The sequence below is a fragment of the Siphateles boraxobius genome, unplaced genomic scaffold (genome assembly GCF_051911475.1).
Source record: "Siphateles boraxobius isolate OS27281-9 unplaced genomic scaffold, OSU_SipBor_1 266, whole genome shotgun sequence".
Classification (NCBI taxonomy): domain Eukaryota; kingdom Metazoa; phylum Chordata; class Actinopteri; order Cypriniformes; family Leuciscidae; genus Siphateles; species Siphateles boraxobius.
Window position 1 is genome coordinate 17,501 of NW_027508883.1, and position 52,500 is coordinate 70,000.

At 39.5% G+C, this 52,500-nt stretch overlaps 1 protein-coding gene across 8 annotated transcripts; it reads left to right on the plus strand.

Annotated features, from left to right (window-relative positions):
- The first annotated feature begins 5,303 nt into the window (after positions 1-5,303).
- Positions 5,304-31,037, plus strand: LOC143752355 (uncharacterized). Of its 8 annotated transcripts, none has more exons than XR_013207383.1 (8): positions 5,304-5,440; positions 6,162-6,416; positions 9,007-9,225; positions 10,230-10,271; positions 18,262-18,295; positions 18,963-19,309; positions 23,034-23,148; positions 30,986-31,037. XR_013207383.1 is itself a non-coding variant. In XM_077245514.1 (7 exons), the coding sequence occupies exons 3-7, from the start codon at positions 9,194-9,196 to the stop codon at positions 24,887-24,889; spliced, it is 258 nt and encodes an 85-aa protein (XP_077101629.1). In that variant the 5' UTR covers positions 5,304-5,440; positions 6,162-6,416; positions 9,007-9,193; the 3' UTR covers positions 24,890-25,011. The 8 variants fall into 8 exon arrangements, 1 of the variants encoding a protein (XP_077101629.1); XR_013207381.1 differs by lacking the exon at positions 30,986-31,037 and adding an exon at positions 26,129-26,343; XR_013207382.1 differs by lacking the exon at positions 30,986-31,037 and adding an exon at positions 24,855-25,011.
- Positions 31,038-52,500: the final 21,463 nt, after the last annotated feature.

Genomic DNA, 52,500 nt, shown 5'->3' on the forward strand with positions numbered 1-52,500 from the left:
GGTAATGAATTATAAAAAAATTAATAATTGACTTGGCATGTCATAATTTAGACTTTGTCTCATAACTGACTTTATCATAATTTAGACCTTTATCTCATAATTATTTGTATAATTTGGACTTTTTATCTAATAATAGACTAACTCATAATTATGACTTGCGTTATGACTTTTGATCATATAATTATAACTTTTTATCTCATAACTTTTACTTTTTATCTCATAATTTTGACTTTTTATCTCAATTGACTTACTGATAATTATGACTATCTCATAATTGACTAACTCATAACTATGAAATTTTATCTCATAATTTTGACTTTTTATCTCATAATTGACTAACTCATAACTATGACTTTTTATCTCATAATTTTGACGTTTTATCTCATAATTGACTAACTCGTAATTATGATTTGCGTTATGACTTTTTATCATATTTTTATCAACTTTTTATCTCATAAACTTTGACTTTTTATCTCATATTTTTGACTTTTTATCTCATAAACTTTGACTTTTTATCTCATATTTTTGACTTTTTATCTCAAATGACTTACTGATAATTATGACTTTATCTCATCATTGACTAACTCATAATTATGACTTTTTTTACCTCATAATTTTGACATTTTATCTAATAATAATGTTATCTAATTTCATAATTATGATTTTCCTAAGTGTTTTTTTATATATTTTTTTACTTATGTGGCAGAAAAGGGCTTCCATACTCCTCTCATTAGACTGAGGAAAAAAAAAATCTGGTTTGTTCAAAACTAAAAGTCCAAACCTACTTTTGATCCATTCATTATTTGTGTGTGGAGTTAGCAATGAGAACAAACCCTGAATACTGAATATTAAGCTTCAGTGTGTGTTTGTGCTCTACGTAAATGCTATATTACAAAAATCCTCAGATTTATCAATTTACGCCTGACAATGGACCAAATAAAAATGTTGCTTTTGCAGGAGGAAAACAGGTGCTGTATGTGTAGACGCAGGTTCAAACCTCCTCCAGGCCTTTTATTTCCACTGTTACTCCTAATGGAGAGTTTAAACCTTAATCTCACAGGAGCGTCACCCTTCATCCGACGCTCCAGTGCTCATGAAGATAGGGAATCCTCCGCGGAGGACCTTTTGACCCATACCCTCGTGACCCTCTCCGCTCCAGTGGTCATTAGAGGGGACGGGACGGGGTTCTGACAAGCTCACACACATGGGGTTTCTCTTGAGAAAATCAGCTATCAGTCTAATCTGTGTGGCTCAGGAGGCTTGAGAGACATTAATCTTATTTGTCATAACCGGTCTCCGGGGAACAGACCCCACCGGCCCGACCCACGGCCCAACTGGAGGGGAGAGGGGGGTGCGCCCCGGGAAACCGCATATCGCACTCCTGCAGTCCCTGAAGCTAATTAGATGTGAGAGTTAAAGAAACTACGAGGGGGACAAAGGCCACATTATGTAGATTACCGTTTCATTTTGGGCCTTTCGAGAGCGAACGGAGAAGATTAAGAAAACAGGGGCATGCAGACAGGCTGATAAACCTGCTTCAGCTCAGACAGCCGGGGATATATTCCTCGACCGGATGCTTATTTCGGTCAGTCCTAAACATGCTGATTCGACAGAGTTCCTAAAAACTTAAAAGGTTAAAGCTATCGAATTCAGTGGTTCTCAACGGGTGGATCACATCCCAAAAATGTGTCTGTGGACGGCAGGAAGAACGACTAAATGCACATAATAAAATGCAACTAACCTTATAATTATCAAACGCAAAATAGAGAAAAACACACCATATGTTTTAAAAAACTAACTCCAAGGCACTCGAATTATGTTGAAAAAAGCTAAAAATCCTTTATTTATTCATGGCTTAAGCATTAAAATTGGTGACAGGTACACCTACGCGTTGCGGCTTTGCATGCATTCGTCAGGGTGTGTGCGTGTGTGTGTGTGTGTGTGTGTGTGTGTGTGTGTGTGTGTGTGTGTGTGTGTGTGTATGTGTGTGTGTGTGTGTGTGTATGTGTGTGTGTGTGTGTGTGTGTGTGTGTGTGTGTGTGTGTGTGTGTGTGTGTGTGTGTGTGTTTGACACCATATGTTTTATTGTTGATATGAAAGTCTTGTCTTCCAGTCATACAGTATTTGAAACTAGTTAAATAGACATGCAACATGAAGACAACATAAACACATTGAACAAACTACACAAAACATGAACATAAAGCATGAACAATCTCCATAAAACATGAACAAACTACACAAGGTAAAAGAAAAACTATCCAGACTATGTTAAATTCCCATTAAATGCAAACTGATCTGCATATACCTTAAATGCAATATAAGTCACTTTGGATAAAAGTATCTGCCAAATGCATGACACTTTTCAGTTTTGTGCTCTGAGTGGCAACTGTGTCATAAAACCAGATTAATTGAACCTTTAAAACCTGATAAGGAAAATGTTTTATTTTAAGTACATTTTTGTCTACTTTCCTATGATAAACAATTGGGTTCCCACAAAAAAAAGGTCCCTGAAGCAAAACCAGCTGAAAAACAAAAGCACTGATCTAATAAATGTTGCATTTGTATGGTTAAAAATGGTTTTGTGCTGGCTGAGAGCATGAAACCATAAACACTGAAGAAACTTTTCAACTCAATAATAGAGACATTTCAATGTTTCATTTTAAGGACATTTTTGTTTACTTTTCTATGATGAACAATTGGGTTCCTACTAAAAAGAGATCTGGTCCCTGAAGCAAAACCAGTTGAAAAGCAAAAGCACTTTATAAATGTTGCAGTTTTATAGTTAAAATGCTTTTGTGCTGGCTTAGAGGAAAAAACCATACAAATTTAGTTAAGAAACGTTTAAACTCAATAGAGACATTTCAATGTTTAATTTTAAGGACATTTTTGTTTGCTTTTCTAAAACCATTTGGGTTCCTACTAAAAAGAGATTTGGTTCCTGAAGCAAAACCATTTGAAAACCAAAATCACTTTATAATAAATGTTGCAGTTTTATAGTTAAAAAGGTTTTGTGCTGGCTTAGAGGAAGAAACCATACAAATTTAGTTAAGAAACGTTTAAACTCAATAATAGAGACATTTCAATGTTTAACATTTTTGTTTGCTTTTCTAAAAGCAATTGGGTTCCTACTAAAAAGAGATTTGGTTCCTGAAGCAAAACCAGTTGAAAAGCAAAAGCACTGATCTAATAAACGCGGCAGAGGTAAGAAGCGCAAACTAAACCCAGTATGAAATCGTCCGAAATCCACATTAATCAGCGTGGCGCACACAACAGTTGAAGACGACCAACAGTGGCAGCCGACAATTTGAGCCGAACGTGGCCGGAGGCTGAGGACAGTTAAGACCTCTTCTGTTCTGTGACCTTTAATTGGGACAATGCCGCATCTAAGACTCTCTTTGTCTTTGGGCCGGCGGAGGCATCATTAATGCGGTGTGTGGGCGCAGAACTGAAGCCAGCACTGTCATTGTCATTAGCAGAGTCCGGTCAAAGATGTGTGAAGACATCCAGGCCACTGCGTTCAATGAAGAACAAATAAAGAGAGCAGGACAAAGGAAGGCCAACTGGTAAATTGAGGGTACACATGTGGAGCGGAGAACTCTAACCTGTTTTACATAGAGCCGATCAACAGGGGAATAGGGCGGATTAGCATTTTTATTGCGCAGCGGAAAGTCCCAGCATCCTCCGGCGTGTCACCTGTCCCGTGCCTCCGAGGCGCTGGTGGAAACCTCAACACGTGTGGTACGCCTGCAGATTATGCATGTGTGTATGAGACATGGATGATTGGTGAATAACATCAATAAAATGTTTCTTCCCGGAGGAAATGTATTTCGCAGCTTTGTGTTCTCAATTATGTTTCACTGAAATAAGAGAATGAAATGTTTCTCTTCCTGAGAAATAAAAATAAGTCAAGTGTTGAGTACAGACAGAGCTTTACAATTAATGTGAAAGGTTTATAATGAGATCATATTATTGAACTGAGTTCCATATTAATGTTTAGGGAAGCTCATACAGTAAGAAAGAAAAATCATAATTGAGATGTCAGATAATATCTCAGGTTTTTTCTCCTAGAAATCAATGAGATTAAATGGTGAGGAAATGGAGACTTTTACTTTTTCTCAGATTTTCTCCTGAGAAAAAACTCTTGCATCTAGTTTCAGAAAGTCTCAAACTGTGCCAAAATATTAAAGTCGGCAATTAAAATCTCAATGTAAACTCAAACATTTCTAATCAAATGGTCTGGATGGCTCTCTAAATTCATTTTATAGCTCTTTATATGTGTTACTGTATACTCATTTGTGTCTCTTTTTATTTCCTTAAGGAACATCCAACTGAGGACTTAATTTAATCTCCTGAACCATTAATAAGAAACTTTTGAGTTTTGTCTGTGAGCATGCAAATATACACTGCTCAGTCTGGTTATATTAAAGGTGCATTTTGCATTTGGGAGATGCTTCATCCAAAGCAACTTTACATCATCAGTTCTCGCTTTCCTTGGGAGTCGAACCCAAGACTCTGCCGTTGCTAGAGACATTTTCTACTGTTTGAACCACAGACAACTTATGATATAATAAGAGAATGAGATTATTTTATTAGCACTCTCCATTCAATGGCATTTCTCTAACACCAATCAATGTTGATGATGGCTCTATAACACATGCTGTAATCAATGGTTTTTAAACTCTTGCTTCCCTGCAATTTGTCCCATATCAGCTTCTGAACCAAAACCGACCAGTACCCACAATCACCATAATCTCTTTTAGGTCTGTTTCTGTAAGTCCTTCCCAAACACACTCTCAAAGGAATATTTTATTTCTCACATGTTGCTCTTTAATATGGGTTCTCAGATACAGTATGTTTCATTTAAGCATCAACTTTGTCTCAGATGTTTGACGTTTACTATATTGCACTTAAAAGTCTGTAGGAGACATAAAAATATACTCGTGTCAACCAACCAATCTCTTGGAGTATTTCAAATGCTCTACATTTACCACAACAAACATTTCCTCGTGCGGTCTTGCCACGAGTCCATCCAAGTAAATAGTTTAATGTTAGGTTATTGTCTGATGACGGAGATTACAGTATACCAACCTGAGAAACATATTCCTTGACAGTATTTCAGCAATCAATGTCGTTTGTTTGTTTGGAATCTGAACTATCGAATCGATGCCCGACTCGAATGAATCACTATTTGTAGTCGGCTCTTTCAAATGAATCAACCGGGTGCACAAAATGCTTCGCGATAAATTTTGAATCAATCGAACAGCTCCAATACATTTCTGTGATTCGTTCACTAATACCGATTCAGTTGCTAACGAAACAAACACAACAGCTAATATACTGACGTACTGATTAGTTTTGAAACAAAACTTTACAAATGCATCCTGTCGTTTGTCAGGGACGAAGATGTTTTAAATCAGTTCAAGACCTGCACGTGCTACAGGTAAAGACATTTCACACACAAATAGTATCAAAACACTTGACAACAGCCTTCATGTGAACACTTAAAAAAAAAAAACATGAACGTGGCATTACCTTGTTGTGATGTATGTCAATTCCATGATACAAATAGTAATTATTTAATACCTTATACATTTCAAAGTACATCCCTGTAGTACTGTACCATGGCATTTCCACAGTATGCTAAGTTTATTAAATTTTGAGAACCATCGCGTCATGTGATTTGAAGTCTTTTAGAAATGTTTTGTGGCCCAGTTAAGTTAATTATATATTTTGTTGTAACTCTATGTTTATTGCTGCTTGTGATTTATGGTTATTTTTGAATGACATAGCATGTATTTTGGAAATCTTTTTATACACATTTAATTTGTTATAAAAAGGACTTTCTGTGCTCATCCCTGTTTTACCTAGACGAACAAATGAGACATGACTGGCAGTGGTTGGCTTGCATTAGGCCTATATGTGGTATATAGCTGTCAAATTATTCTATATAGCATATTAGATCAGATTTGGTCTTGGGTGAATGTGTCGTTTTGAAATATGAAATTTGAGACTTCTGATTGCACACTTTGCTATCTCATATCTGATCCCAGTGTTGAAGCCCCTTCTCAAACTTTAGAGGAGACACAGAGGAGACGCATTGCTATCTGTGAGAAACTATTGAGATATTAAATAGATCTCATTTGTGATTTTCTTTCCCACAGGTTCACACATCCTCTGCCACCTGAGGAAGATGCTGTGATGCAAATGGGCCCTGTTTTCAGCCAATCAGTTGTTCTCCTGCCCCACGTCCCCGTTTTCACCCACTTCTCTCCATTACATCGGTGCCCGGGATCTTGATGAGTCGAGTGCGTTCGCATCGAGTGCCTGGGTCGGAGGAAGATGGAGGCAGGCGGAGTTGTTTAGTCTCTGAGAGATGAAGTGACTGCCGTAGCTTCGGTGCAGTGCAGTCAGAGGAGGTTTGTGTGGCTCGAGCAATCTCATTATCCCTTAAACTGGAGACGCAGAGTCTATCAGTGTCGGGAGACTGACATCAGATACGGGGAACAGGGGCGTCCGTGGCTCTCCATGCAAATGACCTTGCTTCCCTCTGTCTCTCTCGTTCTTCAAGAATCTTTTAAAAAAAGCATTAAGCTGCCTTTGGCATTGGTGTTGTGTTGGAAATATATCCTGAAAAGCATGATATATCAGTAACATATTGCATAATATACAAGAATCATTAAGGATATCCTTTTTGATTTTGGTTCTTCACAAACTTTTCTTTTGGTAGTTTTATTTGTAAGGCCCTATATTGTTCAATTCTAGAAATACAGGGATGTCAATGTGGCTCCGTGAGCAAACTGTTCAATTGTACACATTTCCAGTGGTCAAAAACCAAACGTGGGTTACGTTTCACACAACTGATACCTTTTTCTTTTAAAGAGGAATGGCTGGAGAAAATAATGTTTAGACTAGAATTTTATCTTGTTTCCCTCTATCAATGCAATTGTGTGATTGCCAAAAAGATTATTTTTCCAAACTTTGCATGCATGTAACACAAGAGGCATCAAAGATATCTCAATATCCTTTTAGATGATATAGTTCTTCTTACCAAACTTTTCTTTTGAAATCTTCATTCTTAAACCGTGTATTATTCAATTCCACAGAGATTGGGATCTCAATGCAGCTCCATGTGCAAATAATTGAATTTTACTCATTTTTAATGGTTGAAAACCAAATGGTCAGTTTGCATGGTCAGGTAGTTAAAACTTGTAGTTTCTCGCTGTCATATTCTTACGTTTTAATGCATTACCTTTTCTCTCTTTATTATTAATGAAACAGACACATTTAATGAAACAGACACATTCATTTGACGGCCCTACTAAAACGTGCACTCCTCCTATGGTGTTTGTGTGTGAGATCAGGTGTGTTTTTCATGTGCTGGTCCCTGCATGTCCAGATGATCAGAGGTTTGGATGCAGAACGCAGGTCTGTAGCGCTGCGACTGCATGCTGTGCTGCGCAGGCTTTTTTGGCAGCGTGCATCACTGTAAAGCAGACGCACTTCAGCCTGTGCCACAACTGTCAGGCTTCGACGTCAGGGTTTTCTGCCATCTGGAGCCGAGATCTACGAGATGGAGACTGGTGTGTGTGTCAGCTGATTCTCACTGGCAGGTCACCACAACACATCATATAAACATGATGTTTCACTGTCCTCTGCGCTTTATTGCGCAGAAGTTGCTAGGGAGACTTTTTTGTTTTGGTGTCTGCTTTGTCTGTGATGTTTCTCATAAAACTCTTTGAGAAACAGAACTTGAATCAAACGAGTCAATACTCGTCATTTGATGAGAAATGTATGAGTTCATATTGAGTGCCAACTCCGGCGTCTCTGGCAAACCGAGAACTTATTGAGATCTCTTCTGAAACTCTAGATCACTAGGGTCTTTTAATTTTTTTTAAAGAGAAAAAGCACTACTCCATTTAATCTCATTGCTATGTAGGAGAAACAACTGAGACATTAAAGAGGTCTGTGATTTCTTTTTTGTAAGGGATTTTTAATGATCAATTACTGTCAGCCATTTTTCCTGATTTGACAGCTTGACAAATCCGAGCACATTTTTAGACATTGTTGACATCTTTTACTGAGGACATTTAAAAAAAAAAGATAATATATATATAATAGTTTATACTAAAATAACCCTGATCCCTATTGTTTAGGAGAAACATTTGAGATGTTAGAGAGATCTGTGTTTTTTGTTTTTGAGTGATTTTGATTATTATAAAGAACAATTTTTACTGGTACTCTTCAGTATTTAATAAAATAAAAATATGTTTTCAATCATCTGTATTTCTCTCGGCTCGTCAACCATCTTGGCCTTTTTTTCTGTGCTTGTCGTGTATTTTAGCATTTGTTTCAAAGGGTGCGTGTGATGCAAAATTTTAGATTTTAGAAAGGTGTGTAATGTTGTGTTACCTTTTGTAACAGCTTTCATGTCAGCAACACACATATGATGACAATTTTTTTCGCATATCCAGATGGGTTTTTGAAAGTCTGGACAGCAAAACAAATTTGGAGGTGGTTTGAAATGCAATTCCAATTAGATTTTTACAGATGCCTCTGGTTGCTCAAATCAGATTTCAAATTGTCTTTTTCAAATTCAAAACGACACACAATAACAGCACCTCCATTTTTCCTACATCTGTTTTGAAAGTCCTGTCAGATACATGGGTCAGATACACGCCAACGGATGTGTTTCCCAAAATCAGCGTTAGCCAGCTTTGGTTGCAAGTTCCAGTGAATTCTATTGGTAACGACTGAACTTGCGACCATAGTTGGCTTTGAAAACGCATCCCAGATAGTTTGGTTATGTCTGGACACACAAGCCTTAATTTGATCACTTGCAATTAAAAGTGTGGACAGAGTGCCTGAAAAGATCTGATTTGAGAAGAAATCCTATGTGCCTGAACATAGCCTAGGTAGGCAGCTCACTAGGTTTAGTAAAAGAGCAGTCTGGCAATGATTGGCAGACAATGATTTGACGTTGTGGTGTGTGTGTGTGTGTGCGTGTAGGTCAGCCTTTCTCTACTATCCTCCAGATGGCCCAAGTGACGTCATATATATGTATGTTTAAAGATGGAGAGGACAGAAGATACACACTCTATCAGACATGTGCTCCTCAAACATCTTCATGTAAACATCTGTGGAGACTTGACAGCATCAGATTAATCACTGCAGCCTGGAACACACATGCTCAAATATGCCAGACAAACCCATCACACACGCTACAGTGTGAGTGTGTGTGTGCTGAATACTAATGCAGATTAGTTCCATCTATATCCGGCTGTCTGTGTTTGGACACCCTACATCTTTTGCATATTGACAGTATGCTTTCCTGTCGTTGACTCAACATGTACGGGACACGATTGTAACGCAGTTTCACAGGTCTGTTTAGAGAGCATGGAAAAATGCAACCTAACCACAGCTGTGCATAGTCATATAAATCGCATAGCATTAGCAAAATGGCTGAGCAACTTTAAGAGGGTAACATTTTTCCTATATTTTTTGTCCATTCAATCAAACTCTATTGCAGGTGTTTTCTGATAAGATCACAGTCAGCAGAGAAAAGCAATGCTCAATGCTAATACAAATCAAACTAACTGCATACTATATTTTTTAAGAGGATAGTGAAATAAATTGGTTATTATTGTTGACGTCAATGGCTGTGTGTGCAATCTGTGTGTCCCTTTAAAGTTTGATTTAAAGGACATTGTTGTTTAAATCTGTATTGTAAAAAACTTGAGAACCAACTCTAATAGGCTATACAGTGATCTGCACTAAAAGCATTTTAGCTCACCTAGGCTGCAATTATTTGATAAAAATACAGGAAAAACAATTGTGAAATATTATTACAATTTAAAATAGCTGTATTCTATGTGAATATATAGTAGTATTTTATTCCTGTGATCAATGCTGAATTTTCAGCATCATTACTCCAGTCTTCAGTGTCACATGATCCTTCAGAAATCAGTATAATATGATGATTTGATGCTGATTTTTATCAATGTTGAAAACAGTCGTTTTGCTTCGTTTTTTTGTGGAAACTGTGATTTGATTTTCCAGCATTATTTGATGAATAGAACATTTATTTGAAATCTTTTGGAACATTATAAATATCTCTACTGTAGTTTTTGATGAATTTTATGCGCCCTAGATGAATAAAAGTATTAATTTCTTACTTAATCTTACAGATCCCAAACTTTTAACAGTAGTGAATTTATTTCTTTTGCTTGCAGAAGCCCACGGCTCAGACGGCATCACTGGACAGAAAGTGAATTGTAAGTTTTATCATTTGCGTTGTATTTACTTTATGATTTTCATCCCCATTGCAGAAGAAGCCAAACAAACTCTCCAAATGACTGTCTTCAAACTTCCATTTGCATTTAATTTGTTCTTGAATGCGCCCTGGAGATTCCCATATTCATAATGGAACTGCAATGTCATTAAAACACGTTTATTGTGTTTCAACTGCCTTTCCCAGGGAGCACAGAGAGGGCCGTCACCTCACGAGCGAGGTTAAAGATGGCAGATTAAAACCAGACTGTCAGATTGTCAGATTTACACGCTCTCTGCAGTAAGAAAGAGGCAGGTGAGCGCAGCACCAGGCAGTTGGGTTTGCGATGATGTGTTAATTAGTCCCTGACTGATTCACACACTTGGTATTGTAGTATGTGTGTGTTTGCGCTGTCGGCTGTTTATGGGCTTCCCTCGCTACCTCAGACTGACTCAAGCGCTTGCTTTGTCCTCCTGGACCCTGGTTACTTTAGTGTTTTTTAGTAATCTTTAAAACTGGCAGGTAGGATTGCATCAGCACCCAGGAGGCACCTGGACTCTCAGCTGAGCGCATACGTTTAGCCCGAGGCACGACTGTAAAGGGAATGCTTTGCTTTTGCGTGCATGTACGCTCGCCATTATGAAACTTCTTTTCTTTGCCCTCCATCAAAAGCTGAACTGCATGCATGGACCCTGGTGTAGAGAGATCAAACTGCTCATCGCAATAAATGTTGGGTCGAACCAGTATTACTGTGTGCAGGACAGTGATATACCCATATTTCCAAAGTTTGGGGTCGGTAAGACTTTTAAATATTTTTTTAGTCTCTAATGCTCACCAAGGCTTGATTTATTTGAACAAAAATACAGTGAAATTGTGAAATATTACTGTTCTCTATGTGAATATATAATAAAGTGTAATTTATTCCTGTGATCAAAGCTGAATTTTCAGCATCATTACTCCAGTCTTCAGTGTCACATGATCCTTCATGCAGATTTGCTGCTTAAGAAACATTTCTGATTATTATCAATGTTGAAAACAGCTGCTTAATATTTTTGTGGTGCTGATCATTGTACATTGATACATTTTTCATGATTCTTTGATCAATAGAAAGTCCAGAATAGCGCTGCATTATTCACTGGTGCCGAAGCAGCTGGTGCCGAATGTGAAACCTTTTGTTCGGACTACTTGAGAATCTCAAAACACCTTCTCGATCGTGGCCGTCATCCAGAACGTTTGGGACAGTTAAACAAAAACAATTTGGAACATAAAAAATAAATAAAAATGGAGCAACGTTAATGCAACTTTGTGTTATCCCTGACAAAGAAGTTGTAATAATGTTGTATTGCTACATTTTTCTATCAAATAAACTCAAACTCAAGTTGCAAGCCAGACATCGGCTATCAATTGCATAAAATCCATAAAAATCTGACGTTAGCAGAATATCACAACTTCAGCTTTCTTTTGACAAACAGGCCAATCGCGCTCCACAAAATCCACCACTAGTGCTTCAAACAATGATTTCATAAACCGTTTTAGGCCTGTCATCAAAAGCGCCACCGCATGCATGAAGTCTAGTATAGAGCAATCAAACCGATTATCGCAATAGCGCTGCATTATTCACTGGAGCAGAAGCAGCTGAAACCTTTCGTTGGGACCGCTTGAGAATCTCAAAATATCTTCTCGATCGTGCCCGTCGTCCAGAACGTGTGCGTTTGCCAGACATCTGTTTTGATGGCGTGATATGCGTAAAAATCTGACGTTAGCGGAAATATCATAGGCCGATTATACGAAAATACGTCACTAGTGCTTTAAACTGTGATGCATTGTTGTGGTGAAGGACCAGCTGGATGGAGTAAACTTGCAAGCGAACCACAAATGCCAAATCACTACGGGCTCCCGAGCGTGTTTGCCTTCTCAAGAAGTCAGGGTTTTAGCTGTTTGGAAGTCAAACGCCGTTCGGTGTGTGTTTGTTTTCCTGGGTCTGTGTGTGTCTGTCAACACAGACGGCTCTCGAGGGGGGACGCCCGTCCTCCAGCAGACAGCCAAAGGGCTAATTACAGAATAATAAGGAGGGAGAGAGGACACATGTGCGGGGTTGCATCCGCCCCCACAACACACACACACACACGCGCGTTACGGCGTGCTCATGTTAAAGGGGGTTTCGTTCCAAAAAAAAGGGGGTCCCAGAGGTCCCTCTCGCCCGTTCGTACACCTATCGCAGGTGCTGAGGGGGCGGAGAGACCATTTCCAGCAGATGATCCTCACTCACAAAGCCTGCGGCCCCGCAGTCCATCAATACCAGACGGGAGGTTGTTATTGAGCCACCGGTCGGCTCTATCTATCACAGGCCGGTGAGGAGCAGGTGTGGGACGGGCGGCCGCCATCAGACCCTGACGACGGGGAACGCAAACGCCGAGGGAGACCCCACATGCACCTCGCATGCACACTTTTCCAATTTGCCGTAATTAGCCCCCACACGGCCCGGGCTCTGACCGGCCTCTGCTCTGGATCAGCTGCGTTAAACCTCCTGTGACATCTAAACTCTTAATTCATTGCTACATTAACAGAGGCGATTAACACACACGCGTATCCCCCTGTGATCTCTTAACGGGCACCTTGATATCCGCCGACCGTCTGCCCCCCGTCGCAATCACTGAGACGCCGTTTAATTGGAGAGGTGTCACAGATGATACATCCAAAACAGACCAAATGTGACCCTCGTTTAGACGCCAGACGTTATTTGGAGGATAATTCTGGAGAGGTTTCACAGCATCCCGCGCCGTTTAACCAATCAGCGCATTATCTAATCCACAATCGGAGGAATCAGCCGTATTAGCAGGCGGTTGAAACACAAATGCGCAGCCCTGAGGGTGCGGAGGATTTGATTTGGGAGACGATAACAGCTCGATGAACAAGCATCTCTGCAGAGGAGCAGAACGTGCTGCATATCGGCATGGATTAGGGATTCAGTGCTGCGATTGGGACGGGGACTATTAGTTGTGGCAGATGTGTGAACCTTGTTTTTGACACTACTGTTATCTGAAGAGTGCAATACATTTGAATCAAACTTTATAGCAGGTCTGGTCTGATTCTTGCAGACCGCTAGGAAAAACAATGTAGATATATATCAAACTAACCATAATTGTGTATAAATAGGCTTTTATTGTTTACGTCAAAAGCAAACTCTACTGTAATCTGGTGCAAAATAAAACTACGCAAGGCCAGAAAACATTAAATACTTTCTACAAGGATAAAAAGTTAGGTTATTAAACATTTTCTAAACCCTGCAATATATTACAAACTTTAAGTACTTTCTACAAGGGTGAATATGTTTAGCCCGCAGTGTCATGTAAAATGTATTGATTTTTATAGTTTTAGTATATTTATAGTGATTATTAAATGTTATCTAAACTTTGCTATGCTTTTGTTCCTCTCTTGTACGTTGCCTTGGATAAAAGCTGCTAAATGCACAAATATAAATGTTTAGTCCACAGTGTCATGTTTATATTTTTTGCTGCTCCTAGTAATATTAATGCGTTTTAATGATTGATTTATTAACTGTGCAATGTATTAAAATCATTAAATACTTTCTACAACGATTAATATGTTTAGACCACAGTATCTGTGTTTCCATCCACCTATTTTTAATGCGCATTTTGGGATATCACAAAAAAAAAACGCTGGATGCGCATAAATTCAAAAAATGCGCATAAACTTATGCGCTTGATTGAGGTGGATACATTTTTTATCCGATAAGAAGACATGCACATAAACTACAATGGAAATACATTTACCGAATAAATCCCTTGGTGAGCAAAAAAACTACGTGATTTTGCCTGAACAGAGGATTTGATAACTGGACTAACCAGCGACCAATCGCATCGCAGCATCTCAAATGTTGGTTTGGTAGTTCTGAAACACCTCAGTCAAAGTCTGTCATCAGAATGATTTGGTTTAATTTCCTCCAGAAGGGTCTCACACGATTTGCGTTCCCAAACACCAGCATCCAAACGCAAGAGAAAATGACAGCGTTTTATCTGCCGCTCTGAGACGCAAGTCTGGAGGAAAAAGAGCCACAGTTTCTTCCCCGATTGCAGCAACTTCCGTTTCTATCACAGATATTTTAAGCCAATTTCCCAGGAAGAGACGATTTTATTCTCTTGAACACATGGGAAGGAAACACTGCTTTATTAGCAAATGTCTGATGTGATTGCGGATGGCTTTCGATGGAAACATAGCTAGTGTCATGTCAAATGTTTGCTGTTTATCATAGTAATATTAATGCATTTTATAGTTTGTTTGTTAAATGTTATCTAAACCATGCAACGGGCGTGCATGGAATAGCATGCGCCACGTTCAAATATAACAATTACTCGTGCGATAACAATAAGGATGTGTAATCACAGGCTGCTTTGCCACATAATTGCATGAGAATTTATTAAAACCACTCGGTATGTATGTAATTCCTCCGTAACGCTGTAATGTAGGCTCGTTTGCTTTCCACAGTTCTCTGTAATACAATGCAGAGAGCGTTTAGCCCAACCTGAAGAGGCTAATTTGACTCACAAATGTCCCATGAATAAAGGCCGCCCAGATCCGAGGAATTTCATCAGTATCAAATGGAGCTTAAACAAGTTAGAGTTAGCGTAACAGGGGGTTACGCATCCAGCTCAATTTGCTCTCTAACAGCAGCACGTACAATTTGAGGGTGAAGTAAATGCGTTTGAGAGGAATCTTTACTGCGCATTACAGAAGTGCGTTTCAAACTGAGGCCAATTTCGCAAGCAACAGGACATTCGTCCTCACAAAGAGCCCGGGAGGCTCGACAATGCGCTCTGGAACATCTGTAAGGCCCCTGGCTTTGCAGTGTCTTGTGGGTAAGTGTGTGTGGGCTCTGCTAGAGCTCAAACGCCGCTATAATGATGCTTAACCACCTCCCTCGCTCGCTTTTGAGCACATCGCCCCGCTGTGTAGAGAACCAGGTGCTGGTGGAGGAGGAGAAACACACTCAGACAGCAGGAAAAAGCAATATGTGTGTGTGTGTTTGGAGAGCCGCAGCCCGAGAGAGCCAAAAAGTGGGGGAGCGCGAAAAGAGAGGAGGCCCATTTCAATAGGCTGCTGATTTCAGATAAGTGATCCCCTTGAAAAAGGAAATGTGTTGGTTTTTTTTCCCCTCCCCTCAGCAGTTTGGCCTGAAAGGAGAACCATCCACCTGCTAGCAGCATCAATTGGCCCCTCGTGTGGCTTTTTCACCACTTCTCTTTCAGCCGCTCGCGTCACTCTCCCCCTCACGGTGTGTCCCATTCATGCGGGTGAATGTGCAGGCGGTGGGGAGTATTGACACCGCTCTCCCTTCCCAGCACCCATTGTTCTGACTCGGAGAAGACCAGCTCCAATCTGCGTTTTGCTCTGCCCTCACGTCGCCAATCTTCCCCTCTCAGATCCATTTATCGCTTCATTTCTCCATGGTTGTGGATGCAGCTCGGAATGATAGGTGTGATGCAGGTATGGGGATTGTGGGTGAAGATGAGGGAGGCCCGACAGGTGCGATTCCAGTGAGAATTGATCCAAGTTTGACCCACATTCCCTTCCATGATCCACGGCCGGTGTTGTGTAACATTCAGTTCCTGTGAAAAACTGTTCAAATGGGCGGAGCATACGTGCATATTCATGAATATGGGTGCGGCTTTATTGACTGGATGATATTCTGATCCAATTTGACTTCTGACCTGCAATGTCTGAATCATAATCATACACTGTTCGTTCGTTGGCCAGAGAAGAACTGAGCGACTTATCCTGGGTTCCCCCAAGGTTTTCTTCTCCATTCTGCCACTGATTGAGTTTTTGGTCATTGCCACTGTCGCCTTTTTCGCCTGGTTTTGGGCTTGCTTAGTTGGGAATATCTGATTTTATATATTCAACAATATTATTGATCTGCGTGCATTGACATCATTATATGAGAAACTGTGCTGGATGATGACATCACGGTTTTCTCCAGAGCGGCTATATATATATTTTATATATATATATATATATATATATATATATATATATATATATATATAAATGAACTAAATTAATAACTTTTTCACAACAAAAATGAAACATCACTGAGCTACTTAACGCTTTTATCATGGTTTTATGTCATCGTTTTGGCTGTGTAGCCTATGTAATGTTAGGGATACAAAGAAAATAAGCCAGAGCACAGCTAATCGAGGACATATTTCTGTTTTTCCTTGTTGTTTCTGTCTGTCTGTCTGTCTGTCTGTCTGTCTTTCTTTCTGTCTGTCTGTCTCTCTGTCTGTCTCTGTCTGTCTGTCTGTCTCTCTGTCTGTCTGTCTGTCTTTCTGTCTGTATGTCTCTTTGTCTGTCTCTGTCTTTCTGTCTGTCTCTCTGTCTGTCTCTGTCTTTCTGTCCGTCTCTGTCTGTCTGTCTTTCTTTCTGTCTGTCTCTCTGTCTGTCTGTCTGGCTGTCTTTCTGTCTGTCTGTCTGTCTCTTTGTCTGTCTCTGTCTTTCTGTCTGTCTTTCTTTCTGTCTGTCTCTCTGTCTGTCTGTCTGGCTGTCTTTCTGTCTGTCTTTCTGTCTGTCTGTCTGTCTTTCTGTCTGTCTGTCTCTCTGTCTGTCTGTCTTTCTGTCCGTCTCTCTGTCTGTCTGTCTGTCTGTCTTTCTGTCTGTCTCTCTGTCTGTCTGTTTTTCTGTCTGTCTGTCTGTCTTTCTGTCCATCTCTCTGTCTGTCTGTCTGTCTGTCTGTCTGTCTGTCTGTCTGTCTTTCTGTCTGTCTGTCTGTCTGTCTTTCTGTCTGTCTCTCTGTCTGTCTTTCTGTCTGTCTGTCTGTCTCTCTTTCTGTCTTTCTGTCTGTCTGTCTGTCTCTCTGTCTGTCTGTCTTTCTGTCTGTCTCTTTTTCTGTCTGTCTGTCTGTCTGTCTGTCTGTCTCTCTTTCTGTCTGTCTCTCTGTCTGTCTCTGTTTTTCTGTCTGTCTGTCTGTCTTTCTTTCTGTCTGTCTGTCTGTCTCTCTGTCTGTCTGTCTCTGTCTGTCTGTCTGTCTTTCTGTCTGTCTTTCTGTCTTTCTGTCTTTCTGTCTGTCTGTCTGTCTGTCTGTCTGTCTGTCTGTCTGTCTGTCTTTCTGTCCGTCTCTCTGTCTCTCTCTGTCTGTCTGTCTGTCTGTCTTTCTGTATGTCTGTCTGTCTGTATTTTTGTCTGTCTCTCTGTCTTTCTGTCTGTCTGTCTATCTCTCTTACTGTCTGTCTTTCTGTCTGTCTGTCTGTCTTTCTGTCTGTCTTTCTGTCTGTTTGTTTATCTGTCTTTCTCTCTGTCTGCCTGTCTGTCTTTCTGTCTGTCTATCTCTCTGTCTGTCTGTCTGTCTGTCTCTGTCCATCTTTCTGTCTGTCTGTCTGTCTGTCTGTCTGTCTGTCTGTCTGTCTTTCTGTCTGTCTGCCTGTCTGTCTGTCTGTCTTTCTTTCTGTCTCTCTTTCTGTCTGTCTATCTCTCTGTCTGTCCTTCTGTCTGTCTGTCTGTCTCTCTTTCTGTCTGTCTGTCTGTCAGTCTGTCTGTCTGTCTTTCTGTCTGCCTGTCTGTCTGTCCTTCTGTCTGTCTGTCTGTCTCTCTTTCTGTCTGTCTGTCTGTCTGTCTGTCTCTGTCCATCTTTCTGTCTGTCTGTCTTCTCTCTAAATCCTCCACATCAGAGCTGCAGTGAGACGTGATTTCCAGACGATTACACACTACACAGTCACAAAGTCATGAGTTGATCTGGAGATATTTTGATTGAGAGGCTGAGATACTTCAGAATAAACTGGAAAATTATGCTGAGTCATTAGATTTCTGTCTCAACTCAAACGGCTCTATAATGCATGTTGTGTTAATGTAGACTCTCTGTAGCTTTTTAGATCTTCAGTTCAGATAGTTGGATTAGTGCATATGAAGGACCCTCACAGTGTCCTTCAAACTCTCTCTATTCCAGCCAAGATCATCTTCATCCCTTTTTCTCTTTTTTGCAGATCTCCATCAGCTGCAATCAAAAAGACAAAACAGGTAATTGCATGAAACGCTGAAAGTTACAGTAATGGTAATGTATGGTTGTCTTCCCACCAGTGTTATTTTAGTATCATTGAGATACTTTTATAGCTTTTATTAATAGTAAGCTTGTTTGTGCTTTGTCATTTATATACCCTTTTATGTTAGTTTTTATACATTTTTCCTTTTTTTTAGTTAACTGTTAAACAAGCAAAATTATAGGAGAAATACTTGAGGAAATATCCATCACAAATGAAAATTGTGTTGGACAATGAGGGGCTTTTGAGTCATAAAGGTTGAGAATCAGTGAACTAAAGTTTTTAGCATTAGGAATTGGTTCCCAAAAATTACCATACGGAAACCTAATGTTAGGGAACATGTGCATGTCTCTCACGTTGAAGGCGCAGGTCAAAATTGGACCATCATTTCTTGTCTCATGTGTCAATAAAAAGTGACAAACTAAACTAAAGTCACTTTTCCACCGTCGGGCCAAACCATTCTCGTTGCTTAACCGTACGACGTGGTTTCTTTTCCCATCGTGATAACGGAGCTCTTTGAATGTAATACAAATGCATGTGAGAATTGCGGGAACTGTTTGTAATCGCACCGTGTCGTCCCAGGATCAAGTATGAAATCCAGACTGCTGTTTTGATGGAGAACTCCCTCCCACCTGTTGCTTCTGCAGGTACGGGATGCACCGCAACACAAAGATCTGAAGGTCTGCAGATTTGCATTGCCGGCAGGTGCTCATCTAACACAGACAAAGCGGCATCAGATCCATTGCAAGAACTCCAGATTTATCCCGTTTAATCAATGCACGTCTGGAGAGCAGACGCCAGCTCGAATACGTCTCTGCGGTGTGCGCAGGCCTCGGGTCCCGAGTCAGCGGACGCTTCTGAATTAAAGCCGAGTGCGTGGATGGGTAAGAATTATGAGGCTGGATCTTGGAGAGACAGAACAGCCTCGATGGGCTTCTCACCAGCCAAGTAATAACCTGCAATCAGGCAATTATTCCCTCTCTGCAGTGTGCAGGTGAGCCGAGCTTCATCCTGCTAATGAACACCGAGAAACGGCTTACATTTCCCCGTAGGCCTCACACTGCACTCTTAATACGCCAGCTTTATGACGCTCAGATGTGTTTGTTAACTTAACTCTTAACTGTGTGCCGTTATGTCTGACCGCTGGGGAAGGCTGGAGCTTTGAGGAGAAAATAGGCAGCTTGAAAGCTGGCGTGTAAAATATGGATGTAAACCGACCTGTTATCACACTTCAGCCCACGGCCTGCAGCAAACAGAGCGGGGAGGGTTTCTCGCGCACACACACACACACACACACACACACACACACACACACACACACACACACACACACACACACACACACACACACACACACACACACACACACACATGCACGCACACAAAGAGCTCTCTCTAAAAGATAAAGGTTCTTCTATGCACTTTTGCACTTTGGGTTCAGCTTATCAAGAGCCTTTTTTTCTGTATAGGGTTTTTGAGTCAGTTATATGGTTCTTCTGGGAATAAAAAGCACTGGATGTTACATTACAGTTTCAAAAACATTAAAAAAAAAATCTTGACAGACTCCAAACGTTTTAATGGTAGTTTATCGCCGCTCTTCAATTGACTATTTTCTTGATGCATGTTATTGGTTTTACTTTGAATGATTTGTCAATGCATGCGTTCCAAAAAAAGAGTTTGTCTTTGTAATTTTCCATCAAAATATAATAACTTTTCCGCCGATGTCACCAAGTCATTTTTAAGCATTCCCAGCATTCATTTTGCAATTACATTTATGCATTCAGCAGAGGCTTTTATTCAATCAATTTCCAATAATTCAGCCATTTGAAAATAATTGGGATGAGCATTACCGCTTATTTTCATTTCAGTCTGAAATATTAAATGGAAAAACAAATATAGTCATAGCTAATAGTATCACCTTTTTAATTCAAAGATTAATAAGCATTACTATTTTTATAAATGCTAAATTAATTTTGTAAAAAATACACTCAATAGAGTGCCGAAGTTAGTACGTCACTTTGTAGGCAAAAACGCGGAAGTGAGTTAGCATTTTAGCACTTCTGGTTCCCTCGCCCTAAAGTCTATGGGTTTTTTGAATGGGTTTTTGCTAAATCGCCTGAAATAAGGTCTGTGGTTAACAAAGCCTCTAAATATTTTCACGTTTGGATCTATGACATAAAACACACCAGTTATAACCTACTTGTAGTTTTTTAAACTTTATTGTGTCTGCTTGTGGTTTTAAAACTTTATATAGGCTTCACAATGTATACATTTTGGATGAACTTGTAAAGATTATCTCGATAGACAAAACGTGTAAGGGTCACAACTCTTTGTTGAACACAGATCTGCTTTTTTGCGTTTTTCAAAAAGTCTATGGGGAAAATGCATAGCTTTTTCGATCGAGGGAACCCATGCGCCGCTAACTTCCGAGTTGTCCTACAAAGTGACGTCATAACCTCGGCACTCTATAATGAGCATCGAAACCATCAGTGTTTCTTAGAATGCTATTGACATTGCAGAAGTATAATAATTTCATATTATAAACTCAAAAATGCAAAGTTTAAGGTTTGCTCCAGGTGATTGGGTCAAAACTGTCGACCTCTAGTATGACATGACACAATGTGACCTTTGTAATCCAATCAGAGTGAAGTGTTTCATGTTCAATCATAGCACAGATTCTTCTGTTTCCATCCCTGCTGAACACTGCACTGATTTGGTTGTTTCATCATTGAGTCCCTGCCGGACATAACGTCTTCTGATGAAATGTGTGATTGCACCGTTAACACAAAGGTGTCCGTAGGAACATGTTTTCCACCTGGAGCCATTTACCACCTCCCTCGTCTTGTCAGTGTCAAGAGGTGTGACATCTGATTTAAATTAATCTTTAATAAGTGTGTAAGATGCCACTTTGAATATGAACTCTGATGTGTAAACTTGCGTTGGCCTCAGGGTTTAAAGTCAGCGTGGCTCTGGTGTCCTTTATGCCTTTCATCTGCTACCAATCATGTGGAGAAACTGTATATAAATACATGCATTTAGCGTCAGACGCGTTTTTAGTCTCTGTCTAAATGTGATGCATTTAAATTCATGTGCATATTATTTCCATTTCGCAAAAATGGTAAAACTTAAGATGCAAATGCGCAATAATTTCAATGAAAAATATGTGACAATAACATCATGATCTGACCTGTTAACACTTAGATTGTGCCTTTGTTTTTCTTTATTGTCTCTAATTTAATCTGTTGTGCTGCTTTAGATTTGTGGACAAAGCTATATGCAGTTTAGATTTTATATATTACAACTTTTTGGCACACAATTCTTACAAAAAAAGTACTTGTTTTCATATAAATTGGCCAGAATTATGATGTGCTTGTACCCATCAAGTAATATTAGGTAGTAAACTGCATGCAATTGAAAAATGTTTGAAGTGTGTGCCTTGTGCAACAAAAACCTTAAGCATTATGATGAAATGAACTCAATAAATCTTATACTGTGGCTCGTTTGATTTGCACATTTACAAGACCTAAAATTATGATGATCATGATGCAAACTTTGCTGATAAACCTGTCACACTCAATCTCTCACTCCTTCTGTCTCTGACTGATAGTTCAGACTCTTTTATCCAGTAAAAGTCTTTTAGTATGATTGTACAAACGTCCTCCTTCAGCTCGAGCTTCACGAGTCTTTCTGGGTCAAACATGAGCTGATTTTATCAAGGAAACGCAAGAATAAGTTAGTAGTATTTCATGATGAAGACTTACTGTACTGAAGCAGCTTCACTTGATTATCGATAGGCCTACATTATTTTTTAGAAAAATCATGCATCTCAAATATGATGATCATCAGGCTCAATCATCATTGTATTGCATTGCATAATATGTTTTAAAACTACAGAGCTTTGATTATAAAACTGAGCATTTAAATATAATTTTACTAAGACATTGACAGATATTGAGATTTATATGCATTTTATGTCAGTATCTCCTGTACTGTTATAAAGCTCCCATTGATTCACATTAAAGCATCAAAATGTAATTGTACTTTTTGGCCATATAAATATCAACATCTGCAGCAAATTGCATATTTTCTGCTCTCAATTGGCCTTTTTTGTCCTCCATATTCTCACTATATCATACTATATAAAGTATAAAACCTTGATGAATCAAATATGACTTTACAAATGAGCTCAAATAGATGCTTATGATTGATTGGGCTCAGATGTAATCAAAGTCTCACTCCAATCAAGTGACCAAAGTTTGCAACGCTGAAATGCTTTTTCAACAACTCCAGAATTATGTAAACAAGCTTCATTATGATGAGTGATGTCAGTAATATCGTGAGAGGCTGCGTCAGGTTTGCTTTGGTGTCGTGTGTGTGTGTGTGTGTGTGTGTGATGGGGTCCTCGGGGTGTGATGCTGCGGGAGCTTCTAATCTTCAGCACTGCTAACATGAGCAGAAACTGTGGTGAGCTCAGCCCTCCTGCTCACTCACGGCCGCTTCGGGCCTCTGGGACGTGAGGAAATATATCTCTAGCGCTCGCTAGAACGCCGCATGCCTGCCACCAATCTGCTGAAGCTATGCAACAGAGCTTATTGAACTTTGCATGCAATATACGATAACCAGGTCGCTGTGGGATTCAGAATTGGCTTCATTTCTTTGGTGCTTTTTTCTGCTGATGACACTGGCTTGTTTGTTTGAAATGTGTCCTTTTCCTCCAGGGACTGGAAAGTGCTGATGAACCCTGGCGTACGGAGAGCCTGACGGGACGGTGGGAAGGATGGATGAAAAGAGAGATGGAGAGAGATCTTCAGATCTCAGCACTAAGGCAGTATGGTAAGTAATGTGGACGAGCGCTTTGTTTTTTTGTACATCTACCCATTGTTTTCAGTTTTGAATATAGACAAATGTTGTATTCAAAAATGTTGTATTGGTCACTCAAGACTTACTCGTCTGTATTTATTGAAAGATTTCTGTAAGATTGTATAGGCTATAAAGCACATTTTATTGGAATGTCCTTCTTTAAAAGATATCAGGCTTATGGTTTCATTCATAAAAGTCGTCTCCTGGGAAAATGTTTGATTTTCTGTCAAATATCAGACTGAAAGAGCATATATAATTGCCATACGTTTTATATTGTTGTAAGATACATTTTTATACAGAAGTTTTTTTGTTATTATGGTTATTTTAATTACTACTACTATAAGTTGTCCATGAAAATAGCCTTTGCTGCCGATTTAGAGTTAAATAAATAAATAACTATATTTTTTGCAGACCCCTTTATCTAAATCCTTTTTTAATCTATAGATAAGACACTGCAAAAATGCTTTAATTTTAACAACCTTAATATTTTGGTTTTGTCTTTTATTAAAACAAATATCTAAACATCCTTGACACAAGATAAAGTTCTTACCCCATTGGCAAATATGGCCAGGCATATGCTTAAGTCCCACTAAAGTTCCTTAAAACACGCAGCATTATTCAATATGTTGACGTAATTTCCACTGAAACAGGAAGATAGGGCGGGGCTTATCAAATAGCTCCACCCCTTTTTTAAATAGCCAATAGCGTTTAGAACTCAAATGTGTCCAATACATTTTCTGGTCTGCTGGACTCGATCACATGATCCACTCTTTGTTTCGTGTCTCTGGACCGAAGCTGTGGTGGTTCACGTGACTCTAACGTGAAACCAGACTTCATTCACCCCAATGGAAAGCATATTTACACAGTCTGAATCATTCCCTATCCCCTATATAGTGCACTATGTGCCATTCAACATGAAGAAAATGGTAAATGTGACTGATTTCAGCCACAGCTTCTATTTATAATGTAGGGGGCGGAGCTTCAGATTCTAGAGAGCATTTGATTGGACAGAAAATCTGATGAGAAACTGAAGTGCAGAGTGATGTCATCAACCATTGATCGATATTGGCGGGAAGTGAGAGACTGTACGTTTTGAATGCTTGTATCTTCTAAATGCAAATTTTGGCACAGTAAGGCTAACATAGTCATACTAAAAGCCAAAAAACTTCAGTCTTGATTTCATGGGGACTTTAAAGCATATAATAATAATTTGCTAATGTAGCCGGGAAAAATAAACCTAATTCAACATAATTATATTCTCTGACAACAGGTTTTAATATTTTGTGCAGTTTAAGGCAAGAAACAAGAAAAAAAAATACTAATAAAAAAAATGAGATTTTTCATAAAGGTTTCCCAGGAATCAAACATCACCAATTACCAAGTACAGGAACCTTGAACACCTAAGACCGGTTTCTACCAGTTTGCTGGCTGACTGATCCACATTGTACACAAAAATGATAAGAGTATTTATCAATATTTTCCACTAATTCCTTTGTTTTCTGCACAGTTGTGCCCCACAAATACTGAAAATAGCGTGCAAAAACAGAACGAAATGCAGTCGGAATAACCAGAATATGCTGCAAAACTGTCAAACTCTGGCTAAGATGTTGCCGGGTTATGATCTTTCAGTGGTCAATATTTGAGCCATAGCTTTCCACAGTTAATGAGATTTTCCTTAGGCAACACCTTCACCGAGAGTAGCAGTGACCTCTGAGGTCAAGGCCGGACCCCTGACCTCTCCAAGTCAGAGGTTTCGGCCAATTGCAATAGACGTGTCAACAGACGGAAAACTGTGATGGTCTACAGATGAACTCCCTGTTCAGCTCATTATATGCTGATAGGTACATTATGTACTTTCAGCATTGTTTTTTTCTTACAAATAACTATACAAGTATGAGCAAAAACATCACGATTTCCTTTTCTCATGAGTCTGTATATGTACAGTATAGGTGGTTGTTTTGGGTGGTTGCTAGGGAGTTGCTACTAGGTGTTTGCAATGGTGACCTAGGTGGTTTGCAGGGCTTTGCAAGGTGTTTACTACTAAAGTAGTGAAACTCGAAAAATTTGAATATCTTGCAACAGTTCATTTCAGTAATTCAAATTAAAAGGTGAAACTAATATATTTAGTATATATAACTATACATATGCATGATAATACTTTTCAGAGGGCTGACATTTCTGTATTTAAAATACTTTTTATTTTTAAATTGATTTCATGTAATATTATATTTTTCGGAGATTTTGAATTTGGGGTTTTCATAAGCTGTAAGAAATAGTCATAAAAATTATAACTTTTGCACGATATTCAAATTTTTCGAGTTTCACCTGTATTCTGTGATTGCTAGGTGATTCCTAGAGATTTTTGGGTGGTTGCTAGGGAGTTGCTAGGGAGCTTTGGGTGGTTGCTTGGGAGCTTTGGATGGTTGCTAGGGAGTTGCTACTAGGTGTTTGTGATGGTGTACTGGGAGGTTTGTAGGGCATTGCAAGGTGTTGCTAAAGTGTTCTGTGTGATTAGGTAGTTTTGGGTGGTTGCTAGGGAGTTGCTAGAGAGCTTTGGGTGGTTGCTAGGAAGTTGCTTGGGAGCTTTGAGTGGTTGCTAGGGAGTTGCTACTAGGTGTTTGTGATGGTGTACTGGGTGGTTTGTAGGGCATTGCAAGCTGTTGCTAAAGTGTTCTGTGTGATTGCTATCTGGTTTTTAGGGAATTTTGAGTGGTTGCTAGGGAGTTTTGAGTGGTTGCTATGTGGTTTCCAGGGCATTGGAAGGTGTATTATATCCTTACAGGATTTTAAACCTGTGCTTTGAGCATTGTCATATTTTTTGTTTTCTTACAAGTAATTTCACAAGTATGAGCAACAACATCTCAATTTTTTTTCCTGCATATGAGTCTGTGAATATCCTGTGAATGTGTGTGTCAATTTGTCTGTGTTTGCGTTGGCGCGTGTGTGCTTGCAGCGTTTGTATGTGCCCAAATGTACGGGAGGAAGGTGGAGGTGAAAAGCAGGATTAGAGGAGGCCGAAATATTTTGAGGATAGACTGCGAGGCTGAGCGATTCACCAGCCAACAATCTCAGCTTCACACATCAGTTGACTGCAGCTCAACGGCCGGCTTAAGAGGACATCTTTGCTTGGCTACACAGACATCGACTCTTAAAAGGCTGCAGATCAGAGAACAGGCAAGCTAAAAATAATGGTCACTTTCAAAGGAAAACAAGCGATTGCCTCCCTTGTTTTTTACTTAAAGGGACAGTTCACACAGAAATTAATATTCTGTCATCATTTACTCATGTTGTTCCAAACCTGTATGAGTTTCTTTCTTCTGTTGAACAAAAAATAAGATATTTTAAAGAATGATGGGAATCAAACTGTTGACGGTCCCCATTGACTTCCATAGGAAATAAAATAGTATGGAAGTCAATGGCTACCGTCAACTGTCTGGTTACAGAGATTCTTTAAAATATCTTCACTTGTGTTTTGTGAGCAGAAGAAAGAAACTCATGTGAGGTATTCAAGGTGAGTAAATTTCATTTTTGGCTGAACTGTCCCTTTAAGACATCTACCTGTTGTTTACGCTACTGTTGAGTTGGGTATTCTAGTCTTTAGACATGGCTTATTTTCTATTCTCAACCTGTGCATGTGTGATTTGAAGGTGAACTTGCACCAAAAACTGATTTTTCTATAATAAGATTATGTAAGACTTATGTCTTCTATATCAGGGACACTCAACTAGTTTGTCTTATATATGTGGACATCAAGTGGCCGCCAAAGAGAGAATCAAAATTGCTCATCATTTAGCAAACTAAAATTAGACATCAAAACAAAAATCATAAATTAAATTTTTTTTGTGTTCATGGTTTTTGAAAATGAGGCTTGGATGCAACCTGTGCATGTTGGCTTCGAAAGTGAACATGCACCAAAAAAGGTATTTTTTTTCTTTTTCTATAAGATTATGTAAGGCTTTTGTCTTTTTTTCTTCTGTTGAACACAAAAGAAGATATTTTTTGGGAATCAAACTGCTGACGGTCCCCATTGACTTCCATAGTAGTAAAATGATGCCACTGTTGAGTTGTTGAGCACCTCAAGTCTCTAATATTCTAGTCTTTAGACGTGGCTTGTTTTCTATTCTTATTTATCTATCTTTCTGTACACCAGGTGAAGGCCCTTATCGCCTAGAAAATTAACCTAGGACTGTATGTGCAAAAGTTGAACAAGTATTAATTTCAAATTTGTACTTGTTTTGTCGTGAAATCGTCTGCATGCAGTTAAATACTGAATACGCCTATCGTTTACAGGTAAATGCTTCACATCGTTTCAATCTCAAATGTCCGTCATACTGTTAGAATTGCTTCTCACGGTGTGTTTGTTTCTTTCAGTTTTACTGTGAATGTTTGAATGTAGCCTGGACAATGAAGACGCCTCGTTCCCTGAGAAGACAAAAGGTCACATGCACACTTTTCCCCAGTGTGCTTATGAAAAAAACAAAAACCCTCTGTGACACAGATGGCGATGCCAGATCCATCGCAGGTGCCCTACGCTCCGGCCGAACAAAGACATTCCCAGCTCGGGGAACACGGCTTTGTGTTGTGTTGTGCTGAAATGTCTGCATCAAGCCAACACAATCAATAGCGCAGAACAATGTCACGCATTAACCCTGACAATTTACCTCCTTAAGATTTCGACAGCGCTCACCTGCGAGACAATTAAACGCTTAACAAACGATCCCCCGATTCTTCGGCTGTGAAAAAATCCTGATTGTGGCACCTTTAAGTCCTTTTCACAGCCGAGGGGAAGCGTCTCAGAAACATGAATGCCCTTTTAACGATTTCCTGCTTCATTCAGGCCCTATTCAGCAGCACAAGTGTGTGTGGAGTTCATTTCCCTGCTGTTTCAGCTCTACTCAAGAGCTCTCCAGCGTAAATGACCCTGAAGTAGTCATTCATCGCCTCAATAGCCTGGCCGCGGCACCTCAAGAAACTCACCGTGTGCTCGAGCGACAATAAAACCCGCAGCTCTCGTTTCTTTTCGCCCTTGAAAGGGAAGAGAACGCTATCTTCGATCAACAATTGGGCAATTAATCACAGCGGCTCGGGATATGGACTTCCCTGGCACAAGGAAAAGGCCAAATGTGAAGTAAAACCCTGAGTGTTTATGAGGGCGAAGTCCAGCGGCTATGTTTTTTTTAACAGGGAAGGATTTATTATTCCCAAAATCGAGAAAAAAAAAAGGCGGAGTGGGTGTGGAGCTTCAGCTAGAGGCTATTCTCATCATTTGGAGAAAGGGTTTCTCTCTGTGTCTTTTTTTTTTTTTTTGGAATCTAGATTTAATTTAGTTGCCGATGTCGCTATCAGTGGCGAACAAGCTGGCAGCGCCAGCGGTCTGACGGTCCCTGATAAGCCCAGTGCTCCCAGCTAAGCCTGATTAGTGTTGGCCCCTAAAAGGCTTTGTTATGAGAGGCAAATAGACTGTGGAACAGCAGCCTGGGACCTCACTGATATCAACAATCACAGAGCGAACCCTAACCCCCACCCCGCTGGCTTTCCAGAGCACTAGTCTGAGGAATACCATCTGTGCGCGCGAGACGGAAGAAGGAGCGAGAGATTTTTTTCTTCTCTATCAGAGGCTCTCGACTGGTTTGGCTTCAGGACTCAGGTTATATGTTGGACATCAAGTGGCAGTATCAAAATTGCATCGTTCAGCAAACTAAAATGTCTTTAAAATTAGACATCAAAACAAAGATCATTCATTTATTTTAATACTGTCTAGGGTTTTTTAGAAGGTGAACATGCACGAAAAACAGATTACGTAAGACTTATGTCTTCTATATCAGGGTCACTCAACTAGTTTGTCTTACACATTAATGGACATCAAGTGGCGGCCAAAGAGAGTATCAGAATTGTACACCGTTCAGCAAACTGAAATGTTTTTAAAATTAGACATAAAAACATAAATTATTTATTATTTTTTGAGAATGAGAAGGAGGGTTGCATGCAACCTGTTTATGTTGGCATTAAAGGTGAACTTGCACCAAAAACCTGGTGACTTTTGTCTTCTATATCAGAGACACTCAACTAGTTTGTCTTATTTATGACATCAAGTGGCGGCCCAAGAGTATCAAAATTGCTCATCGTTCAGCAAACTAAATGCTCTTTTGTATTTTATTTTGTATTTTTTGTAGTTGTTGTAATGTGTGCATTTTGAAATGTTCCAAAAATTTCAAAATGTTCATTTTCTTCCATAATAAACTTATAGAATATTTTAGTCTTCTACTGTATATCAGGGGATCTCAACTGGTTTGGCTTCAGGACTTTTGTATTGGACATCAATTGGAGGCCCAAGACAGTATTGTTCTAAACTAAAATGTTTATTATAACACATTTTCACTTCAATATTCCATAAAAAAACAAACATTGTCCATTTTGATTTATTGGAAACTTTGTATTAATCTTCCTATCCTAACTATGCATGATTATATCTTAAGTTGCATGTTGTTATTTGCTTTTAGCATCTAGGAACAACGTTAAGAACCAGTGTTTGATATGCATGAGGAAAAGCATGCATTTCATCCAGTGCAATGATTTATTAGGCATTTAAAAATGCTGTAGCTTCTAAAAAACACAAAGCAAAATGAACAAAACTAAGAAACAACACCTTCCAGTCCTACAGCAAACCTTCCATCGGTCGCTTGAAAAGTGCAGAATAAAAGCAAGCGTGTGTGCAGACAGGAGCGCTGCGAGTGACTGCGGGCTGTAATGTATTCCTGAGACCCTCTTTACACACTCTACAGGTTTTCTTTGTTCCCGCAGACAGAGATGAATCCCCCTCCTCTCCGGGACCCTCACACACACACACACACACACACACACACACACACACACACACCCTCCCGAACTCGGGGCTGCTGGTGGGGACGCCTTTGTTCACTTCCCTCTATTATGTGAGCCATTACCACGGTGCTGCGTATTTAAATGCGCATATTGATGACCTTAAATAAAGAAAATATTAATGAAAGTATAACAAAGACAGAGTGAAAGAAGTTGTGAATGATTTCTTTTTCCGAGAGAGAGGTGAAAAAGTTATTCTGGATATTCTTCGGCGCTGCTCACAAAGGGGAAATGAGCTGTTTGGAATATTTTAAATTTAATAAGGCCATGAGGTTTTACAGGGAAATATGTATTATTGAATCTGCATAAACAAATATGAATGGATAAGTAAAGCCTGAAAACTGTAGTTAGAAAAAATGGGCAATGCATTTGTGGATTCACATCTTGATGATATTTTATCAGCCTTGTTTTATTTTTTCAGGTTTTGGAATTATTTTCTTCCCTCTAAGGAATATTTCAGAATAAATACAGGACTGTTTATTGACACTGTTAATAATTTGTCCTCGTCGCTCATAGATTGTGTTTACAGTCTGACCTTACAATGGGCATCTATGGGAGGAAAGTGCTTATATGGATTTTACCATACAAAATGTAGTGTTTTTCGAGCTGTAAAGTGTCTATATCACCCTGAACATATATTAATATTAAATAGTAAGTCTAGTCTTTAAGTGGCTATACTTTAGTGTGTATTGTGACACGTATGCTCATGCATTACCCCATAGACTTCCATCATAAGTGCATTACATTATGTAATGCACTTCAGTATATAAATAAACTGAAGTTGACCAATTTAGTGTGATAATAGAAATAGTTTAACTAGTGTTGAAACTGCAACTTTCTTTTAATTGGGAACCATGTGCAAATGTGCTTTATTGTGTGTTCCTGTTTCTGTCTGACTATCTCTCTCTCTCTCTGTTTGTGTGTGTTGAAGTTTTTAAGGGGAAAAATAGCGACACCGTGAACACAAAGCTGTCGTTCCCAGGTGAGAATGACACAAACAATCAAAGTCTAACATGTTTTCTGTCTTTTTACTCTTTCTCCCTTTTCTGTAATAGCATATTCTTCTTTCTACTTCTTGAATCTAATGCAATGATTACCGTTTCGACATTGTTGTCAGGTGACCTCATTATGTTGCACATTTAATACAGTAATTGAAGACCAGTTCTCCAGTATCTAAAAAATAGCAACAGTTATTTTGTCTATTTTTATCCCCTTTTGTATAAAAATCTCTTAACTTTACTAAAACGGAACTAAAACTATTATTGTTTGTTGCAACGTATTTAATCAATTAAAATACTGAAATGGCTAAAAATTGAAATAAAAAATCTGACTAAACTAATAAAACTGACGAAAGCACAACTTAAACTAAAATTAAAACAGAAAAAAAAATGCTAATTCACAATATTGATAAATACTTTGATGGTATATAAATAATACTAAAATAACACTGGATTAGCACTACTCTGACTTCTCTTTCACAATGCATTTGAAAGTCCCTTTAATCCAAGCATGTTTTAATTGCATTCAAGCAATATATTTTAGGGCTATATATGCATCCTCTGGGGAACAAACCCCGGATCTTGTGTTTTTCTAGCCGTATATTCTACAGGTTGAGCTGGAGAAGACATGTTGCATGCACTCAAACTCTGTTTGATCTGACAGGCTCGCAGGCCTGAGGACTTTCAATGACCAGGGCCAATTAGGAAAGAGCCTCAGTGCTGAAGTGTCACACTTTTTGCAACATTCTCCAGTGTGTTTACAGTCTGCTTCTGACATGCATTAATTCCCAGGTGAGGATCTTCCCCCCCTTGTGCATGTCTAACCCAAAACCCAGACCTCCGCAGGGGCCTTGGGATCCAGGCTCCCCGTGGGACACAAACACAGATGCCGGCAGTGGTTTATTCCCAAGTAAGACTCACAGCAGTGCACCATCCAGCCATAACACACACACACACACACACACACACACACACACACACACACACACTCTGGGGAACGTAAGAGCATCGCGAGGAATTGTGGGTCAGAGTGGAAGTAGATCACGGTCCACTGGATGTGCTTTCACTCCGTTTGTAGATGCGAACACTTGCACTGGCTTGTTTTACTTCACTTTTGAACAACACAAGATTCACAACAGCGTATTTAAAGGTTATTATTATGCTTTCTGAAAAGGTATTAAAACTCCAGTTAGACGTTTAGACGTTCATCCATACAGAAAAACAGGCCCATCCAGAATTATTTCAGTTTTGAAAATGTGTAATTTTTTGTGTGTATTTTTTAGTGACAGTTTTAGTTTAGTTTAGTTTATGGTGCATAGTTGATTAATAATTAAGTAAATTAATGTATGGTGTATTACATTAAGGTGTATTAATGCCAGATCTCCATGACGACCGTGTGAGAGGTGTGAAAATTTTCTAGAGGGAACCAACAGGTCGTAATGACGATTGGGTCTCTCTCTCTCCCTCTCTCTCTCTCTCTCTCTCTCTCTCTCTCTCTCTCTCTCTCTCTCTCTCTGTCTCTCTCTCTCTCTGTCTCTCTCTCTCTCTCTCCCTCTCTCTCTCTCTCTCTCTCTGTCTCTCTCTCTCTCTGTCTCTCTCTCCCTCTCTCTCTCTCTCTCTCTCTCTCTGTCTCTCTCTCTCTCTCTCTCTCTCTGTCTCTCTCTGTCTCTCTCTCTCTCTCTCTCTCAATTCAATTCAATTCAATTTTCAATTCAATTTGCTTTATTGGCATGACTGTACATATTACAATTTTGCCAAAGCTTGTGACACATCGTATAATAATAAAGAATAATAAAGTATTATAACAACTCAAATTTAAATGTACAAATTAAATTAATTGCAAAAATGAACAGTGTAACAGATTATAATTTCTGTGAACATTTGATACCACAGTGTTTAAACATATATATATACACACACACACACATTACTGAGGGTCACTGTGGTGGACAGTAGGGAAACACACTGAGGTCAGATACACACACACACACACACACACACATTCACCTGCTGTCTCTCAGGCTGTGGCATACACACACGTATCTGGCAGCCAGTGCTGCTGTGTGTCCCTCTCCTAGTATGATCTTTATCTGATCTACTTCAGTCATGGCTGTAAAGTCCTGTATTAAGTGAGTGAGTTTGTTGAAGTAGAGGTCTCTGACTGAACTGTATCTGTGACAGTGAAGGAGGAAGTGTGTCTCTGTCTCTCTCTCTCTCTGTCTCTCTCTCTCTCTGTCTCTCTCTCTCTCTGTCTCTCTCTCTCTCTCTGTCTCTCTCTCTCTCTGTCTCTCTCTCTCTCTGTCTCTCTCTCTCTCTGTCTCTCTCTCTCTCTCTGTCTCTCTCTCTCTCTGTGTCTCTCTCTCTCTCTCTCTCTGTCTCTCTCTCTGTCTCTCTCTCTCTGTCTCTCTCTCTCTGTCTCTCTCTCTGTCTCTCTCTCTGTCTCTCTCTCTCTGTCTCTCTCTCTCTGTCTCTCTCTCTCTGTCTCTCTCTCTCTGTCTCTCTCTCTCTGTCTCTCTCTCTGTCTCTCTCTCTCTCTCTCTCTCTCTCTCTCTCTCTCTCTGTCTCTCTCTCTCTCTGTCTCTCTCTCTCTGTCTCTCTCTCTCTCTCTCTCTCTCTGTCTCTCTCTCTCTCTGTCTCTCTCTCTCTGTCTCTCTCTCTCTCTGTCTCTCTCTCTGTCTCTCTCTCTCTGTCTCTCTCTCTGTCTCTGTCTCTCTCTCTCTCTCTCTCTCTCTGTCTCTCTCTCTGTCTCTCTCTCTCTCTCTCTGTCTCTCTCTCTCTCTCTCTCTCTCTCTCTCTCTCTGTCTCTCTCTCTCTCTGTCTCTCTCTCTCTGTCTCTCTCTCTCTGTCTCTCTCTCTGTCTCTCTCTCTGTCTCTCTCTCTCTCTCTCTCTCTCTGTCTCTCTCTCTCTCTCTCTCTCTCTCTCTCTCTGTCTCTCTCTCTCTGTCTCTCTCTCTGTCTCTGTCTCTCTCTCTCTCTCTCTCTCTCTGTCTCTCTCTCTGTCTCTCTCTCTCTCTCTCTGTCTCTCTCTCTCTCTCTCTCTCTCTCTCTCTCTCTCTGTCTCTCTCTCTCTCTGTCTCTCTCTCTCTGTCTCTCTCTCTCTGTCTCTCTCTCTGTCTCTCTCTCTGTCTCTCTCTCTCTCTCTCTCTCTCTCTCTCTGTCTCTCTCTCTCTCTCTCTCTCTCTCTCTCTCTCTCTCTCTGTCTCTCAAAGTTTAAGGCGTCATGACTAGTGGAGCAGAGATTAAGAAAAACTGTGAATTACTTTATAATTTATGGTGAAAATCAATATTGACAATACATGCCTGTACTATTTCAGTTAAATATTCTTTTTAAAAAAACATATACACAAAATAAAAAATAATCGTATAGAAATATTAGCCATATTTAATAAAATGTTGAAATACTTATATACAACAATATATATATATATATATATGTGTGTGTGTGTGTGTGTGTGTGTGTGTGTGTGTGTGTGTGTGTGTGTGTGTGTGTGTGTGTGTGTGTGTGTGTGTGTGTGTGTGTGTGTGTGTGTGTGTGTGTGTGTTTGTGTATATATGTTGCAGTATTGCGCGTATTGAATTGATCCTAAAAAACTTATTGAAACTTGAAACTAAAAAAGTTTTAAAGAAACCCTGGCCTTTTAGAAACACTGCAAACTCAACTTCAGTTTGCCATCATCCATCTTGGCATTATCACCTGCAACACACTCGCTTTTATAATCCCTATTAAAACACTCACTGAAACCGAGGGGGTCATTACCGGTTTCCGTCGCGTCCCGCACAAAGACTCGAGCGATTGAGGAAATCTTCAAAGCCTCACAGACGCAGCGAGGATGAGAAGAACTCGCCTCGAACCCCGCGACGCGCCGGCCTGATGTACACGTTTGTTTAATTGAACGAGCCGAAAGAACAAAGAGTAGATCAATTGTTGATTTTAATAAGACATTGTTCACGGGTCCCATCATATTTAATTTGATGGCAGAGGGGGGGTCGTCTATAGATGAGCGCGCTCGTCCCGTAATGAGCCATTATGCCCGGCCCTCCTGGGCAGAAACTAATTGGCGCAGGATTAGCATTGAAGAAACTGGGCGACCCTGAGCTCTCCGCTTTTCTTTCTGTGTATCAATGACCAGCTAAGTGCCCAGAACGCATCGAGTGCCCAATTTGGACCTAACCAGCCCCAGCGAACTCCTTCGACTTCTCACAATTCATTTGCGAAGGTTTTCATAAGTTTGTAATCTGTCCGAGTGATAATCTCTCACGGCCAATGGCATGAATGTAACCTGCTAATTCAGGCATGCTGTATGAGACGCAGTAACACTGAAGAAACACACTCTTAAACAGGTTCTTCACTGCAGGCAAAATGGACTTTCAAGAAAGCATGGCTGCCGATACAGTAGAAAGGTGGATCAAATGTTGAAGTCACTGCTTCCTGACTAGAAAGGCTGTTGTTTTGCCAAATAGGTTGGAAAACTACAACACCCATAATGCACAGGGCATGTCGCCTTCCAAGGCCACTCCCACTATTCTGCTCTGGTTACGCGTACCAGAATCAAGTACCACCTTGGTTTAGTAGGAAAACTTCTAAGCAATGTTTTAGTCATAGTGGTGTTGACTTGTATCCACATTATTCCTACGCCTCATGAAGCTTTGCGCGAATTATGGGTGTAACTTCCGTTAAGCGGTAAACAATCAAGTGAAAGACTAGCTCTATGGACGCAATAAAATATATTTTTTTAAACTATGTACAATGACATTACATTATTCTACTCACCCTTCAACCATTGAACATTAAAAGGACATTTAAAAGTGTAAAAGCATCAACAGACATGAAAAACCCCAAAAGCATCAATCTTTCCACAGCAAAATCGGACGGTTAGTTAAATGGTAATCTGTAGGCTATTATGTAACATACGTTGCCTTAATAAAAATATATATTTTCTTCAGCATTGCGTGATACTATTTTAAAGTGATTTCAGTCATTTTGACAGATAATAAATTGTATTTACCTGTGAAAACAAACATGGAAAGGGACGTGAGGATTTGGAAAGAAAAAAAAGAGAGATTCTTCGTGCATTCCAGTGAATTATTAATGACATATGGTCAATTAAATCGGGAGAACAGACCACAAATGTGCAGTATATGTTGACCTTTTTCATACTGTTACACGAAATGCAAAAGGAAAAAAGAAAATAATCATGAGGAAAAGAATGTAGAGACTGAAAAGAGCTCTTGCAATATATTCTTGTTATTACATGTCCCGTTAAAATACCAAGAGTTACGTTAATCTTATTCTTAAATAAAATATGAAAGAAAACTGATAGCTCATTGAGTCAAACTGTCGGATAGACTTTATTTGTAGGGCAACTTTCAGTCTTTTTGGATGGAAGTTCCTCAAACTGGAAATGCCACCCATAATTCAAACGCCACCCAAATAAGGTGGATAGATCCAGCGTGTTGTGGGCAACGGCTAATGCTGCAAAGAATCATAAATACGCAGAGAACATCGCAACAAAAAATCTGTGTTTGTGGAAAACTGGATGAAAAACTGAAAGAAATTGCCATTCTGTCAGATCCGCCCGAAGCAAAACATAAAACTTGCCATATGTTCTATTTTTACCATAACGCTTATAGAGTAGATATAGTACGATACAATTTTCAGTGATAAACCTACTCCTGCAGTGACTGTTTTGTTAATAACCCTCCGTCGATCGGACTGTCTGTGGGTGGGGATACACAAATGCGGAAGTATAATCTGCAGATTTCTCGAAGGCCCGGAACTGTTAAAATAAATAAATGTGAATTTCTCTGCCCAGGTAACGCAGAGGACGAGTAAACATTGTTTATTTACATATACTACAGACAGTTTAACAATACAAAGGGATTTGAAAATCGGCAAAGTTACACTTTAAAGCTACACTGTGTGATTTTTACCCCCATCTAGCGGTGAAAAGGTATATGACCATCCAATAAATATTAGTTTCTGTTCCTCTCAATTCCGATTTCGTTTTAACTCCTACGGTGGCCAATGTAGTCCAAGATTAGCATGGCTTCCAGTTCGACCTCGTCCATGAGTGAAAGGTGAAGCTTGAATTAACCGTATGTCCCTCTTTGGCTGATGTACTTTCAAGATGGAGGGGCAACATGGCGACCGACATTAGAACCCCTCACCCGTATGTATTTTCAATGGCATATTATACACTCACGAGAATACTTTATTACTTGAACGAAGTAAATATACATTAATGAGCACATATATTTTTGAAAGAACTTAGTGTTTTTAGCTAAGAATAAACTAAAAAAGTTACACAGTGTAGCTTTAAGAGATTTACTCAAAGTTGCAGGCATTATGGCATTTTGATGCATTTATATCTGAGTACATGGGTCAAACAGGGACTTCTGGTAATGCTTTTTTACTGTTTTCACTATAAATTACATGCATTCTTTTTTTAAACATAGAATATTCTTTGTAATTTGTAAACTATAAAGTTAATTAATATTAGGCCTACTTCTGAAAAGTTTTTGCAGTATTTTACAGTAAATGTTATTGTCTAATATTTTGCTAAATCGAATAAATATTATTTTATTAACTTGCAGGTAACATATTAATAGGTTTTTACTACAGTATTTAACTTTTTTGTTTTATTAATTTTTTGACTGACTGAATTGTGGAAGAAATACTTTTTCCCCGCCTTTTTGCCCCATATTTTGATCGGACAGTTGAATAAGAGGACAGAAATGATGAGGCGAGGAAGGAGATGTTGCAGATGTTGTATTTGGAAATGTTAAATTTCAATAATATTATTATATATTTTCAATCGTTTTTCCTGTATTTTTGATCAAATAAATGCAACCTTGCTGAGCAGAAGAGACTCCTTTAAAAAATAAGAGTCTTTCAATGGCATCACAGCTCTATTTTGCTAATTGCATTTGTAGAAAGCACTAATAAGTGATCAGTCAAGTGTGCATCGGCCAACATGAGCACAGCGCTACAGGCTGACCCTCAGAAATGAATCAAAGCACAGATTCAATTTAAACACTACAGTGATTTCTTCCATATCTGAAAAACATAGTTAAAAAACGTTGATGGCTAAGATGTGTCATATTGTGTCGGCACGGCAGATCTCTCCAAACAGATGTTCTTGGAGGGTCTAACTTCATTTAAGTAGGAAGAAATATGTTTTTAATTATCAGACCACCTGGGGCTTGATGGACCCTGCAAGCTTTACGTGGAACAGATGTAGCCATTCTCCTTAATTAAGTTTGATTTCCATTTGACAAATTAAAAAGAATATTCCCTGCACTGTATCAAGGTGTTTCGAGAAGCATTCGCGAATGTTGTCGACTCATTTTATGCTAAGTTTGTAAACAGTTAATTTGTCATTCTCCTAAAGCACGAGACATTGATAATTGACTCTTAATGAGAACTAGAAAACCAGCATAAATACTAATTTCCCATATGGGGTAAAGATCTGCCTGGTGAGTATAAAATAACAAACATGTTGTGCGTCTGATATAAGAATTCTTAGCGAAGAGAAGCGATTAGCTTGTGTGAGATTAATCATAATAAGACCTTTCCGTTTGAGATCTCTCATACGGAGCAGAAGCCTGTTAAGGGCATGAACTTACCTGGAAAACCATTATTTAATAAATGCTGTTAGTTTAATGCACCAGTGAGAGATGGGCTGTGTCCTGAATGGAATACTAGTATACTACATAGTGCACACTTGTTAAAAAAAAATGAAGTATTGTAACAGTACTAATCAGTGGTTTTACTATTCCGATTCATTCATTCACCACACTGATAATGCAAGGTCAAGTTGAATGCATTGCATTGTGGGATACAGTGCGCAGTGTGCTTTGCTTGTATACTGCATATTTTGGCAAATGTGGAGGGGTGGTGATGGCACAGTGGATAAGACACATGCCTTTGGTGTGAGAGACCTGGGTCGAATCCACTGTGAGACACCAATGTGTGCCTGAGCAAGACACTTAACCCTTAGTTGCTCTAGAAGCGTGCGACCTCTGACATATATAGCAGTTGTAAGTCGCTTTGGATAAAAGCGTCAGCTAAGCGAATAAAATGTAAAAAAAATGTAAATGCAGTTGCATGCATACAGAAAATGCACACCGTATGCATTTATGCACTATATAGTATGCATGTTGAATACCATTTAAAATACAAAATAACATGATGAGGTCATGTGACAATGTTTGAAATCTATTTCACAGTGTACAATATATACTGCACAATTGTCGGTAAGTTAAGTAAGTGTTTCAGACAGGAGGGGGGTTTCTGGGTAGTGGGAGGCAGAAATATACTATTGGATGGGAAAAGCTGGTATTTACTTGATGAGAGCTGGATCCTGTGCTGAATACTGAAAGGTTTGCTTTGGCTCTTCACCGACAGGTAAATGACTGACCTTCGCCTCTCCTCCAGTCATGTGGGGGGTTTCGGACGGTGCACAAGTTCATTTTTCAATCCGGTCGTCTTCAACACTGTAATTCACAGCATTTAAGCTCTGAAATCGTCCTCTTTCTCTGCTATCACTGACCTATCAGTGACTCGCGAGACAGACACCATATGCGCCGTGGCCATAATATCACGATCAACATCATCATCCTTCCCAACTGCAGGAACGGTGTTCACAAAGCATGCTAAAATATGCAAATAAAGGCTCTTAAGAGCTTGCACAGTGGTTAGTTCCCGAGTCGAATGCTAACGATTATTAATTTGGAGGGGTTTTAATCTCAGCGCATGGAAAAGGGCCCTTTTCTGTGGTCAGGAATGTTGATTGGATTTTTTGGAACGCACACTCATGAAAAAAAAAAACTATTTCACATTAGCAAAATAATAACCCAATGACATGGGTCGATTCGTTTTCTTTTCACATATTAGATCAACCAAGTGAGAAATTGGAAAGAAACTGTTCAAGTGTATTTCTCGACTGCTCAACGCTGATAATGAGTCGGGCTGCTAATCCATGAGTCTGCTGGGCTGTCCGAGGTTAAGATGCACGGTGTGTTCGAGGGTCACGTGTCCCGACCCAGGCCAGAACATCCTTTTAGGGCACTTTCACACTGGAGTTTACAGTACATCAGTGAGCACAGCGCACTGAGGATGTCAGCCTGAAAGAAACACGCTAAATCAGACAGTTTTGCTGGTTTTAGAAGGGTTTTGGACTGGGAGACCACGTCAGACCTGCTTAACAAACTGCCTTAAAAAAGGCCACTACAGGGGAATAGGGTAAACATTTTAACTAATAGATCTCACCAAACTTTCCCCAATGAGTAATCACAGTACATTACGATCATGTTGTATTACAAGTTTTCTAAAATGCTGTTTAAATATGCAAATGATGCATTATCTAATTAAATATGTACTTTTTTGCATGTAATTTCAGATCAGAAATCTGAGCATTCCATGAAGTCAAGGGCCAAAAAGTGGCACGTCATGCAACCGAAGCCCAAACTGACCCGGCTCTTGCTACTCATTTAAAACAGATTCTCTCTAGTGTTTGTCAAATTCATGTTTTTTCACATCACGCAAAGCAGCTTCACAGAAAATCATGATGTTATTGTTAATAATATCTTAATATATTCATGCATTCTATTCACATTTAGCAGATAAGAGCTGGGTGATAATATAGTTTACATTTTGCGACCTTATATAAACAATCAAGCGGTTGAGATTTGCTATATATTGCTTTAAATGAGTGTACTTGCATGTGTGTGAGTAAAGTTCTATATTCTCATGAAGCATGTTATTGAATATGGCAATGTTAATGTATTTGGTCTTTGGTCTGCTATGCTGCTGCTGCTGCTGCTGTTGATTATTGAGATTATTGCTGTTGATTGAGCATGTAAAACACAATAAACAGAAATACATAAATCCCGTAGCAGATGTAGGCAGGTGGAGCTGGGGAGGTAGAGGAACTCTGATAGCACGCAGCAGGACTCACTTACAGCAAACACTGGACCAGACTATTTAAATGTTGAGCAGGCAATCTCATTGGCTGCAGGATCAGCCAAGCCAATCAGCTTGTGCCATGCGGTAATGATGTGATTACTTGCAGATTGCATGTAAAGGACCATCAGCCTGCGCCCTCGAGTTTCTTGACTAAACTAGATTTATATCGAACTTTATATAAAAAGTAGGCTGATAATATAGTAACCTTTTGCAACGAAATAAAAAATATCGAACATTCGAGATTTGCTTTATTGTATATATCACTTATAAACCCTAAAGGTTAGATAGCAGATTTGTCCAACTCAGTACTGGGCGAAAGTAAAAGTCCCTCTCATGCGCTGGACTAATAATGTGAGATAATGGGTAATCTAGAGGCAGGTTGGTGTGTTGTAAATCTGGGTAGTTGTTCTGGAAGGTCTAAGCATGTCAGACAGTCTCCTGTTAAATCAACAGCAGCGTGACATGGTGCCCCGGGCTCCTGACAGCTCATGATGAATGAGTGTTTGTCTCTGGGGTCTCGTGTTCAGGGCTGCTGGGATATTGGACAGGAGAGTCCCCGCTTAACAGCTGCGTGCCGGACTGTAAAAGTGTTTGTGTGTTTGCAGTGGCATCAATGTTTGTCACTTTTCAAAATATATACCAGAACAAATATCGTATGACTTCAGAAGTCTAACACATGAGCTACTTTTATGGTGTTTATGTTGCTTTTTTGTTCTTTTAAGGCTGTCATCGCATTAGAAAGATCAGCGTGAATGCTGGAACAAATAAAAGCATACAGGTTTGGAACAACATGTTAATAACGTCAGAATTTACTACTCCTTGAGGCCAGGGACTGTAGCCAAGGTTCAAATGCAATTTTTGCATTGGAACATTGGAATATTACAAATTTGTGAATAAAGCAAATATGTATATTTTGCATTTTTTCCCCTATTTTAAATCTGATTAATCTGGTTCATTCACCACACTGAAAATGGTAGGTCAAGTTGAATGCATTGCATTGTGGGATACAGTATGCAGTGTGCATTTTGGCAAATGTAGTAGTAGCATACATACAGCAAAATGATCATACTGCATACAGTATGCATTCGTGCACTATATAGTATATATATTGCTATGTTGGGGTAATAATGCGTGCTGAATTAAACATGCAACTTGATGAGGTCATGTGACAATGTTGGAAAACATTGAAGAGTCACTTTTTTTAAGAATTTATTTGGTAATTTTTTTTCTATCATAGCTTATGCATATGTTGTTTTATCTAATTAAAAAATGCATCCATCTTCAGTGTGCATATGTTTTATTGATTTGCATCTTTGTGTTTCCAAGCAGCATTTTATATGCAATAACCAAAAATTTGCCAGCAAAATATTTGGATGGAAACCCAGCTACTGTGAATGCAAAGAGAACCGAGTCCTATTATAAACTTTTTAGTTCACTTAAAGAGGCCTGAATTTGGTGCGTTCAGGGGGGACTTGCAGTGACACAAAAGCTCTTCGGCATCCACAAGTTTCATCTGAATGCTGAAAGAGCAAAATGCATGAAAAGCAAGGAAGCAATAAAGAAAAATCTATCACCACCAACCGTAACATGAACTTAGATTTCACGCCTGAGGCAGAATCGGCGCCTTAAATCATAAAATCATTTTATCTGCTGTGAAGTATTGAGGGAGAGAGGGAGAGAGAGAGAGCACATGCAATAGTCGGAAAGTTTCCGGTGTCTTGGCATTCCGCGGGGAAGATCTCGCATCTCTCCCAGGAATTGCACGGATTAAATCCGCGTCTCGCTCCCCAAACAAACCCAGCGCCGCTGCTGAAGATTTCTAATCGTAGCCTCTGCAGTTTCTCCTTCTCTCTGATTACTCAATTAAGCCCATTGTTTACCTAATCGCTCGGCTAATTATCAGGCGACGGGTCTGATAGGCTCCGAGAACATGTCAGATACACGGAGAAGCGGTTCACGGGGCGAACGGATGATGGGACGCGCCGTAGTGCCGAATGTTTCCGGAGATATGTATCTTCTCCACAGCTATTCCCAAACATAATGTACGGAAGCACAGCATGCTGTGACCCAAATAGCAAACTCAATAATCTTCCGAAACAGACTCAGCAAGTGCGAGGAGGAGGATGAATAAAAACTTCTCCCACTAAAAATACTACAGGGATTGTTGCACAAAAGCTGCAGGCAGGAAGAATCAACAAGAAGGCAAAACATAAGCAAGATAATTCTACTCAGTTCTAACACAAATATGCTTCTAAGCATTAAAGCATCGGAGGATAATTAATACATTTTCCTTCCCGAAACAAAGAGTTTATCTTCAAAACCGGCATAATAGAGAGAGCTGGATGTTTTCTGAGGGAAATGGGTGTTGTTTTCTTGTGCAAATGAAGTGTAGTGGTTATAGTGGGTCCAGCAGGTGGAAATGGTGCACCTGATCACTTATTAAAGTTTCTCCTCAACAAGACACTTGCTCCGAGGAATCATCCGTATCCAGTGCACAAACACTCTCTGATTCTGGAAAATCACTGGCAGTGTGAATGAACCAAAGTCAAACGAACCCGGGTCAAATCGCAGCTCACTTTAACCGCGTATTTTCCGGATTCTCTGTGTGAAAGGGGCTCTGGTGACGCACACACTGATGTCTGCTACTGAGGCCGAGTCATGGGATCAAACCTCTACGCTTGAGCAATCGGCTGCGTCTGAAATCGCATACTCTCTTATTTTGAACAAGTACTTCACGACCGCTAAAAAAGTACATTCTATAGGCTATATATAATACAGTATATAATTCTATAGTGTATAATACAGTGTTAGTAGTATGAATGTAATCTGGACTTACTACATTCGCCATGCTGTCATCATCATCATTAAAAAATCCTCTCCTGTGGCCTCATGGGATAGTAAAGTGTCCATCGTATGCAAACCTCAGAATGGGAGAAGTCGTCATCCGGGGACTTTTCACCCACTGTTATATGAGTACTGTGAATTTAGACAAACTGTAGGCCTACTACTCTCGTTTTTCGCCTACTATATAGTAGGGAAGTATGGGATTTCGGATGCAGCCATAGAGTACATTAGTTCCCGCCAGTTTTTTTTTTTCTCCCATAGGGATTTTAAAATAGTCTTTGTTAAAGCATTATTAGTCATGAACCAAACCAATCAGATACGAGGAGAATCACAACACTACAAACTTTGATTTGAAGCAAAAAGTTTTTGAAATTTAGGGCAAAAAGTCAAAGGTACAAGACTGTGAACCGTTTTACTGAGGGAAAGAACTACAATCCCAGGAAGCATTGCGAACAGCATAATCAAATTAAAAACAGAGTAATATATAACTACTAATTTACAACTGTTGCTTTATGAAATGTTGCTGTTTTATTGCAAAATATGCTTATATATATATATATATATATATATATATATATATATATATATACCAACATTTCAGTATTTTGAGAGCGTAGAGAGATCAACCCGATTACGTAATTCGCAGTGCTTCATGTGAGTGGGCGGAGCTAAAGAGCTGTTTTGGAGTGTTTGTACTGAGTGTTTTTGAGTTTTTACTTCCCGAACGTGACAGTTTGTTCTTTGTTTTAATTTTCCGGACAGCAATTAGCCAACAGACTTTTCCCGGGTTTGTGCCGTCAGACTAGTTCTGAGCATAATTAGGAAGATAATGAAGTCAAAGTTCAAGAGAAGAGTCTCAGCGGCCGCTCGAGAAACTTACTTCTCTCTCTCCAGTGAATCGACCGACTGCCGTTCTGTCAGGCTGTTTTCACAACTGTACCTGTATTACGATAACAGTTTGTCTTGTTTTTCAAGTTAAAGCATCCCAACAAGTTTTATTTCCCTGCGAAGAGAAGTTGAATAGGTTAACTAGATTAAAAAGTTTTGTAAAGACAAACTTGAGAAAGGCCGGTCAGTTTTGAAGCAGTTTGAAAAGCATGAAATATGAATGTTTTAAGGCCAGTTTAAAGGTGTAGTACAGCACAATTTGCTGTGGGGTTGCTAGGGTGTTGCTAGGCAGTTGCTAAGGTATTCTGTGCAGTTGTTAAAGTGTTATAGGTGGATACTTGGGTATTCTGAGTGATTGCATGGGTGCTGCTATGCAGTTACTAAGGTTTTCTGGTCTGTTACTAGGCAGGGTTTTTGGATGGTTGCTTGGCAATTGCTAGCAACTATCCTGGTGGTTGCTAGTGTTGCTAGAAAGTTGCTACAGTATTATAGATGTTGCTAAGCAGTTGCTAGGGTCTTCTGAGTAGTTTCTTAAGTGTTTTAGGTGGTTACTATGTTATTCTGGGTGGTTGCTAGGGTGTTGCCAGGCAGTTTATTGGTATTTTGGTATGTAGTTGCTATGGTTTCTGGTTGGTTAGTGGGTAGTTGACAGGATGTTTTGGATAGTTGCTAAGAAATTGTTCATGTATTCCTGGTGGTCACTAGGGTGATGTTAGGCAGTTGCTAGACTATGTTGGGTGGTTGCTGGGATGTTTCTATACAGTTGTTGCTAGGTTAGTTGCCCAGGTGTTTTGGACGGATGGTTGCTAGTGTTTTCCTGGTTGTTGCTAGGGTATTCTGGGTGCTTCCTGTGCAGTTTCCCAGGTGTTTTGGATGGTTGCTAGGAAGTTGCCAGGGTGTTTTTGATGGTTGCTAGTGTATTTCTGGTTGTTGCTAGGGTGTTGCTAAGGTATTCTGGGTGGTTGCTAGGCAGTTGCTAGGGTGTTCTGAATGGTTTCTAGGGTGTTCTGGGTGGTTTCTAGCTAGTTGCTAATAGATAGATAAAGCAAAGCTCTTACCCCAATGGAGTAAGTATAAATAAACTCAATTCAAGAAATGTTTTCTGTAAACAAGTCTTATTTTCTTGTGCAATTTTATTTCTCAGATAAATTAGTTTAGTTCGAATGTGTTATCTCACGTAATTATATTTCTCAAGTGGAATGTGTCTTGTTCTAGGATGTTTTTATTGAAAGACAGGGCATAAATGCTGATTAGCAAAATATTTTTTTTTTCAGCAAACGAGCACCTCAAGACATCAACAGCTACAATGTTTCTTAAAAGAAAAACCGAGAGATGAAAACAAGTTAACTTTTGGTATTCCTCAGCTCGTGGAGCCCTAATGATAATCAAACGAGGGCCCAGAGAACAGATATAAGTAAATAAATAAATAAATAAGAAGCAGATAATTAAGTAAAGACACACACACACACACAGAGAAGTGAGTTAAAGCAGCTGCTGAGCCCAGGGAGGAGCTGATAGGGAGAAGCAGGTTCTGCTCAGGTTCCCCAGGCATACGCGCACAGACGCGCTAATTGCAGTAATGACTGCCGCACAGACGCTAATTAAAGCTGCGTGTTTGATGGTGGTCTACAGCGTGGCCAAGCACTGACAAACTTTGACAGCGCACGCTGGCATACACTAACAAAGACATAATCTCAGATACAGCAGGAAAGTAAATATTTCCGCACGATCCCTGTGCTGACCATATGGCACGTCTGTAATTATAAGGCCTCTTTTCCTGCTTTTCTCCCGGTTCTTCTCGCCGAGGAGTGCAGGAGGGTGGCATGCCTATCAGGCGGAGTATAATTGAACAGCTTATGCAATTGCTTTAATTATATACGGTAGCTGTACGTCTCATCTGGGCTTGCAACATGTGGAGTGTTTCATCCATTCTGCTTCGCTTGTCATGCCGCCTTTATGCTTCTTTATGTTCCGCGTTTGCTATATAACCGTGTTTGTGTGTCTCATGCAAAAATATTTCAGTAACCAATTAACCTCCTTCCTGTGTCTGTCGGGGCTTCTAATTTGGCAGATATGGCATATGTAATTAGTTAATAACCAGTGGTGATATAAATATCAACGATTCAAAGGTCAAAGCTGTTGTGCTTTGAAAATGTTGAGGAATTCTTCTAATAACTATTCGGCTCAACTTTTTTGCACAACATTTGTGCATTCAAGGCAAGCTTGGTTTACTGCACTCTAAAAACACTGGGTTAAAAACAACCCAATTTGGATTGATTTCAACCCGAGGGCTGGGTAAATATAGTACAGAAAACATGTTGGGTTCATTTTACCCAGCAAATTGGGTTGTTTATTTAACCCAGCATACTGGGTTGATTCATTTTTACTATAGTACTAGCTTTTTTATTTTTTTACTTCATACATGAATTAATGTTTACGGATTATTTTAAATCCTCTAAATATTTTTTACAAATACTCCACACAACCACTGGTTTGCATGATAATTCCTTTATTTTCTATTTCGATTTGACAGTGTAACGTATTTATATATTTTTGAATACATATTGCATACATTTAAGCTCATTTACATATTGAAAGTAAATATTAAAACATTAATAAGTAATTAAAGTGTAATTGACCAGTCTCTGTTGTCCCATTTCCGTACCGGAGCTTGTTGCAAAAAGCTTGCAATAAATAACTCAACCTCTGGGTTGTTACGTCTGACTCAGGATCTGCGTAACACAAAAACCACCCAAACACTGGGTTATTACGTCTGACCCATGCAGGATCTGGGTAACATAAAAACTACACAAACACTGGGTTTTTACATCTGACCCAGGATCTATGCTATACAAAAACTACCCAAACACTGGGTTTTTAATCTGACACAGGATCTATGCTACACAAAAACTACACAAACACTGTTTTTTTACGTCTGACCCAGGATCTATGCTACACAAAAACTACCCAAACACTGGGTTTTTACTTCTGACACAGGATCTATGCTACACAAAAACTACACACACACTGTTTTTTTACGTCTGACCCAGGATCTATGCTACACAAAAACTACCCAAACACTGGGTTTTTACATCTGACCCAGGATCTATGCTACACAAAAACTACCCAAACACTGGGTTTTTACATCTGACCCAGGATCTATGCTACACAAAAACTACACAAACACTGGGTTTTTACTTCTGACACAGGATCTATGCTACACAAAAACTACACAAACACTGTTTTTTTACGTCTGACCCAGGATCTATGCTACACAAAAACTACCCAAACACTGGGTTTTTACATCTGACCCAGGATCTATGCTACACAAAAACTACCCAAACACTGGGTTTTTACATCTGACCCAGGATCTATGCTACACAAAAACTACACAAACACTGGGTTTTTACTTCTGACACAGGATCTATGCTACACAAAAACTACACAAACACTGTTTTTTTACGTCTGACCCAGGATCTATGCTACACAAAAACTACCCAAACACTGGGTTTTTACATCTGACACAGGATCTATGCTACACAAAAACTACCCAAACACTGGGTTTTTACATCTGACCCAGGATCTATGCTACACAAAAACTACACAAACACTGGGTTTTTACATCTGACACAGGATCTATGCTACACAAAAACTACACAAACACTGGGTTTTTACATCTGACCCAGGATCTATGCTACACAAAAACTACCCGAACACTGGGTTTTTACATCTGACACAGGATCTATGCTACACAAAAACTACACAAACACTGTTTTTTTACGTCTGACCCAGGATCTATGCTACACAAAAACTACACAAACACTGGGTTGTTATGTCTGACCTAAGATCTATGTTACACAAAAACTACCCACACATTGGGTTGTTACATCTGACTCAGGATCTATGCTACACAAAAACTACACAAACACTGTTTTTTTACGTCTGACCCAGGATCTATGCTACACAAAAACTACCCAAACACTGGATTTTTACATCTGACCCAGGATCTATGCTACACAAAAACTACACAAACACTGTTTTTTTACGTCTGACCCAGGATCTATGCTACACAAAAACTACCCAAACACTGGGTTGTTATGTCTGACCTAAGATCTATGTTACACAAAAACTACCCACACATTGGGTTGTTACATCTGACTCAGGATCTGTTACATAAAAACTACACAAACACTGGGTTTTTACATCTGACCCAGGATCTATGCTACACAAAAACTACACAAACACTGGGTTTTTACATCCGACCCAGGATCTATGCTACACAAAAACTACCCAAACACTGGGTTTTTAATCTGACACAGGATCTATGCTGCACAAAAACTACACAAACACTGGGATTTTACATCTGACCCAGGATCTATGCTACACAAAAACTACCCGAACACTGGGTTTTTACATCTGACACAGGATCTATGCTACACAAAAACTACACAAACACTGTTTTTTTACGTCTGACCCAGGATCTATGCTACACAAAAACTACCCAAACACTGGGTTTTTACATCTGACCCAGGATCTATGCTACACAAAAACTACCCAAACACTGGGTTTTTACATCTGACCCAGGATCTATGCTACACAAAAACTACCCAAACACTGGGTTTTTACATCTGACCCAGGATCTATGCTACACAAAAACTACACAAACACTGGGTTTTTACATCTGACACAGGATCTATGCTACACAAAAACTACACAAACACTGGGTTTTTACTTCTGACACAGGATCTATGCTACGCAAAAACTACACAAACACTGTTTTTTTACGTCTGACCCAGGATCTATGCTACACAAAAACTACCCAAACACTGGGTTTTTACATCTGACCCAGGATCTATGCTACACAAAAACTACCCAAACACTGGGTTTTTACATCTGACCCAGGATCTATGCTACACAAAAACTACACAAACACTGGGTTTTTACTTCTGACACAGGATCTATGCTACACAAAAACTACACAAACACTGTTTTTTTACGTCTGACCCAGGATCTATGCTACACAAAAACTACCCAAACACTGGGTTTTTACATCTGACACAGGATCTATGCTACACAAAAACTACCCAAACACTGGGTTTTTACATCTGACCCAGGATCTATGCTACACAAAAACTACACAAACACTGGGTTTTTACATCTGACACAGGATCTATGCTACACAAAAACTACACAAACACTGGGTTTTTACATCTGACCCAGGATCTATGCTACACAAAAACTACCCGAACACTGGGTTTTTACATCTGACACAGGATCTATGCTACACAAAAACTACACAAACACTGTTTTTTTACGTCTGACCCAGGATCTATGCTACACAAAAACTACCCAAACACTGGATTTTTACATCTGACCCAGGATCTATGCTACACAAAAACTACACAAACACTGTTTTTTTACGTCTGACCCAGGATCTATGCTACACAAAAACTACACAAACACTGGGTTTTTACATCTGACACAGGATCTATGCTACACAAAAACTACACAAACACTGTTTTTTTACGTCTGACCCAGGATCTATGCTACACAAAAACTACCCAAACACTGGGTTGTTATGTCTGACCTAAGATCTATGTTACACAAAAACTACCCACACATTGGGTTGTTACATCTGACTCAGGATCTATGCTACACAAAAACTACACAAACACTGTTTTTTTACGTCTGACCCAGGATCTATGCTACACAAAAACTACCCAAACACTGGATTTTTACATCTGACCCAGGATCTATGCTACACAAAAACTACACAAACACTGTTTTTTTACGTCTGACCCAGGATCTATGCTACACAAAAACTACCCAAACACTGGGTTGTTATGTCTGACCTAAGATCTATGTTACACAAAAACTACCCACACATTGGGTTGTTACATCTGACTCAGGATCTGTTACATAAAAACTACACAAACACTGGGTTTTTACTTCTGACCCAGGATCTATGCTACACAAAAACTACACAAACACTGGGTTTTTACATCCGACCCAGGATCTATGCTACACAAAAAATACCCAAACACTGGGTTTTTAATCTGACACAGGATCTATGCTACACAAAAACTACACAAACACTGGGATTTTACATCTGACCCAGGATCTATGCTACACAAAAACTACCCGAACACTGGGTTCTTACATCTGACACAGGATCTATGCTACACAAAAACTACACAAACACTGTTTTTTTACGTCTGACCCAGGATCTATGCTACACAAAAACTACCCAAACACTGGGTTTTTACATCTGACCCAGGATCTATGCTACACAAAAACTACCCAAACACTGGGTTTTTACATCTGACCCAGGATCTATGCTACACAAAAACTACACAAACACTGGGTTTTTACATCTGACACAGGATCTATGCTACACAAAAACTACACAAACACTGTTTTTTTACGTCTGACCCAGGATCTATGCCACAAAAAAACTACCCATACACTGGGTTTTTACATCTGACCCAGGATCTATGCTACACAAAAACTACCCAAACACTGGGTTTTTACATCTGACCCAGGATCTATGCTACACAAAAACTACACAAACACTGTTTTTTTACGTCTGACCCAGGATCTATGCTACACAAAAACTACCCAAACACTGGGTTTTTTACATCTGACACAGGATCTATGCTACACAAAAACTACACAAACACTGTTTTTTTACGTCTGACCCAGGATCTATGCCACAAAAAAACTACCCATACACTGGGTTTTTACATCTGACCCAGGATCTATGCTACACAAAAACTACACAAACACTGGGTTTTTACATCTGACCCAGGATCTATGCTACACAAAAACTACCCGAACACTGGGTTTTTACATCTGACACAGGATCTATGCTACACAAAAACTACACAAACACTGTTTTTTTACGTCTGACCCAGGATCTATGCTACACAAAAACTACCCAAACACTGGATTTTTACATCTGACCCAGGATCTATGCTACACAAAAACTACACAAACACTGTTTTTTTACGTCTGACCCAGGATCTATGCTACACAAAAACTACCCAAACACTGGGTTGTTATGTCTGACCTAAGATCTATGTTACACAAAAACTACCCACACATTGAGTTGTTACATCTGACTCAGGATCTGTTACATAAAAACTACACAAACACTGGGTTTTTACATCTGACCCAGGATCTATGCTACACAAAAACTACACAAACACTGGGTTTTTACATCTGACCCAGGATCTATGCTACACAAAAACTACCCGAACACTGGGTTTTTAATCTGACACAGGATCTATGCTACACAAAAACTACACAAACACTGGGATTTTACATCTGACCCAGGATCTATGCTACACAAAAACTACCCGAACACTGGGTTTTTACATCTGACACAGGATCTATGCTACACAAAAACTACACAAACACTGTTTTTTTACGTCTGACCCAGGATCTATGCTACACAAAAACTACCCAAACACTGGGTTTTTACATCTGACCCAGGATCTATGCTACACAAAAACTACACAAACACTGGGTTTTTACATCTGACCCAGGATCTATGCTACACAAAAACTACACAAACACTGGGTTTTTACATCTGACACAGGATCTATGCTACACAAAAACTACACAAACACTGTTTTTTTACGTCTGACCCAGGATCTATGCCACAAAAAAACTACCCATACACTGGGTTTTTACATCTGACCCAGGATCTATGCTACACAAAAACTACCCAAACACTGGGTTTTTACA

What these genes read in the sequence shown, in the direction of transcription:
- LOC143752355 (XM_077245514.1), top strand. Translation starts at nt 9,194, where the DNA reads ATGCCAGACAAACCCATCACACACGCTACAGT. An exon ending in CCCATCACACACGCTACAGT is followed by an intron (nt 9,226 to 10,229) that starts GTGAGTGTGTGT and finishes TTTTGCTTGCAG; the next exon opens with AAGCCCACGGCTCAGACGGC. An exon ending in CAATCAAAAAGACAAAACAG is followed by an intron (nt 18,296 to 23,033) that starts GTAATTGCATGA and finishes CTTTTCCTCCAG; the next exon opens with GGACTGGAAAGTGCTGATGA.